This window comes from Arachis ipaensis, chromosome B06 (genome assembly GCF_000816755.2).
Source record: "Arachis ipaensis cultivar K30076 chromosome B06, Araip1.1, whole genome shotgun sequence".
Lineage (NCBI taxonomy): Eukaryota > Viridiplantae > Streptophyta > Magnoliopsida > Fabales > Fabaceae > Arachis > Arachis ipaensis.
In genome coordinates, this window is record NC_029790.2 from 65,758,323 (window position 1) to 65,829,185 (window position 70,863).

The window sequence follows — 70,863 nt, forward strand, 5'->3', positions numbered from 1 at the left end:
GATGCTAAGGAAATGCCCCTCTTAAATGTTTTCAGAATGGGTGCAGTTAGACATCTTCTACTATGGGCTTACAGAAAAGGCCCAGATGTCTCTAGACCACTCAGCTAGCTGGTGGATCTATACATATGAGAAAGACAATTGAAGTGGCTCAAGAGCTCATTGATACAGTTGCCAGAAATTAGCACTTGTACTCAAGTGGTGAGACCTCCATGAAAGAAGAGGCTGAGGCAGTATCCACTGAACTTAGTCCTCCAAAACAAATTGCTGAACTCAATCAGCAACTATTTTCTATAACAAAATAGTTAGCAGAATTTAAAGCGATACTACAAGAAACCAAAGATGCTAACCAGAATTTGGAAAAATAATTGAATTAGATAGCACAACAGTTATCTAAACAGATAACAGAAGAATGCTAAGTTGTTCATTTAAGGAGTGGAAAGACATTGAATGTCTCAACTCAAAGCAGCAGAAAGCCAAGAAAGGAACGACTGACAGAGGATAACCAAACCACTGCCCAAAATCCCTCTGAGGATAGTAAGAGCCCAAAGAGGAATGATTCTATCATTCAAACGCCAGAAAAGGGTGAGAAGTTGGCGTTGAACACCCAGTGAATAGCCAATTCTGGCGTTCGGACGCCAGAAAAGGGTGGCAATCTGGCGTTGAACGCCCATACAGCACCCAGTTCTGGAGTTCAAACGCCAATGAGACTGCAAGTGCTGATAACAACCCCCTTAAGCAGGCTTCTCCAACCACTTCTGTAGGAAATAAACCTGCAGCAACTAAGGTTGAAGAATATAAAGCCAAGATGCCTTATCCTCAGAAATTCTGCCAACCGGAACAGGATAAACAATTTGCCCGCTTTGCAGACTATCTCAGGACTCTTGAAATAAAGATTTCGTTTGCAGAGGCACTTGAGCAAATACCCTCTTATGCTAAGTTCATGAAAGAGATCTTAAGTCATAAGAAGGATTGGAGGGAGACTGAAAAAGTTTTTCTCACTAAAGAATGCAGTGCAGTCATTTTAAAAAGCTTACCAGAGAAGCTTAAAGATCCTGGAAGCTTTATGATTCCATGCACATTAGAGGATGCTTGTACCAAGACAACTTTATGTGATCTTGGGTCAAGTATCAACCTGATACCTGCATCAACTATCAGAAAGCTTGGTTTGACTGAAGAAGTCAAACCAACCCGAATATGTCTCCAACTTGCTGATGGCTCCCTTAAAATTCCATCAGGCGTAATTGAGGACATGATTATCAAGGTTGGGCCATTTGCCTTTCCCACTGACTTTGTAGTGCTGGAAATAGAGGAGCACAAGAGTGCAACTCTCATTCTAGTAAGACCTATCCTAGCAACTGGACGGACCCTCATTGACATCCAAAAATGGGAGATAACTCTGAGAATCAATGAGGATGAGTTTCAGTTGAATGCTGTCAAAGCTATGTAGCATCCAAACACATCAAAGGACTGCATGAGCACTAATATTATTGACTCCCTGGTGGAAGAGGTCAATATGATTGAGAGTCTCGAATCAGAGCTAGAGGACATTTTTAAAGATGTTCAGCCTGATCTGGAGGAACCAAAGAAAACAGAAGAACCTCTGAAAACTCCTCAGGAAGAGGAGAAGCCTCCTAAACCTGAGCTCAAACCACTACCACCATCCCTAAAATATGCATTTCTGGGAGAAGATGACACTTTTCCGGTAATCATAAGCTCTACTTTAAAGCCACAGGAAGAGAAAGCAATAATTCAGGTGCTAAGGACACACAAGACTGCTCTTGGGTGGTCCATAAGTGATCTCAAGGGCATTAGCCCAGCTAGATGCATGCACAAGATCCTATTAGAGGATGATGCCAAGCCAGTGATTCAACCACAAAGGCGGCTGAATCCATCCATGAAGGAGGTGGTGCAGAAAGATGTCACTAAGTTACTAGAGGCTAGAATTATTTATCCTATTTCTGATAGTCTTTGGGTGAGCCCTGTCCTAGTTATCCCCAAGAAGGGAGGTATGACAGTGGTTCATAATGAAAGGAATGAACTGGTTCCCACAAGAACAGTTACAGGGTGGCGTATGTGTATTGACTACAGAAGGCTCAATACAGCCACCAAAAAGGATCATTTCCTTTACCATTCATAGACCATATGCTAGAGAGACTAGCAGGTCATGAATACTACTGCTTTTTGGATGGCTATTCAGGTTACAACCAAATTGTAGTAGATCCTTAGGACCAAGAGAAAACAGCATTCACATGTCCATCTGGAATATTTGCCTACAGAAGGATGCCATTGGGTCTGTGCAATGCACCTGCAACCTTTCACAGGTGCATGCTCTCTATCTTTTCTGATATGGTAGAGAAATTTTTGGAAGTCTTCATGGATGACTTCTCAGTATTTGGTGACTCATTCAGCTTCTGTCTTGACCATCTAGCACTTGTTCTGAAAAGGTGCCAAGAGACTAATCTAGTTTTAAACTAGGAAAAATGTCACTTTATGGGACTAAAGGAATTGTCCTTGGGCACAGAATTTCGATCAAGGGAATAGAGGTGGATCAAGCTAAGGTAGAGGTAATTGAAAAATTACCACCACCTACCAATGTTAAGGCAATCAGAAGCTTTCTGGGGCATGCAGGATTCTATAGGAGGTTTATAAAGGATTTTTCAAAAATTGCAAAACCTCTGAGCAATCTGCTAGCCGCTGATACACCATTTGTCTTTGACACAGAGTGTTTGTAGGCCTTTGAGACTCTGAAAGCTAAGCTGGTCACAGCACCAATCATTTCTATACCAGACTGGACATTACCATTTGAACTAATGTGTAATGCCAGTGACCATGCCATTGGTGCAGTATTGGGACAGAGGCATGACAAGCTTCTGCATGTCATTTATTATGCTAGCCGTGTTTTAAATGACGCACAGAAGAATTACACAACCACAGAAAAGGAGTTGCTTGCAGTGGTTTATGCCATTGACAAGTTCAGATCTTATTTAGTAGGATCAAAAGTGATTGTGTACACTGACCATGCTGCTCTAAAATATCTCCTCACAAAGCAGGATTCAAAACCCAGACTCATAAGATGGGTTTTGCTTCTGCAAGAGTTTGATATAGAAATAAGAGACAGAAAAGGGACAGAGAACCAAGTAGCTGATCACCTGTCCCGGATAGAACTAGTAGCAGGAGCGTCCCTCCCTCCTACTGAGATCTCTGAAACCTTTCCGGATGAGCAACTCTTTGCCATTCAGGAAGTACCGTAGTTTGCAGACATTACAAACTATAAACCTGTGAGATTCATACCCAAAGAGTACAGTAAGCAGCAAACAAAAAAATTGGTTTCTTATGCAAAGTACTACTTGTGGGATGAACCATATCTCTTTAAGAGATGTGCAGACAGAATAATCCGTAGATGTGTGCCTAGAGAAGAGGCACAGAAGATCCTATGGCATTGCCATGGATCACAATATGGAGGACATTTCGGAGGTGAGTGAACAGCCACAAAGGTTCTCCAATGTGGCTTCTACTGGCCTACTCTCTATAGAGACTCCTGAGAGTTTGTACGTAATTGTGACAGTTGCCAGAGAGCTGGTAATCTGCCTCGCAGTTATGCCATGCCTCAGCAAGAGATCTTAGAGATTGAGTTGTTTGATGTATAAGGTATTGACTTCATGGGGCCTTTCCCACCATCATATTCAAACACTTATATTCTGGTGGCAGTAGACTATGTATCTAAATGGGTAGAGGCAATTGTAACACCCACTAATGATACTAAGACAGTAATGAAGTTCCTCCAGAAGCACATCTTCAGCAAGTTCGGTGTCCCTAGGGTACTGATCAATGATGGAGGCACTCATTTCTACAATAAACAGCTTGACTCTGCTTTGATCCAATATGGAATTAACCACAAAGTGGCAACTCCATATCATCCACAGACAAATGGGTAGGCTGAAGTCTCAAATAAAGAACTAAAACGAATCCTGGAACGGACTGTAAGCACCCGTAGAAGGGATTGGGTGAGAAGTCTAGATGATGCTCTGTGGGCATACAGAACCGCATTCAAAACTCCTATAGGGACCTCTCCATACCAGCTTGTGTATGGAAAAGCCTTTCATCTTCCAGTGGAACTGGAACACAAGGCCTACTGGGCAACCAAGTTCCTAAACCTTGATGCTAAGGTAGCTGGAGAGAAAAGATTACTCTAGTTGAATAAGCTAGAGGAGTTCAGACTCAATGCTTTCGAGAATGCTAAAATTTATAAGGAGAAAGCAAAAAGGTGGCATGATAGAAAGCTGTCATCTAGAGTCTTTGAGCCAGGACAGAAGGTTCTGCTATTTAACTCTAGGCTCAGATTGTTCCCTGGGAAATTGAAATCCCAATGGAAGGGACCATATGTGATTACAAATGTGTCACCATATGGATATGTAGAGCTTCAGGATATTGACTCTGACAAAAAGTTCATTGTTAATGGACAGAGAGTCAAACATTATCTTGAAGGCAATGTTGAGCAAGAATGCTCAAAACTGAGACTAAATTAAAAGCTCAGTAAAGTCTAGCTAAAGACATTAAAGAAGCGCTTGCTGGGAGGCAACCCAACCATTATAAAAAATTAGATGTATATAACAATTATATGAGTCTATTTAATTTTGTTATTCATTTTAGTTAATGCATTTCAGTGAATACGTTAGGAAAATGGAGGTTCAAGATATAAAGCAGAGGAATCACAGAGAAAAAGAGCTCATTGGCGTCAAAACGCCAGTAAAGGGGCATTCTGGGCATTAAACGCCAGAATGGCTATCATTCTGGGTGTTTAATGCCAGAGAAGGTATCATTATGGGCGTTAAATGCCAGAATGGGCAGCATTCTAGGCATTTAAATGCCAGAAACAGCAGCATCCTGGGCGTTCAGAAAAAAAAGCCCAGTAACAAAGGATTTCTGGCATTTAACGCTAGCCAGGGTACCTGGCTGGGCGTTAATGCCAGAATGGCTATCATTTTGGGCTTTTAACGCCAGAACAGCAATGGGGAGGTAATTTTGTTTCCAACTCCAATTTTTTCGAATTTTCATGTTTTAATTCAAAATTTTCTGCATAAAAATATTACAAACATTCATTTTTTAATTTCTATTTCCAAAAATTATTAATATTTTAAATTCTTTTTTATTCTTTTTCAATTTTTTTCAATTCTTTTCCAAAATGTTTTTAAAACTCATTTATCTTTTTAAGTTCTTTCCAAATCTTTTTAAATTGCTTCATATTATCTTAGATACATTAACAAGTTTTTCAAAATTTATTACCTCATTCTTCTTCTACTCCCTTCTATCTTATTTTGCTCGAGGACGAGCAAAGCTTTTAAGTTTGGTGTGGAAAAGTTCTGCCTTTTTCTTTCCATTACCACTTATGGCACTCAAAGTCGGAGAATCCTCTAGAAAGAGGAAAGGAAAGGCAATTGCTTCCGCCTCCGAACCTTGGAAGATGGAGAAATTCATCACCAAAGCCCATCACTAAGAAAGAGAATGGAGCAAACTAGAGGAGCTCAAGCACACCATTGGACAATCAAGAGGAAGAAGTAGCCGCCGTCACTAAGGTGGACCCGCTCCTTAATTTCCTTGCCTTTAATGTTATTTGTCTATTTTTAGGTTTATTTTCTGTCTAAGTCTTGTTTTTAGTACATCATCGTTAATGTTTAGAGTCTGTGTCTTAAAGCTATGAATGTTCCATGAATCTTTCACCTTTCTTAAATGAAAAATATTTTCTGAAAATGAAAAAGAAGTACATGAATTTCGAATTCTATCTTGAAAAGAGTTTAATTATTTTGATGTGGTGGCAATACTTTTGTTTTCTGAATGAATGCTTGAACAGTGCATATTTTTTATAGTGAAGTTTATGAATGTTAAAATTGTTGGCTCTTGAAAGAATAATGAAAAAAGAGAAAGGTTATTGATAATCAAAATCATAAAATTGATTATTGAAGCAAGAAAAAGCAGTGAAAAGCACAAAGCTTGCGAAAAAAATATAAAAAAAATAAAAAAATAAAGAAAAAGAAAGAAAAAGAAAAAGCAAGTAGAAAAAAAGCCAATAAGCCTTTAAACTAAAAGGCAAGGGTAAAAAGGATCCAAGGCTTTGAGCATTAATGGATAGGAGGGCCCTAAGAAATAAAATCTTGGCCTAAGCGGCTAAATCAAGTTGTCCCTAACCATGTGCTTGTGGCGTGAAGGTGTAAAGTGAAAAGCTTGAGACTGAGCGGTTAAAGTCATGGTCCAAAGCAAAAGGAGTGTGCTTAAGAACTCTGGGTACCTCTAACTGGGGACTCTAGCAAAGCTGAGTCACAATCTGAAAAGGTTCACCCAGTTATATGTCTGTGGTAAATGCATCCGGAGGTAATACTGGAAAACAAAATGCTTAGGGTCACGGCCAAGACTCATAATGTAGCTGTGTTCAAGAATCAACATACTAAACTAGGAGAATCAATAACACTATCTGAATTCTGAGTTCCTATGGATGCCAATCATTCTGAACTTCAAAGGATAAAGTGAGATGCCAAAACTGTTCAGAAGCAAAAAGCTACTAGTCTCGCTCATCTAATTGGAACTAAGCTTCATTGATATTTTGAAATTTATTGTATTTTCTCTTCTTTTTATCCTATTTTGTTTGTGGTTGCTTGGGGACAAGCAACAATTTAAGTTTGGTGTTGTGATGAGCGGATAATTTATACGCTTTTTGGCATTATTTTTACATAGTTTTTAATATGTTTTAGTTATTTTTTATTATATTTTTATTAGTTTTTATGCAAAAATTACATTTCTGGACTTTACTATGAGTTTGTGTGTTTTTCTTTAATTTTAGGTATTTTCTGGATGAAATTGAGGGACTTGAGCAAAAATCTTATTTAGAGGCTGAGAAAGGACTGCAGATGCTTTTGGATTCTGACCCTCCTGTACTCGAAGTAGATTTTCTGGAGCTACAAATACCCAATTGGCGCGCTCTCAATTTCGTTGGAAAGTATACATCTTGGGATTTCCAAAAATATATAATAGTCTATACTTTTCCCGATATTTGATGGCCCAAACTGGCGTTAAACCCCAGCCAGAGACCCTTTTCTGGCGTAAAACGTCGGAACTGGCACCAAAACTGGAGTTGAACGCCCAAACTGGCACCCAAGCTGGCGTTTAACTCAAAAGAATGGCCTATGCACGTGAAAGCTTCAAAGCTCAGCCCAAATACTCACCAAGTGGGCCCCAGAAGTAGATTTCTGCACTATCTACACTTAGTTACTCATTTTCTGTAAACCAAAGTTACTAGTTTAGTATAAAAACTACTTTTAGAGATTCATTTTGCAACTTATGACATTTTACATCTCATATTGTATCTTCTACAGCATGAGTCTCTAAACTCCGTAGGTGGGGGTGAGGAGCTCTGCTGTGTCTCAATGGATTAATGCAATTACTATTGTTTTCTTTTCGATCACGCTTGATTCTATTCTAAGATACTCACTCGTACTTCAATATAACGAATATGATGAACCGTGACACTCATCATCATTCTCAACTTTATAAACGCATGCTTGACAACTACTCCCGTTCTATCTGAGCTCAACGTAGTCATTGGGCGATAGTGACGTTAGGATTTTTGCCAGTAAAGAAGTTCAAAAAAACAGTCGCGTTGTAGATATAGTCTCTAAATCGACAGAAATCCCTTCGTACAAACATTTTGGTTGTCACAAGTAACAAACCCCTTTAAAATTGATAACCGAGTATTTAAACCTCGGGTCGTCTTCTCAAGGAATTGCAGGGAAGTATGTTCTTATTATTGGTTATGGAGATTGTAAATTTGGGGTTTTGAGAATAGGGAGCAAGTAATTTAAATTGCAATTAAAATAAATAAATAACTGTAAAATAAACTTTTGGCAAGGTATGAGAAATTGGAAGTCCTAGCCCAGTTATCCTTATCAACAATAATGAAAATTGACTCTTGATTCCACTTAGTTAACCTTTACTAGAGCAAGGGAAGGTCAAGTGACTAATTAGTTTGATCTTCAAATACTAGTTAATCCCAAAGGAAAGATTGGGATTATCGAAGTTCAGTTCAATTAGCAAAGATAACAATTATCACTTATGTTGAGTTAAGATAACTCCTGAGTTACTAATTTTTTAACCAAAGCCAAGAATGTAGAAAGCTAAATTAAAATCATAAATATCTGGAATACCTTAAATAAAATACATTCAAAGCAGTAAAATCTAACATGAAAAAGTTCATAAGCCAATTGGGCGACATAAATCAAATACAAATAAAAGCATTAGAGTTAATAAAAAAAGAAGCGAAAGTAAATAGAAAGGGACATTGAACCTGGGATCGAGAGTCACTCCTAAAACTAAGAGAAGTCCTAAATCCTAATGCTAAGAGAGAGAGAGAGGAGAGAACCTCTCTCTCTAAAACTACATCTAAAACATGAAAAGTGAATTATGAGAGCCTCCTCATGAATGGATTCATTCCCCCACTTTATAGCCTCTAATGTGTGTGTTCTGGGCTAAAAACAGGGTCAAAAGCAGCCCAGAAATCGCCCCTGCGATTTCTGTTATGTTCAGGTCGCGGAAAGGTGACGCGGCCGCGTCGTCCATGCGGCCGCGCGGATTGGGTGTTGGCCAGGTCACGCGTTCGCGTCACCTGGCATCGGAGCAACTATTGCAAATTATATATCAAATCGAAGCCCCAAACGTTAGCTTTCCAACGCAACTGGAACCGCGTCATTTGGACCTCTGTAGCTAAAGTTATAGCCGTTTGAGTGTGAAGAGGTCAGGCTGGACAGCTTAGCAATTTCTCCAACTTATTGTATTCCTTCCACTTTTGCATGCTTCCTTTCTATCCTCTGAGCCATTCCTGCCCTGTAATCTCTGAAATCACTTAACACACATATCAAGGCATCTAATGGTGATAAGAGAGGATTAATAATAAGCAAATATAGGATCAAAGAAGCATGTTTTCAATAAAAGCACATATTAGGAAGGCAAATGTAAAACCATGCAAATAGTATGAATAAGTGGGTAAAGAGTTGATGAAAACCACTCAATTGAGCATAAGATAAACCATAAAATAGTGGTTTATCAGATAGCTTGAGTGCCTATCTCTTGGGTCTCTGATCCACGGATTTGACTTGCCTCTCCTGACAACAGAGCATTCGAATCCGTGAGATTATAACCTTCATGGTAGAGGCTAGAACCAATTGGCAGCATTCCTGAGATTTGGAAAGTCTAAACCTTGTCTGTGGTATTCTGAGTAGGATCTTGGATGGGATGACTATGACGAGCTTCAAACTCACGAATGTTGGGCGCAGTGACAATGTGCAAAAAGATAGAGAGATCCTATTCCGACACAAGTGAGAATCGACAGATGATTACCCGAGCAGAAACCATTCCTGGACCATTTTCGCTGAGAGGATGGATGGTAGCCATTGACAACAGTGATCAACCAACATACAGCTTGCCATGGAAGGAAGTCATGCGAGTTTCGAAAAAAAGACAGTAGGAATGCAGAGATTCAAACGACAGAGCATCTCCAGAACCTCAACCTATTCCTCATTACTGAATCACAAGTATCATTCGTTTCATGTTATTTACTTTTCATAAACAAAATCATTTTTATCATTAATCTCCTGACTAAGATTTACAAGATAACCATAGCTTGCTTCAAGCCAGTAATCTCCGTGGGATCGACCCTTACTCACGTAAGGTATTACTTGGATGACCCAGTGCACTTGCTGGTTAGTTGTGCGGAGTCGCAAAGGTGTCATTGCAATCCCGTTCACTAATCAACATCAATCCATAGGTTGTAACCTAGCTACTAATTGACTTAGTAATAGGCTAGTATCAATGGTTATCAAATTGACCACCAAAGGTTCTCAAATCACCAATTCATTGAGACCCAATGACACAAGGTCACTCAATCCCCTTAGCCTAGGCCAAGAGTAAAGAAAACTACTCAAAAACTATAGAAAAAATTTTATCAAACACCTAGTATGCAGGAAAAGTAAACATCATAAAATGCAAGAATTAATGAAACCCATAACTAACATAAGTAGGAAATCAACAATAACAATCAAGATCAACATAAAAGAAACATGGAAACATAAAATTGCATTAAAAGGAAATCAAGATCCAACAATGGTTCATCAACACAAAAGAGAGCAAAATAAGAAATTAACAAGAGAAACTAAGAAGATCAAGACAATAAAACACTAAAATATAATGAGAATTAAAATCAAAACAAGAATTGAAAGAGAAATTTGAGAGTGATTAACCTAACTTTACCCTAATTTCAATCCTAAATCTAGAGAGAGGAGAGAGCCTCCTTCTCTAGAATTCTACCCTAAAACCTCATGAAAACTAAACTATGACTACTTGGTTCATTCTCCCTCCAATCCTTGGGTTCAATAGCAACAGAAATGAGTTGGATTATGCCCAAAATGAGCTAGAAATCGCTGGCCACGATTTGCCTTTAGTGAGTCACGCTGATCCACCCACGTGTACGCGTGATGCACATGTATGCGTCTCTAGACACCAGGCAACTATCATAAATTTTATATCATTTTGAAGCCCTGGATGTTAGCTTTCCAACGCAACTAAAATCGCCTCATTTGGATCTCTGTAGCTCAAGTTATGATTGATTGAGTACGAAGAGGTCAGGCATGACAGCTTTGCGATTCCTTGATTTCTTCATGAGTTCTCCCATTTTGCATGCTTTTCCTTCATTCCTTCAATCCAATCTTTGCCTTCTAAACCTGAAATAACTTAACAAACATATCAAGGCATCGAATGGAATTAAAGTGAATTAAATCTAGCTATTTTAAGGCCTAAAAAGCTTGTTTTCACACTTAAGCACAAATTTAAGGAGAAATACAAAACAATGCTATTTCATTGAATAAATGTGAGAAAAGTTGATAAATCTCCTAAATTAAGAACAAGATAAACCACAAAATTGGGGTTTATCAATCCTCCCCACACTTAAACCAAGCATGTCCTCATGCTAAAAATAAAGAAGGACAAGAAAAGGGGTATGAACATTTATTCAATGCAAATAAACTATATGCACCTATCTATATGAAAGCACTAAATGCAAGATGATTCTACCTACTTGGTTAAAAGTAAATCAATCTCCAAGAACACATATGCACATGTAGGGCTAAGTAGCAAGATGATTTATGAATCCTACCAATTTGAATATTAAAATAAAGTACAAGTAAACTTGCAAGAATAAAAGCTCATGAAAGCCGGGAACAAGGAATTGAGCATCGAACCCTCACCGGAAGTGTTTGCAGTCTAGTCGATCGAGTGTATAGGGTTTATCAATTAATTCTCTTCTACTCATGCTTTCCAAGATTTGTCTTTCATCGAACAATCAACAATTATTCAATGCATGCATACATTCATCATGAGGACTTATTCATAGGTTGTAATGGGGCTAGGGTAAAGGTGAAGATGCATAAGGTCAAGTGAGTTTGGAATTTGAATCTTTGATTAACCTAAGCTCTCACCTAACCTATATAACAACCTATGTAATTCTAATACACTACCTAGCTACCATGATTCCCACTTTTTCACATACTCATGCATTCTTTTTAATTCACATCCCATATACATTGTTATTATTGAACTTTACTTTGGGGCATTTTTGTCCCCTTTTTATTGCTTTTCTTTTTCTTTCTTTTTCTATATATTTTTTTTCTCTTTTTTTATTATTTTTTTTACATTTTTTTCTTTTGTTTTCTCATAATTTTTTTTTCAAACTAAAATATATACAAGGATGTCAATACATATGGTTTACACTTTTAATGCATGAGTATGTACCTAATTCCCAAAATTTTCAATAAAAAATACAAAATACACTTTTACCTCAACTAATTTCCCAAGTTTCCCATATCCAATTGATACACACCCTTACTAGCCTAAGCTAATCAAAGATCCAAATTAAAGGACATTTATTATTTTTCACTTAGGGCTTGTGATTTGCTACAATTAAGAACAAAAGGGATTAAATAGGCTGAAAATTGGCTAACAATGGTTGATGAAAGATAGACTATTTGGGTAAGTGAGCTAAATAAAATGATGGCCTCAATCATATAAATGCATGTATACATGGAATAATGGACATATAGAATCAAACAAATCAAAGATTACAATCATAGAAAGAGAACAATGCACACAAGAATGGAAAATAAGTGGTTATAAGATGTAACCACACAATTGGCCTCAAAACTCACATTCTTGTGTTATTAGCTCAAAAACCATGTTCCAAAATAAATTCTTCAAGTAAGTTCACACAAAATTTTTTTCGAATTGGTAGGGTGCCTTAAAACAATTTTTCTTGGAAAAGAAATCATCACCCTAATGATGAGGGAAAAACAATTTCCGCACAAACTCACCGGCAAGTATACTGGGTCGCATCAAGTAGTAATAACTCACAAGAGTGAGGTCGATCCCACAGGGATTGATGGATTGAGAAACTTTAATTAGGTGATAAATTTAGTTAAGCGAATAGTTGATGATTTGAGTGAAATTTTGATTAACAGAAAGTGAATTGCAGAAAGTTAAAGTGCAGAAAGTAAATTCGGCAGAAAAGTAATGTGCAGAAGAGGTAAATTGCAGAAACTTAAAGTGCAAGAAATTAAAAGAGCTGAAACTTAAATTGCAAGAAAAGTAAATGACTGAAACTTAAAGTGCAAGAAACATAAATTGCTAAATCTAAATTGCTAGGAAACTTAAATTGCATAAAGAATAAAGGGATTTGGGTACTGGGATTCAAAATTGAGCTGGAAAAATGTAAATTGAAGTAGATCAGAGAACTATGATATGAAGAGAGTTAGATCAGGATCTCAGTAGCAAACAGAAATGGAAAATTGCTTGAAGAAACAAAACAGCAAGACAACTTAGATCAATTATGAAATCCTAAAAAGAAATTGACAATTTGCAGAAGAGTAACAAGAACAGAAAGAAAATCTAGATCTCAATTACTCTTTTGACCAAGCAAAAAAGAAGAAATTGCAGAAGAAGTAAAATGAAAACAGAAAAGAAAGTTCAGATCCAATTTCCAATTCTTAGAACTATAAAAAGGGAAGTAGAAGATGATTCTCACTTGAAGAATTTCAATGAAGTTCTTCAATCTGAATTCCAAACCCAAAATAGAAAATGGAAGTTGTAGAAGAAAGAACAGACAGAAAGAAAACTAGATCTAATCCCAATTCCCAAATTCAAAAAGGAAAATTAAAAGAGCTCGAAAAAGTTAAAATGAGCAAAAGGTCCTCTTCAAATCAAATTTGCTCCTATTTATACACTTTCTATTCTAGTCACTAAGCACTTGGAATGGGCTTTTGGGTCTGTGAAGACTTGGATCCAAGATGGCACTTGGTGGCATGGGTCAGGGTGCATTTTGTGAAGCTCTAGTGGAGCACTCCGTGACCAAAATGAACGCTACATTCATTCCTTCTAGGCGTGCCAATTTGGTGCGCAGTGTTCCTCTATCGTTGCCATAGTGAACGCTACGTTCACTCTTCAAACGTTGCCTCCTTAGGTGCTTCCTTGGTGCGCACCATTCTCCCCTGGCGTTGCCTTAGTGAACGATGCGTTCACTCTTCCCACGCTGCACCATTTAGTGCGCGCCTTCTCTTCATGGGCGCTCTCCTAGTGAACGCTACGTTCACATTTCGAGCGCTAGCTTATGTACGGAAGCCCGAGCCTTGCCTTCCCAGCTTGGAATTCACGAAAAAGTGAAGAAAGTGAACGCGGCGTTCACTTCCAAAGTGAACGCTATTCCAAGTGTGCTAGTGAACACAACGCTTTACTGTTTGCTTCTCCCTGATTCTTCATTTTTTTCATTTCTTCACCTACAAGCAACCAAACAAACAATCAAAGTATCACCAAATTCACAAGGTCTTTGAATCATTCATGAAATCAATTAATTCTAGCATAAACCCTATGAGTTTGTGAAAAATAAATGATGTTTGATTGATTCAACATAATCATGAAAATCCACTCCAATCACTTACTTATTCCGCAAGAAAGTGCATAAAACCTAATGAAACTAATGAAAAATGCTTGTAGAACTAGCATAAGATGACTTGTCACCACAACACCAAACTTAAACATTGCTTGTCCCCAAGCAAGCACTAAACATGAGAAGAAATGAAATAAAATAGAGAAGCATATATCCTTATTTAGTAGGTAATTGAATTCAGACAATGGGATTTTATGCAGACAAGATGCAGCTCACTTATTCTTTGCTGATAGATATGAAATGTCACTTTGAGGATTCACTAGAGTTGCTGTTATAATACCTTGCTTTTTGATTGATCCCTTTTTTATTTTTTCTTCTTTCTTTTGCTTAGAAAGCTTATATCTCAATGGTAGCTCAGTGTCAAGTGTTGCAGCAGCCTTTTGGCTCAATTTTTCTCAACACTTCTTCACTACAGACACTTGGCTCACAATTCTTCTTAGTAACATTGATGCCCAGCACCTCTTTGGGTTACTAAATGCTTTGTAACTAGGTTGCTCTTGATAATGGGCTTTCGGTTGGTAATCCCAGATTAGTTAATCTAAGTTACCAAGTTTTAAAAGACTCCTTAGAACCTAATTGTCCAAGCATATTGGTGCACGAAATCCTGATCGTTCATTCCTTGGTAACGGCGCTGAAAACTTTATATGCACATTCATAATCTTAGTTCTTTGTCACAACTTCGCATAACTAACTAGCAAGTGCACTGGGTCGTCCAAGTAATAAACCTTACGTGAGTAAGGGTCGATCCCACGGAGATTGTCGGCTTGAAGCAAGCTATGGTCACCTTGTAAATCTCAGCTAGGCAGATTCAATTGGTTATGGAGATTTGATAATTAAAATATAATTAAAATATAAAATAGGATAGAAATACTTATGTAAATCATTGGTGAGAATTTCAGATAAGCGTATGGAGATGCTTATATTCCTTCTGAACCTCTGCTTTCCTACTGCTTTCATCCAATCACTCATACTCCTTTCCATGGCAAGCTGTATGTTGGGCATCACCGTTGTCAATGGCTACATCCCGTCCTCTCAGTGAAAATGGTCCAAAATACGCTGTCACCGCACGGCTAATCATCTATCAGTTCTCAATCCTACTGGAATAGGATTCAATAATCCTTTTGCGTCTGTCACTACGCCCAGCACTCACGAGTTTGAAGCTCGTCACAGCCATCCCTTCCCAAATCCTACTCAGAATACCACAGACAAGGTTTAGACTTTCTGGATCTCAAGAATGGCCGCCAATAATTCTAGTCTATACCACAAAGACTCTGATCGTAAATCAGGAGGCTAAGAGATTTGCATTCAAGCTTGCTTTCATGTAGAACGGAAGTGTTTGTCTGGTACGCGTTCATAAGTGAGAATGGTGATGAGTGTCACATAATCATCACATTCATCATGTTCTTGTGTGCGAATGAATATCTTAGAGAAGAAATAGGCTTGAGTTGAATAGAAAAACAATAGTACTTTGCATTAATTCATGAGGAACAGCAGAGCTCCACACCTTAATCTATGGTGTGTAGAAACTCTATCGTTGAAAATACATAAGAACAAGGTCCAGGCATGGCCGAATGGCCAGCCCCCTAAGCGTCTAAGGAAAAACGTTCCAAAGATCTAAAAGTGATCCAAAGATGGTCCAAAGATGTAAATACAATAGTAAAAAGTCCTATTTATACTAAATTAGTTACTAGGGTTTACAGAGATAAGTAAATGATGCAGAAATCCACTTCTGGGCCCACTTGGTGTGTGCTTGGGCTAAGCATTGAAGCTTTCATGTGTAGAGGTCTTCCTTGGAGTTAAACGCTAGTTTGTAACTTGTTTCTGGCGTTTAACTCTGCTTTGCAACTTGTTTCTGGCGTTTAACGCCAGAATAGGGCAGAAAGCTGGCGTTGAACGCCAGTTTGCGTCATCTAAACTTGGGCAAAGTATAGACTATTATATATTGTTGGAATGCCCTGGATGTATACTTTCCAACGCAATTGAGAGTGCACCATTTGTACTCCTGTAGCTCCAGAAATTCCATTCTGAGTGCAGGGAGGTCAGAATCCAACAGCATCTGTAGTCCTTCTTCAGCCTCTGAATCTGATTTTTGCTCAAGTCCCTCGATTTCAGCCAGAAAATACCTGAAATCACAAAAAAATACACAAACTCATAGTAAAGTCTAGAAATGTGATTTTTATTTAAAAACTAATAAAAATATATTAAAAAATAATCAAATCATACTAAAAACTATGTAAAAACAATGCCAAAAAGCATATAAATTATCCGCTCATCACAACACCAAACTTAAATTGTTGCTTGTCCCCAAGGAACTGAATATCAAATAGGATAAAAAGAAGAGAATATACTATAAATTTCAAATATCAATGAAACTTAGCTCCAATTAGATGAGCGGGACTAGTAGCTTTTTGCCTCTGAACAGTTTTGGCATCTCACTTTATCCTTTGAGGTTCAGAATGATTGGCATCTATAGGAACTCAAAATTCAGATAGTGTTATTGATTCTCCTAGTTTAGTATGTTGATTCTTGAACACAGCTACTTTGTGAGTCTTGGCCATGGCCCTAAGCACTTTGTTTTCCAGTATTACCACCGGATACATAAATGCCACAAACACATAATTGGGTGAACCTTTTTAGATTGTGACTCAGCTTTGCTAAAGTCCCCAATTAGAGGTGTCCAGGGTTCTTAAGCACACTCTGTTTTTACTTTGGACCTCGACTTTAATCGCTCAGTCTCAAGTTTTCACTTGACACCTTCACGCCACAAGCACATGGTTAGGGACAGCTTGGTTTAGCTGCTTAGGCCAGGATTTTATTCCTTTAGTCCCTCCTATTCACTGATGCTCAAAGCCTTAGATCCTTTTTACCCTTGCCTTTTGGTTTTAAGGGCTATTGGCTTTTTGCTCTTGCCTTTTGGTTTAAAGAGCTTTTGGCTTTTTCTGCTTGCTTTTTTCTTTTTCTTTCTTTTTTTCTTTTATTTTTGCCATAATTTTTTTTCTCTTTTTTTTTGCAAGCCTTGTCTATTCACTGCTTTTTCTTGCTTCAAGAATCAATTTTATGATTTTTCAGATTATCAAATAATATTTCTCCTTTTTCATCATTCTTTCAAGAGCGAACAATTTTAACATTCATAAACAACAAATTCAAAAGACATATGCACTGTTCAAGCATTCATTCAGAAAACAAAAGGTATTGTCACCACATCAAAATAATTAAACTAATTTCAAGGATGAATTCGAAATCATGTACTTGTTCTTTTGTAATTAAAGCATTTTTCATTTAAGAGAGGTGATGAATTCATAGGACATTTATAGCTTTAAGACATAGACACTTAAATACTAATGATTATATAGTAAAGACACAAACATAAATAAAACATAAGGCTCAAAAATTGAAAAACAGGAAAATAAGAACAAGGAGATTAAGGAACGGGTCCACCTTAGTGAGGGTGGCTGATAAACCACTATTTTATGGTTTATCTTGTGCTCAATTGAGTGGTTTTTATCAACTCTTTACCCACTTATTCATACTATTTGCATGGTTTTACATTTGCCTTCCTAATTATGCGCTGTGATTGAAAACATGCTTCTTTGGCCTTAAGTTCCCTATGTTTAGACCTCTCTTATTACCATTAGATGCCTTGATATGTGTGTTAAGTGATTTCAGAGATTACAGGGTAAGAATGGCTCAGAGGATGGAAAGGAAGCATGCAAAAGTGGAAGGAATACAAGAAGTTGGAGAAATTGCTAAGCTGTCCAGCTTGACCTCTTCGCACTCAAACGACTATAACTATAGCTACAAGGGTCCAAATGACGCGGTTTCAGTTGCGGTGGAAAGCTAACGTCCGGGGCTTCGATTTGATATATAATATGCCATACTTGCTCTGATCCTAGGCGACGCGGTCGCGTGATCCACGCGAACGCGTCGCAGTGGCGAAAAACCAGCGTGGCAGATTTCTTCTCCAGCGATTTCTGGGCTGTTTTCGACCCAGTTTGCGGCCCAGAAAACACAGATTAGAGGCTATAAAGTGGGAGAAGTTCTCTCCTCTCTCTTAGGATTTAGTTTTAGGATTTAGGATTATTTCTTCTTCATCACAGGTTCAATGTTCCTTTTATTTATTTTTCTAATTTTATTTATGAACTCTTCCATGTTACATTTGATATCTTTATTAGTGCTAATTGAGGTATTTCAGAATTATGATTGCTTTCTTTTATTTATTATATAAATAATTTGGATTTTTCCCTTTTGGCTTTGGTTGAGTTATTGGAGACTCTTGAGTTATCAAACTCATTGTTAATTGAAAATTGGAATTCTTCGAGAATTAATTCGAGTTTCACTAACTCTAACTTTTCCCAAGGAAAGACTAGGACTTGAGGAATCAGAATTAATTCATCCACTTAACTTACCTTTATAATTAGAGGTTAACAAAGTGGGAGAAAAATCCAATTCTCATTACAATTGATAAGGATAACCAGGATAGGATTTCCAGTTTTCATACCTTTCCAAGAGTTTTATTATCTATTTAATTTAATACAATTTACTTTCTTGCCATTTACTATTCTCGCTTTTTATCTTATACATTAAAAACCCCCAATTTACAAACTCATAACCAATAATAAGAACACCTCCCTGCAATTCCTTAAGAAGACGACCCGAGGTTTAAATACTTCGGTTATCAATTTATTTAGGGGTTTGTTACTTGTGACAACCAAAACATTTGTAAGAAAGGTTGATTGCTTGGTTTAGTAACTATACTTGCAACGAGAGTTTACTATAACTTCTAAACCATCAATATTCAGTTCTTCAAAATGGCGCCGTTGCCGGGGAATTGCAAACGTGTGCCTTATTATTGGTTATTGTAAATATTTTTACTTTTTGCTTGTTTATTTGTTTTTATTTTTGTTTTTATTTTTGCTTTTTCATAAATTAAGAGGTTATTGGTTTTTATTTAGTAATTAAAAATAAATTTTCAAAACATTTGTTCTTCGTGTTCATCTTGACCTTCAAGTTGTTCTTAGTTGTTTTCTTCGTTTTGATCTAAAAATTTTAAGTTTGGTGTCATTTTATTGTGTTTCTCTTTCCTCATTAAATTCAAAAAATTCAAAATTTAAAACTCAAATTTTAAATTTCAAATTTTAATTTTCAAAATTCAAATTTAAAAATTTAAAATTCAAATCTCAAATTTCAAAATTTAAAATTTCAAAATTTAAATTTCAAAATTCAAATCTTTTTCAAAAATCATATCTTTTTCAAAATCTTATCTTATCTTATTTCAAAAATCAAATTTCAATTTTCAATATTTAAATTCCAAAATTCAAAATCCAAATTTAAAATTTTAGATTTAAGATTTTAAAAATCAAACCTTTTCAAAATTTAAATCTTTTTCAAATTTTTATCTTATACTGTTGACTTTTTCAAAATTCAAATTTCAAAATTTTAAAAATTCAACTTTAAAAATTTTCAAATTTCAAAATTTAAAAACTCAAAATTCAAAATTTAATTTTTCAAATTCAAAAATTTTAATTTTAGTAAGCTTTTAATTTAAATTTGTTTTTATTTTCGTTTTTAATTTTTATTAGCTACCATGAATTCTCACCCCTCTCGCTTTGAGTTTGGTTCTAAATCTGTTGAAAGGAGTGGAAGCTATAATAGGAATATGCATCAAGGTCTAAGCAATCAAAGATGGATGGAACAACACCCTCCAAGATATCATGGGCAAGGACCACTCTACAATGCATACCAAGCTGATAGATATGGTGGACCCCCTTGTAATTACAACCAAACCCCACCCTGTGCTTATGAACCACCTCTCCAACATACCTTTGAACCACCAAACTCACAAGCCCCTTTACACCATTTACCTCCATATGACCTTAACCCACATCCACCATACCAACCACCCTATGAACCGAATGAGCCATACATAGATCCACCCCAACCTCCATTGGATAACAATACACTCATCTCTAAAATCATTGGTCTCACCTCTACACTCCAAAATCTTATATCCCGCATGAACTAACCCTCTACCTCCAATATTCAACCCTCAAGCTCTAGTGCACTTCCTTTTCAACCACATAATGATCTTTTCATCCCATCACCACCCTCCATGGAAGAGCACCCACATCCATCAATCCAAGAGCAAGATGATCCCAATTATGCTATTAATATGGAACAGGAAAGAAGGAATCATCTTCGCGAATCCATACTTCATAAAGAGCTAGAGGAGGCCCTACGGGTAAAGGTAGGAGAGACCCTTAAAGATGAAAGAATAGTTGAAAGGAGTTGTCATGGAAAGAAAATCATCGAGATAGAGACAAAGCATCAATTATTAAAAAGGAAGAAGTGGTTACAGACTTAAGAGATGCTGAACCTCCATGGGAAAGTCAAGACATAGAGACTCCTTCCAAGATGGTTGCATTTGATGTTGAGGAGGGTGTACAACCTCCAAGGCATGTCATGGTTAAGGACTTGGAAAAGGCCGATCAAGAGATAGAGACTAAAGAAGAAGAAGCACAGCCTCCCATGCCCTTGGTGAGCAATGAAAAAGAGATTGAATTGGAAGAAAGCTACCAAGAGGAAGAGGTTGATATTGAAGAAACTTGCAAAGAGGTGGAAGTTGTCAAAGAGCACAAGGGAGTGGAGCTTGAAATCACCTTGCCAAAGTTATTGGAGACTCCTCCCCCTAAGTTGCCATCATCCTTCACAACATTCAAGTGGGTAAAATTCATATCCCTTAGTTTTCTAATTCCACTTGAATATGGGCTACTGGAGATGGATGGTCAACTTAGAGCTATTTGTGGCATAAAGAGTAAGAGGAAGATGGTCAGTGGTAAGAATTGTCCTGCAAGGTTCATTATGGTTGGAAGCTCAAAGTTTAAATGCAAGGGTTGGTGTAGAGCTCAATTGAATGGGTCTAGGAAGCTGTTTGGTAGCTGCAGTGAGAATTCAAATTACTTATCACCTGGCTGGAAAAATACAAATACCAACAAAAATGGGTGTAAAAGCAAGGTTTGGGATCCTGGAATCTGCTCTGACATTTGTCACCCCGGGAGCCTAAGAATCAGTTTGAAGCTTCTTAAGGGCTTTACATACCTAGTTTGGGACCCCAGAGGTTACTGGAAGTACAAACACTGGTGGGGATTCCTGGATGAATACAAGCATAAGCCACCATAACTGGGAGCTCACCAAATGTCCAACTTAAGGACTTTAACTAAAAGTGCTAGGTGGGAGACAACCCACCATGGTATGATCGTTCCTTTTTCATTTTTATTTAGTTTTATTTGTTTTCGAGTTTTATTTTATTTTATTATATTGAACCTGGAGTTTTGCATCACATTCATATTAACACTGCATTCTGCATTTTTTTCAGATTAAAAAAAAAAAGCACGCACGCGACGCGGCAGCGTCGCTGACGCGTCCGCGTCACTAGTGCGTTGGGAAGAAAAGAATTGAACAGAGAGTCATGCGAGAGCGTGGCTGGAGGCGCGCCTTTAGCATAATTTGACCCATGCGACCGCGTCACCGACGCGATCGCGTTAATTGAAAAATAGCTTCCCTACGCGTCCGCGTCACCCACGCGACCGCGTGGCCCTGTAAATCGACGTAAAAAGGGTGTATGGCCAAAAGTTGAGCTTAAATTGGGCTGGACTCGTGCTGGAAGCCCAAGCCCTCCTACGCGAACGCGTGCCCCACGCGTCCGCATCATATTGGAAATAAGGCCATTCATGCAATCACGTCGACCACGCGACCGCGTCACCCAATATTTTGGCCAAAAGAGTTTCGAACAGAGAGTTGTGGGAGAGCGCGGCTGCCCTCACGCCACTCGCACGGATCATGTCACGCGTCCGCATGACCAACGCGACCGCGTCGAATAGTTTAAGCGCTGCTCACGCGAACGCGTACCCCACGCGTCCGCGTCGCTCGCGCCGCACAGCTCATCTAACTCTGCCAAAAATATCTTATCTTTTTCCTACCTAAATCCTAATTTCTTCTATCTTTTCTTCTTTCTCTCTCTTTTCTTACTTTCTTTTTCTTCATCTTTTTAACTTCTCATCCTTTTTCATTTTCATTTTATTTTATTTATTTGCATACTTTTATTCATTACATATTTTTATTTTTCTAAATTTATTATTTTACCATTGTTGTTCAAATATTCTTATTCAATTGTTACATCTTTTCTGGTATTTTCTTGGTGCTTAGTGACTTGTTTAATTCTGATTGAGTAATATTATTTAAATCAATGCCAATCTTTTATATTTGTATTACTTTTACATTGACATGAATTTATATTATCTCTCGTCCCCCACTCTCTTCCCCATTGTTGCAAATTTTGCACCATTGGTATGCCATGGCTTCTATTGTTTTCTCACGTACATGTTGAAGCTTTTATGTAATTGAGACCCTTATCATTTGGCATTAACCCACCCATACTTCATTTATTTTCTTATCTTTACTTCTGGGTATTACTATTCTTCTTTTTCTCTTCTTTCAGGCTGGCCACCGAAGATGGAAAAAGGGAGAAACTTCTAAAAGGGGAGACAAACAAGTCCATCTGCACAATCCTTGAAGGAAAGCGTCAGTTGGAACAACCCGTCCACCTGCACATCTCAGCATGCACCGAGGACGGTGCAATCTTTAAGTGTGGGGAGGTCGATACCGATCTCCATGGGTTAGTTACTCTTCTATCTCAACACCAATGGTTTATTTTCCTTGTTAGTTGTTGCATTTGCATGTTTGATTGCATATTTATTTGATTTTGTGCATTTAGTTACTACTTGGTTAAAGTAAAAAATTTCTTTTTAAGACCCTATTTTTGAAAATTTTCACTAATTTAAATTGAAAAATTTTTGTGTTAAATTTGTTTGAAGTTGTATTTGGAACATGATTTTTGAGCCAAAGAACACACAACCTGTGAGATTTTGAGCTTGTTTATATGGTTACATTATTTAACCATAAATTTTTATTCTTGTGTGTTTTCTTCTCTATAATTGCAATCTTTACTTTGTTCCATTCTATATGTCCATTATTTAGTGTATTTATATTCTTGCATATGATTGAGGCCATTATTTGTTATTAGCTCACTTTTCCCAAATAAGCCTACCTTTTACATCACCCTTGTTAGCCACTTTGAACTTTTTAATCCCCTTCTATTTCATAACCACATTACTAGCCTTAAGCAGAAAAACAAAATAAAAATCCCAAGTTAAATCCTTGGTTAGCTTAAGATAGATATTGTGAATAATTTAAGTGTGGGGAATTTCATGGGAACATGGGATGATATGAAAAAGTAGGGAATTAAATTGAATAAGTAATTTGAAAATTTGGAAAGCATGCTCATGTGAAATCAAAATAATTAAATTACCATGTGCTTTAAAAAAAAATCAAGTAATTAAATAAGGGGATACAAAAAAAAAGAGAGAAGAAAAATAATATTACCCCAAATGCAAAATAAAAAGAATCAATGCACATGGGACAAAATTAAAAAAAAAATAAGTTTGATACATGAGCATGTAATATAAAAGTGGAAAAAATTTGGGTAGCTAGATAAAGCATTTTAAAATTATATAAAGTATGTATATGTTAGGTGAGATCTTAGACTAATCAAGGATTCACTTTATAAAGCTCACTTAGCCATATATATACCCTTACCCTTACCTTAGCCCCATTACAACCTTGAAAAGACCTCATGATGTTTGCATTGATACATTAAATATTGTTGATTGGTTAGATGAAGAACAAAGTTTTAGAAAGCATGACTAGAGAAGAGTAGTAGAGTGATTAAACCCTAGACACTTGAGAGATTAGAGTGATATACACTACCAGTAAGGGTTCAATGCTTGATTCTATGTTCCCTGCTTTCATGAGCTGTCTTCTTACAAGTTTACTTGTCTTTTATTGTATAATTTGAATTAGTGAAATCTGATTTATGTATATTCTTGGAGAATTTGATTTACTTTTAACCAAGTAGGTAGAAACATTTTGCATGTAATTATATTCATATAGATAGGTTGTATTTCATACATTCTACCACTCCTCTTCATTCTTTATAGCTTCTCTTAAGCTTAGCATGAGGACATGCTAATGTTTAAGTGTGGGGAGGTTGATAAACCACTATTTTATGGTTTATCTTGTGCTCAATTGAGTGGTTTTTATCAACTCTTTACCCACTTATTCATACTATTTGCATGGTTTTACATTTGCCTTCCTAATTATGTGCTTTGATTGAAAACATGCTTCTTTGGCCTTAAGTTCCCTATGTTTAACCTCTCTTATTACCATTAGATACCTTGATATGTGTGTTAAGTGATTTCAGATATTATAGGGCAAGAATGGCTCAGAGGATGGAAAGGTAGCATGCAAAAGTGGAAGGAATACAAGAAATTGGAGAAATTGCTGAGCTGTCCAGCTTGACCTCTTCGCACTCAAACTGCTATAACTTTAGCTACATAGGTCCAAATGACGCGGTTCTAGTTGCGTTTGAAAGCTAACGTCCGGGGCTTCGATTTGATATATAATATCCCATAGTTACCCTGACGCTAAGTGACATGGTCGCGTGATCCACGCGGACACGTCGCAGTGGCAAAAAACCAGCGTGGCAGATTTCTTCTCCAGCGATTTCTGGGCTCTTTTTGACCCAGTTTGCGGCCCAGAAAACACAGATTAGAGGCTATAAAGTGGGGGAATGCATCCATACATGAACAAGCTTTCACATTCACAATTTTAGGAGTAGATGTAGTTTTTAGAGAGAGAGGTTCTCTCCTCTCTCTTAGGATTTAGTTTTAGGATTTAGGATTATTTCTTCTTCATCAAAGGTTCAATGTTCCTTTTATTTATTTTTCTAATTTAATTTATGAACTCTTCCATGTTACATTTGATATCTTTATTAGTGCTAATTGAGGTATTTCAGAATTATGATTGCTTTCTTTTATTTATTATATAAATAATTTAGATTTTTCCCTTTTGGCTTTGGTTGAGTCATTGGAGACTCTTGAGTTATCAAACTCATTGTTAATTGAAAATTGGAATTCTTCAAGAATTAATTTGAGTTCCACTAACTCTAACTTTTCCCAAGGAAAGACTAGGACTTAAGGAATCAGAATTAATTCATCCACTTAACAAAGTGGGAGAAAAATCCAATTCTCATTACAATTGATAAGGATAACCAGGATAGGACTTCTAGTTTTCATACCTTGCCAAGAGTTTTATTATCTATTTAATTTAATACAATTTACTTTCTTGCCATTTACTATTCTTGCTTTTTATCTTATACATTAAAAACCCCCAATTTACAAACTCATAACCAATAATAAGAACACCTCCCTGCAATTCCTTGAGAAGACGACCCGAGGTTTAAATACTTCGGTTATCAATTTATTTAGGGGTTTGTTACTTGTGACAACCAAAACGTTGATTGCTTGGTTTAGTAACTATACTTGCAACGAGAGTTTACTATAACTTCTAAACCATCAATCTTCAGTTATTCAGTGGCGTCTTCCTCTTCTTGAAGAACCAATGGTGCTTTTGAGCTCCTCTATGTCTCTTCCTTGCCTTTGTCGCTTCATCCCTAGTGATTTTGGTGCTCCTATCCTTAGTTGCTCCCAATAGTTGTGTGGAGGAAAATGTATCCCTTGAGGTATCTCAGGGATTTCTTAGTGAGGGAATTCCTCATGCTCTTGTTGAGGTCCATAAGTGGGCTCTCTTGTTGTGCAGTCAAATGCTCTATTACTGAGCTATGGACCCTTGAGATGAATCTCTCCATCTCCCATGACTCGGAGGTGGAAGCTTTTGTCTTCCCTTTCCTCTTTCTAGAGGTTTCTCCGGCCTTAGATGCCATAAATGGTTATAGAAAAACAAAAAGCAATGCTTTTACCACACCAAACTTAAAAGGTTTGCTCGTCCTCGAGCAAAAGAAGAAATAAAGAAGGGGAAGAAGAAGAAAATAGAGGAGATGGAGGGGGAGAGAGAGAGAGAGGTGGGGTAGGTGGGGATCCTGTGGGGTCCACAGATCCTGAGGTGTCAAGAATTTCTCATCTCTGCACCATTTAGATGTGCAAAATACCCTCTGTATGTAATACTGGCATTTAACGCCAGACTGCTGCCTGTTTCTGGCGTTAAATGCCTAAATGTAGCCTATTTATGGCATTTAACACCAGGTTGATGCTTGTTTCTGGCGTTAAACGCTAGCTTGGTGCTTGTTTCTGGCATTAAACGCCAGACAGATGCTTGTTTCTGGCGTTTAAATGCCAGAATGCTCTTCCTCCAAGGTGTGCTATTTTTAATGCTGTTTTTCATTCTGTTTTTTATTTTTCAGTTATTTTTGTGACTTCACATGATCATCCACCTAAAGAAAACATAAAATAGCAATGAAAAATAAATAGATATAATTAAATAACATTGGGTTGCCTCCCAACAAGCGCTTCTTTAAAGTCAATAGCTTGACAGTGAGCTCTCATGGAGCCTCACAGATGTTCAGAGCATTGTTGGGACCTCCCAACACCAAACTTAGAGTTTGAATGTGGGGGTTCAACACCAAACTTAGAGTTTGGTTGTGGCCTCCCAACACCAAACTTAGAGTTTGACTGTGGGGGCTTTGGTTGACTCTGCAATGAGAGGAGCTTTTTATGCTTCCTCTCCATGGTTACAGAAGGAGATCCTTGAGTCTTAAATACAATGTAGTCCTCATTCAGTTGAAGGACCAACTCTCCTCTGTCCACATCAATCACAGCTCTTGCTGTGGCTAGGAAGGGTCTTCCAAGGATGATGGATTCATCCTCATCCTTCCCAGTGTCTAGGATTATGAAATCAACAGGGATGTAAAGGCCTTCAACCTTTACTAACACGTCCTCTACTAGTCCATAAGCCTATTTTCTTGAGTTGTCTGCCATCTCTAATGATATTCTGGCAGCTTGCACCTCAGAGATCCCAAGTTTCTCCATTACAAAGAGTGGCATAAGGTTAATGCCTAACCCCAGGTCACACAGAGCCTTCTCAAAGGTGATGGTGCCTATGTAACAGGGGATTAGGAATTTACCAGGATCCTATTTCTTTCGAGGTAATTTCTGCCTATCCAATGCATTTAGTTCATTGGTAAGCAAGGGAGGTTTATCTTCCCAAGTCTCATTACCAAATAATTTGGCATTCAACTTCATGATTGCACCAAGGTACTTAGCAACTTGCTCTTCAGTAATGTCTTCATCCTCTTCAGAGGAAGAATACTCATCAGAGCTTATAAAGGGCAGAAGCAAGTTGAATGGAATCTCTATGGTCTTTGTATGAGCCTCAGATTCCTTCAGGTCCTCATTGAGGAATCCCTTAATGTTCAGAGGACGTCCCATGAGGTCCTCCTCATTGGGATTCACGTCCTCCTCCTCCTCTCTGGGTTCGGCCACACCAAGTAAGGTTATAGCCTTGCACTCTCTTTTTGGATTCTCTTCTGTATTGCTTGGGAGAGTACTAGGAGAAGTTTCAGTGATTCTTTTACTCAGCTGGCCCACTTGTGCCTCCAAATTTCTGATGGAGGACCTTGTTTCATTCATGAAACTTAGAGTGGCCTTAGATAGATCAGAGACTATATTTGCTAAGCTAGATGGATTCTGCTCATAATTCTCTGTCTGTTGCTGAGTGGATAATGGAAAAGGCTTGCTATTGCTAAACCTGTTTCTTCCACCATTATTAAAGCCTTGTTGAGGCTTTTGTTGATCCTTCCATGAGAAATTTGGATGATTTCTACATGTGGGATTATAGGTGTTTCCATAGGGTTCCCCCATGTAATTCACCTCTGCTATTGCAGGGTTCTCAGGATTATAGGTGTTTCCATACTGTTGGATGCAGCTTGCAATCCATTCAGACTCTGAGAAATCATATTGACTTGCTGAGTCAATATTTTATTCTGAGCTAATATGGAATTCAGTATCAATTTCAAGAACTCCCTTCCTCTGAGGCGTCCCATTACTCACATGATTCCTTTCAGAAGTGTACATGAACTAGTTATTTGCAACCATGTCAATGAGTTCCTGAGCTTCTGCAGGCATTTTCTTTAGGTGAATGGATCCACTTGCAGAATGGTCCAATGACATCTTTGATAATTCAGATAGACCATCATAGAATATATCCAGGATGGTCCATTCTGAAAGCATGTCAGAAGGACATTTTTTGGTTAGTTGCTTATATCTCTCCCAAGCTTCATAGAGGGATTCACCTTCTTTCTGTTTGAAGGTTTGAACATCCACTCTAAGCTTGCTAAGCTTTTGAGGAGGAAAGAACTTGGCTAAGAAAGTCGTGACCAGCTTATCCCAAGAGTTCAAGCTATCTTTAGGTTGAGAGTCCAACCATATTCTAGCTCTGTCTCTTACAGCAAATGGGAAAAGCATAAGCCTGTAGACCTCGGGATCAACCCCATTGGTCTTAACAGTCTCACAGATTTGCAAGAATTCAGTTAAGAACTGAAAAGGATCTTTTGATGGAAGTCCATGAAACTTGCAATTCGGTTGCATCAGAGAAACTAATTGAGGCTTTAGCTCAAAATTGTTTGCTCCAATGGCAGGGATTAAGATGCTTCTTCCATGTAAGTTGGAATTTGGTGCAGTGAAGTCACCAAGCATCTTCCTTACATTGTTATTGGGTTCGGCCATGTCTCCTTCTTTTTCCAAAATTTCTATCAGATTTTCTCCAGAGAGTTGTGCCTTAGCTTCCTCTTCAGAGTCCTTTCAGGTTCAGGATCAACTTCAACAAGAATGTTCTTATCCTTGTTCCTGCTCATATGAAAAAGAAGAGAACAGAAAAGAAAATATGAAATCCTCTATGTCACAGTATAGAGATTCCTTATGTGAGTATAAGAAGAGAAGAATAGAAGAAGGAGAAGAGAAAAATTTGAATTTTAAAAAGAATAAAAGGAAAATATTTTTGTTTTTATTTTAATTATTAGTTAGAATTGGAAAATAAAATAAAATAAAAATATTTTTGTTTTTAATTTAAAATTAAAGTTAAAATTCGAAATTTAAGAAGAGAAATAAAATTAAATTAAAATTAAAATCAATTAGTTAATTAAAAAGGAATTTTGAAAAAGAAGTTAGTGATTTTCGAAAATTAGAGAGAGAGAATTAGTTAGGTGGTTTTGAAAAAGATAAGAATCAAACAAGATAAGATTAATTGACAAAAAGATTTGAAAATCAATTTTGAAAAGATAAGAAGTTAGATAAGATGTTAGAAAAGATTTTGAAATTGATTTTGAAAAAGATATGATTGAAATTTATTTTGAAAAAGATTTGAAAAAGAAATTTAAAAAGATTTGATTTTGAAAATTAAAGTTGATTACTTGACTAACAAGAAACAAAAAGATATGATTTTAAAATTTAAAGATTGAACCTTTCTTAATAGGCAAGTAATAACTTGAAATTTTTGAATCAAAATATTAAATGTTAGTAATAAATTCGAAAATATGAAGTAAAAATAAGAAAAAGATTTTGAAAACCATTTTGAAATTTTCAAAAATCATAAAAGAAAAATGAAAAAGATTTGTTTTTTGAAAAAGATTTAAAAAAGATGTAATTTTTAAAATGAAAATTTGATTTGACTCATAAGAAACAATTAAATTTAAAAACTTTTTGACTAAATCAAACCAAATTTTCGAAAATTTATGAGAGAATAAGGGAAAGATATTTTTTTTATTTTTGAATTTTTAATGAAGAAAGGGAAAAACAATAAAAAGACTCAAAACATGAAAATTATTTTCGAAAATTTTAAGGAAAATTAAAAAGATGCAATTGACACCAAACTTACAAATTGACACTAGACTCAAACAAGAAACATAAAATTTTTGGTTTTTTTTATTTTATAAGAATTTTTTGGTTTTTTCTGAAAATTATTTTGGGAAAAACAAAAAAGAAAAAATTTCTTTTATATTATTTTCGAAAATAAGAAATAAAAAAGCTTAAAAATAAAATAAAATTACCTAATCTGAGCAACAAGATGAACCGTCAGTTGCCCAAACTCGAACAATCCCCGGCAACGGCGCCAAAAACTTGGTGCACGAAATCATGATCGTTCATTCCTTGGTAACGGCGCTGAAAAATTTATACGCATATTCATAATCTTAGTTCTTTGTCACAACTTCGCACAACTAACTAGCAAGTGCACTGGGTCGTCCAAGTAATAAACCTTACGTGAGTAAGGGTCGATCCCACAGAGATTGTCGGCTTGAAGCAAGCTATGGTCACCTTGTAAATCTCAGTCAGGAAGATTCAATTGGTTATGGAGATTTTATAATTAAAATATAATTAAAATATAAAATAGGATAGAAATACTTAGGTAATTCATTGGTGAGAATTTCAGATAAGCGTATGGAGATGCTTATATTCCTTCTGAACCTCTGCTTTCCTACTGCTTTCATCCAATCACTCATACTCCTTTCCATGGCAAGCTGTATGTTGGGCATCACCGTTGTCAATGGCTACATCCCGTCCTCTCAGTGAAAATGGTCCAAAATGCACTGTCACCGCACGGCTAATCATCTGTCGATTCTCGATCCTGTTGGAATAGGATTCAGTAATCCTTTTGCGTCTGTCACTACGCCCAGCACTCGCGAGTTTGAAGCTTGTCACAGCCATCCCTTCCCAGATCCTACTCGGAATACCACAGACAACGTTTAGACTTTTCGGATCTCAAGAATGGATACCAATAATTCTAGCCTATACCACGAAGACTCTGATCGTAAATCAGGAGGCTAAGAGATATGCATTCAAGCTTGATTTCATGTAGAACGGAAGTGTTTGTCAGGCACGCGTTCATAAGTGAGAATGGTGATGAGCATCACATAATCATCACATTCATCATGTTCTTTTGTGCGAATGAATATCTTAGAGAGGAAATAGGCTTGAGTTGAATAGAAAAATAATAGTACTTTGCATTAATTCATGAGGAACAGCAGAGCTCCACACCTTAATCTATGGTGTGTAGAAACTCTACCGTTGAAAGTACATAAGAACAAGGTCCAGGCATAACCGAATGGCCAGCCCCCTAAGCGTCTAAAGAAAAATGTTCCAAAGATCTAAAAATGATCCAAAGATGGTCCAAAGATGTAAATACAATAGTGAAAAGTCCTATTTATACTAAACTAGTTACTAGGGCTTACAGAGATAGGTAAATGATGCAGAAATCCACTTCCGGGCCCACTTGGTGTGTGCTTGGGCTGAGCATTGAAGCTTTCACGTGTAGAGGTCTTCCTTGGAGTTAAACGCCAGTTTGTAACTTGTTTCTGGCGTTTAACTCTGCTTTGCAACTTGTTTCTGGCGTTTAACACCAGAATAGGGCAGAAAGCTGGCGTTGAACGCCAGTTTTCGTCATCTAAACTTGGGCAAAGTATGAACTATTATATATTGCTGGAAAACCCTGGATGTCTACTTTCCAAAGCAATTGAGAGCACGCCATTTGGACTCTTGTAGCTCCAGAAAATCCACTTTGAGTGCAGGGAGGTCAGAATCCAACAGCATCTGTAGTCCTTCTTCAGCCTCTGAATCTGATTTTTGCTCAAGTCCCTCAATTTCAGCCAGAAAATACCTGAAATCACAGAAAAACACACAAACTCATACTAAAGTTCAGAAATGTGATTTTTATTTAAAAACTAATAAAAATATAAAAACTAATCAAATCATACTAAAAACTATGTAAAAACAATGCCAAAAAGCGTATAAATTATCCGCTCATCACATATCCTAGTACAAGAAGCATCACATGCATATGTCCTAAGGTCTAAGCTATTGGTGTCTAGCCTTATTATTTGTTTCTTTCTTTCATGTTGCCAATCCTTGGCTTTTCTTTTCTTTTTCCTTTCTTACTTTGCTTCATTTTCCAAGGATGTTCATTAATAAAAGGTTTTATACCAGCAACTAAGTTCACACTACAAGAGATATTCTATTCTGTAGCTTTTATTATTGAGCTTATCATCTAATCAAGAAATTACTACCACAAGTCTTTATTCTAATTCCTACTACATTGGACAATCACTTTCTATTTCAAACATTTTCTCTTATTGATGCAAAAGGGGAAACAAGACAGAATTTAATGCAGATGAGTGATAACAAGCATTTAAACTAGTGCAGACATCAAAATTACACTATTTGAACTAAACATCAAGGTAAACAGCAGCTCCTCATTCAGAATAGTTCATAGCAGAGTGAATTTTGTGACAATACAACCTCTCAGGAGTGTCTTGCAGCTATCATCATCATCCTTTACTTTTGCATTTCCCTTGGTGATGTTTCTTTTAAGAGGCTGTGTGTCTTTTCTGCATAATTATTGGAAGTTCACTACAAGAAAACACGTCTATTGCCACGCTTTTAAAGCGTGGCAAAAAGCTGAAAAAAACGTGGCGATAGCTTTTCGCCACGCTTTTTTATCTACCGCCACGCTTTTAAAAGGGTGACCTATGAAAGGGTGGCGGTTGCTCTATCGCCACGCTTTTTTCAACCTATCGCCACGCTTTTTGTTTGCCACGTTTTTTTACAAATTGCCACTTTTAAAAGGGTGGCTGTATGAGCGTGGCGATAGAGAGAGATACGGCCACGCTTTTAAAGCGTGGCGATAGGGAGAGATACGGCCACGCTTTAAAAGCGTGGCCATAGGGAGAGATACAGCCACGCTTTAAAAGCGTGGCGAAAGTCTTCTCAAATTAAAAAAAAAAATTTCTTTTCCTTGATCTACATCGCTACACAATATAAATTTTCAGTCTTTTTTTATTACCAAACCTATAAATATAATATACAATTTTTATTACAAGACAAATTAAACAGTTATTAGTGACGACTTTTGCCACAATTTTTATGAATCTCGAGTTCAAATTCCAAAACTAAAAGCTAAAGAAAAATACAGGAACAATACAACTTAAACCCTTGCTGTTCCTCCTTCCTTTAGCCCTCAAACTTCCTTCCTCACCTCAGCAACACCATTTCTCTCTTCTGTACACTTTTTCGGTTTATCTTGGATGTCCTGCAATCAAGAAGTTACAGCTTTCTCAACTACTTCAGAGACAGAACTGTCCACTTTGCTTTTTGCCTCTGCCAGCAAAGATTCATAATACTACAACAACAACGGCACAAAGAGAATCCGAGTTCAGCCACACATCATCAGCAATATTATTGCATCAAAAAATCATCACATGGAGGGAATCATTATTTAGCTTTAGCTATAATCCTAAAGCATTTATCATAAACCAAAGCATGCAGGTTCAGTACCCCTAAATTCTAACCACTCCTGTAATTATAATACTTCTAATGATATGTTAGGAACAAGTAGTTTCCAGTCAACCTTGATGACATAATATAGTCTATAGTTCGTACATCCAAAGCAAAGACTGTTTTCCATAGTTATTAAAATATCCCAGAGAATGAGTTTCAGGAGCATCAGTGTCAACTTACTTGTCTTTGAGTTTCCAACTGAGATGTTAGAAGACGGTTGTATTCATCCAAAATCTGTTTTTGAGAAATAACAATGAATCACTAACCATGTATTGAAATGGGAAATATACTCAGAAATAGTGGTGCTAATAACAATGAAGACTTAGTGTTGTTAGAAAATTAAAATGCTATCCTATCAAATGATGATGTGGAACTATTTCTACAAGACAGTATATCTATTAAATGTAAAGTGGTTCATGCAAGCAGGCCAGTGTTAATTAATCACAGCGAGCAAGATTATCCGACCCAGATATGCATATGTTTCTATTTCAGGCTATCTGTCCAAGTTAGCTTCAGCATAAACACAGGACATTCAAGAGTTTATATAGAACAAACATACTGCCTCAACTTCAATACAAAGTTGAAATATAATACTTTTTGCAATTATTATATTAGTAATTGCTTTGTCCTCTAACAGATTTCAAGGACTAATGATTTTGTTTTTGGGGCTGGGGGGAGGAGAGATGGGAATCAATTCTAAAAAAAATGATAATATTCTATACTAATTAGTTTGTTTTAAAAGAGGACTCCAGCCCTCCATAAAATAAATTAAAATACACTACCTCCTAAAACAGGCAAAAGAAGTATGCTGCAACCAGGACTAGAAAAAAGTCTTCCCCGTCGGAGTCTATTTTTTAAAAAAGTCTAGAAAAAATACACTACCATTATTTTTAAAAATTTGAAAAATTTACTTATACACATATTTTTTTCTAAAATTATTGTATCCCATACCCATATTCTTCGTACCGCGTATAGATACCGTACCTATATTCGTACATACAACTTCAGCTTCAATTCATCCAAGTTAGTAATAGTGTGGTTGTCCCTGGCTGCATTTATCGATATTCACAGTTTAGAATCACATAATTGGCTTGCATATAGTTACATCAAAACTGTAATGAGTCGCATAAAACTGCAACAATATAAATTTTAAGTTGTAAATTAAACAAAAAGTTCACAATGAAATTACTATAATGCCTAGCAAAAGCAGCTTAGTAACGAGTGATGATTTAGGTTTGTCCTAAATGATTAGCAAAATAGAAAGGTAATCTGATGCTTATAATCTGATGGTGATATATATATACTTCACATAATTGCTTAAATGATGCTTAAATGATTTAGGTTTGTCTTATTTATGCTTATAATCTGATGGTGATAGTGATATATATATACTTCACATAATTGCTATGGTTTTGAAATGAGATGAAAAGGTAATCCAAATAGAAAGCACACACATATTTATTCTTATAATTGACACATAATTCAATGATAATGTAGATAAATTTCAAACTGATAATATATTTGAAATTCGTCTTTTTTTAATTCAAATAAAAAATAAATTCAAAGTCTATATTGGAAGTCAAACATTCATATGTATATATATCTGTAGCTATAATATATATTGCTCTTTGCTCATGACCACTCATTGTCAATGATTTATCAAATGAAATTAACTCAGAAGCATACAAAAATGGTTACCTAAGTAGTGGTTTCAGTGCTTGGAGTTCTTTACAGATCAGTTCAGTGGCAAAATCGACTAGCTTTGTGAATCTGTGATAAAAATTGACAAATTCTCACTTAGACAACCCTCCAATGGACATGAATAATGAAACCCAAACAGCTAATTAAAAATAGCAAGAGAGTAGAATGTCCTTAAATGGCCTAATGCATTTGTTCTTTCTAGTACTACTAAAATCCACTCATCATGCTGTGCCATTTATACTTCTATACTCCTAAGTCCTAACCCATAATTTTGTTTTCAATTTTCTTAAAATTTAATACAATTTAAATAACTGTGGTAACACCAATTGAAAAACATGAATAAACTTATATTTCTTTTATACAAAAAGTGGTTGCTAGTTAATGCAAAGTATAAAGTGGGTTGATGTGAATGTGAAGGAATAAAAAAGGGAAAATGGAAGCAAGTGTCGGGAGCTGCTGATTGCTGATGGGGAAATGCATTAGGACCCCCTTCCCTTCAATTTTAATTAATGCCTACAAGCTGGGAGCTGCTGATTGCTGATGGGGAAATGCATTAGGACCCCCTTCCCTTCAATTTTAATTAATGCCTACAAGCTGGGAGCTGCTGATTGCTGATGGGGAAATGCATTAGGACCCCCTTCCCTTCAATTTTAATTAATGCCTACAAGCTACAATGCCACTGCAATTTACAAACAATAAATACACTAACTACACTAAATTGTTCAAAAACACAAACTACACTAACTCTATACAATCATTTGACTTGAATGGCAATAGAAGTAGATCAAATAAAGCTTATTTTAAATAAGTAAAAAGCATTAATTTATTTGAAAGCATAGGGTATTCCTTTCAATTATTTCCAAATAAAGCCTCTACTTTAAGCATGTCATTGCAAAATACCAAAATGGAACCTTTTCTTTTCAAGTCCTTCAAATCTGTAACTCTTTTCTCTCTTCCTACTTGACGTTTTCTTAATCTAACGATTCCATATATCTTTGCAATAGAATCTCTTGTATTAATCATTAATCCTAAGCAATACAAACAAAATTACAACAAATACATCCCCACAAAAGATTTAAACAGATCATCTTAATAATTAATTTCAGATAGAAGCAAAAAAATCTTTTACTCACATCACACACACCCCTCAGCAGGGGCTTTTCTCCCTTCTTAAGCTTCTGTTGTCACACCTTTTTTACTTGTTCTTTGTTTAGCAACTACCTGACAACTATCCTCCCTCTTCACGTGACTGGCTTTCCCTGCAGTCTTTGTATCAAACTGTTTCCATGTTTTTACGAAAATAAAGTGTAAAATTATCCTCTCTAATGTGTCATCATATAATATCAATGATTTGCACATTTTTAATACAGAAAATAATTATACATTTAATAATCCAATACATAATAAAATTTGGATAAAAATAAACTTTTAGAACACGCATTAAACATACTAAACAAGTATTTCTAAGTTTTATAATTCTATGAGAATAAGAATGATACAACAAATTAATTATCTAGAGTTTAATTCAAACATGATACTCTATATTCAAATAAGATTTGTGAGGAAATTTACTAAAATGTAAAATGTAAATATTCAATTCTCTCTAGCTTCTTCACAATCATCACTTCCAACATACTAAATGATATCGACATCAGCAGGCTTAGCTTATTCAACCTTTTTAATTAATAATATTATTACAGAAAAATACTAAGAGCACCATAATTTAGCTGATATTATTATCTTATCAACTAGTTTTTCCTCCCTCTACATGTGCCGGGAAATGAATTTCAGTTAGTTATATATCTTTCATACTTTTTATAAGGAAGAGCAGAGCGAAACATTTTATTTTACGAGTGTGAAAACCCCTAGAAAGCTCAAATGTTTTCTATGCGAATTCATCAAATGAGAAACAGATTTTTAACCTAGCGAAAGCTAAAACGAAATCAAAGGCGCAAAACTAACAAGAGCAATACACGTGTGCCTAGGGTTCATTTCGATGTATTTGAAACACATGATTCTGTAGGAAGCAGAAAGTAAATAAGCTAATAAAGAAAAGTGAATTCAGGAGAGTAATTAGATGAGTGGGGGAGTACGAAGTGGTAGAAAACGATGGAAGAGCTTACATTGAAGGGGCTGGGATCTTGTGGAGCTATTCCAAGAGAGAGAGAGAGAGAGAGATTGAAAGGGGATGCCCAGCAGAGACGAATGCACGCTTCATAACCGCAACCATAATGAAGATCTGTTGCCACGCTTATAAAACGATCCTGTTTCACTCTATAGCCACGTTTTTGAAGCGTGGAAAAAAAAACGTGGCCATATCTCTAATCAATTGCCACCCTTCCAAAAGCGTGGCCGTTGACCCTTTTCGCCACGTTTTTAAAGCGTGGCAAGAAAAAACGTGGCCGAATCTCTATTCAATCGCCACCCTCACAAAAGCGTGGCCATTGATCACTTTTGGCCACGCTTTTAAAGCGTGGCAAAAAAAAAGCGTGGCCATAAGCCTTTTTTCTTGTAGTGGTTGCTGGTTTTTCCAAGCACTTAGGCAGATGGTTAGCATGCATGAATTATTGTAGGTTCTTGATCTTATTTTGGTGAGGGAACACCAAACTTAGTCCCTTGCTACTGTATATGATGCATCAGTTACATGAAACCATGTATTTTTGCTAAAGGTAATAAAACTAAAAAACTTGAAGACAGACAATGGTTTAGTGATTTCCGTGATTGCTTGGAGCTAGTACTCATTTATGCAGAGGGTTGAAATGTGTTTTTAAATGAGATTTTTGGTGGAACACCAAACTTAGCATCCTTCACTCACCCTTAAATTATTTTGGTGTGCAACACCAAACTTAGCTCCTTGCAATACAGATAAGTCTACTTAACCTTTTTTATTGAAATAGTTTAGGAAAAGAAAACTACCTCTGGTTGGGTTGCCTCCCAACAAGTGCTCTTTTAATGTCACTAGCTTGACATCCTTCATTCTTGCTCAACTTAGCTTCTGAATCTCCTTCTCTTTGTCCCAAGGACCTCCCAAATAATGCTTTGCCCTATGACCGTTTGCTGTGAAATTGTTCTTTGTTGCTTCATCTAGGAGTTCAAGACTTCCATAAGGGAGAACCTTTGTCACCAAGTAGGGACCAGTCCATTTAGACTTAAGTTTGCCAGGAAAAACTTTGAGCCTGGAGAGTACTTGCCGTCCTGGTTTGAACTCCTTCTTTGAGATCCTTTTGTCACGCCATCTCTTGGCTTTTTCCTTGTATATCTTAGCATTTTCATAGGCTTCCAGTCTAAACTCATCCAATTCATTTAATTGCAATAGCCTCTTCTCTCCTGCTGCCTGAGAATCAAGGTTGAGGATTTTAGTGGCCTAGAAAACTTTATGCTCAAGCTCTACAGGAAGACGACAAGACTTGCCATATAACAACTGAAAAGAAGACTTTCCAATAGGAGTTTTGAATGCTGTTCTATATTCCCAGAGAGCATCTTCTAATTTTCTAGCCCTATCCTTTCTTGTGTTCCCCACTGTTTTCTCCAAAATCCTCTTCAACTCCCTATTTGCAAGCTCTGCTTGGCCATTGATCTGTGGGTGATATGGTGTGGCTACTTTATGCATCACTCCGTATTTGTGAAGTAGTTTTTTCATCTGTTTGTTGCAAAAATGACTACCACCATCACTGACAAGACCCTTAGGCACTCCATATCTAGTAAAAATGTACTTCTTAAGGAATTGAATGATAATTTGTGCATCACAGTTGGTTGTTGCCATGGCTTCCACCCACTTTGAGACATATTCTACTACCACAAGTATGTATTTGAAAGAATATGAAGGTGGAAAAGGTCCCATAAAATCCATGCCCCAAAGATCAAAGTGTTCTATCTCCAAGATGTGTTTCTGAGGCATTTCATTCCTTCTTGTTAATCCTCCAGCTCTTTGGCACTCATTACATTGATGAACAGACTCTCTAGCATCCTTGAATATGGTTGGCCAATAAAATTCGCTTTGAAGTACTTTGGCTGCTGTTCTTTCTGGCCCAAAATGTCCACCATAAACTGAACCATGACAATGCCATAGTATGTCTCTCATCTCACTTTCAGGAACACATTTCCTAATCATTCCATCTGGACACCTCCTGAATAAGAATGGTTCATCCCATAAGAATTTCTTGGCCTCATTTAGCAGCTTCTTCACTTGTTGCTTGGTGAATTCTTGGGGAATATTTCTTCCAACCTTGTAGTTTGCAATGTCTGCAAATTAGGGAGCTTGTTGGATTTGCAAAAGGTGTTCATTTGGAAAGACTTCGTTCACTGAATGTGGAGCTTGGTTAGCTTCTTGTGATAATCTTGACAAATGGTCTGCCACTTGATTCTCATTCCCTTTTCTATCTTTCACTTCAATGTCAAATTCTTGTAGCAGCAACACCCACCTAATAAGCCTTGGCTTTGAATCCTATTTAGACATGAGATACTTGAGAGCAGCATGATCAGTATATACTATAACCTTTGAACCAATCAAGTATTGTCTAAATTTATCAAATGCATATACAATTGCCAAGAGCTCTTTCTCAGTGGTGGTATAATTTTTCTGTGCTTCATTCAACACCTTGCTAGCATATTATATAACATGATGCAGCTTGACTTTCTTCTGCCTCAATACAGCACCAATTGCAAAGTCACTTGCATCACACATAAGTTCAAAAGGCAATTCCCAATCTGGGGGTGTGATGATTAAGCACTGAATTAGAAATTTTATTACCCATCAATATGAAACAAGTCTAGAAGCACCAAGATTAACCAAGAAATTCTCAACAATTGAGTAAGAGTATTCAACACCATTATTAGAATAAGAAATTTAGAAAAGAAACTAAAAACAAGTTATAAGAACCGAATTAAAATGCAATGGATGATAATAAGTAAATGCAACATATGAAAGAAAATGAAAAATAACAAAAATAAGAAGTGGAAATTTGAAAAGGGAGGAAGAGAGAAAGTAAGAAAAGGAAGAAGAAAGAATAGGAAAGGAGAGAAGAAAAGAAAAGGAAAGAAGAAGAAAGGAGAAAGAATCAAGAAAAGAAGAGAGTAGGAGAAAAGAAAACAGAGCAGAAAACAGGGGAGGCAGGGCACGGAATCTACGCGTGCGCGCCATGTGCGCGCGTGCGTCGGTGGCATGATGGACAGGTGATGCGTAAGCGTCCCGTACGCTTGAGCTTAGATGGTGAGAGTGTAAATCGACGCGTACGCGTGATGTACACGTACGCGTGGATGCAGCTGTGCGTTTCGCGCAACTCTCGGGTTCCATGTATGGAGCCATGGTGATGCATCGACGCGTAAGCGTCGAGCAAGCATACGCGTGCTTGGCCCCCCTCTTTTTTTTTTTTTACATGTGAAAACAGAAACAGGACACTCTCCTAATCTACAAGAATTCTAAAACAATCATAATTAAAATTTAACAACAACTCTTTTTGGTTTTTGACAAATTTTCAAATACAAGACACACACAAAACTTACACTTCAAGTAAAATACAATATAACAATAACTATTCTAAACAAAACATAAATCTAACAAGAAATCTATCAATCAAAGAAAATTGTATAAGAGTATAGAAAAAAAAACTACCTACAATGGCAACTTAATTCATTCATTGATTATATATACAAGAGAATGGAAAGAGTTTACCATGATGGGGTGTCTCCCACCTAGCACTTTTAGTTTAAGTCCTTAAGTTGGATATTTGGGAGGCTCCTTGTCAAGGTGGCTTATGCTTGTACTCATCCTTGAATCCCCAACAATGTTTGCATCTCCAATGTCCACCGGGATCCCAAATTAGGCACATAAAGCCTTCAAGTAAGCATAAGTATATAACAAGGCCCCAAGAGTTTTGATTGTTGAAATGGATTCCGGGGTCCCAAACCTTGTTCTTGCACCCATCTTCTTGTTGACTACCATAGTTAAATCTGGGTGACAAGGCTTGTGAATTCTCAATTAAGCATCCAAACATTCTCCTAGACCCATGCAGTTTGGTTCTACACCAACCATTATTATTCAACTTTGAGCATGCAACCATCATGAACTTAGAGTGATGTTTCCAACCACTACACAACTCTCTCCTACTCTTAACTCCACAAAGAGCTCTAAGTTGACCATCATTTTCAATCAAACCATATTCAAGTGAGAAAGTAAAGCTTAGGGATAGGAATTTTTCCCACTTGAATGTTGTGTTGGATGATGGTGACTTAGGAAGGGGGACCTCCGCACACTTAGCCAATGCGAGATCCATTCCCTTGTGCTCTTCCTTTACGACTTCCACCTATGTACAAGCTTCTTCAATATGAATTCCTTTCTCACTAACCTTTTCTATACACCCTTCATTGCTCAAACCATGTGTCGGAGGTTGTGCACGGTCCTCCTTGTCATCAATTTCACAACACAATGAAGGAGGTTCATCAATTCCAAACGATACATTGGTTGGTGTGGAATTATCTTCAATTACGGAGCTTTCTTCTTGCTCAACCTTTCCCTTTTGGTAACTTCCTTTCAATTCAATCTTTTCTTCATTGCTTACCAAGGGTATGGGAGGTTGTACATATTCTTCTATGACCTCAATTTCATGTTCAATGGGAGAGGATTCAATTTTACATAAGAATTCATCAATGATTGAATCCATCTCTTGATCAACATCTTCAAAATCTTCAACCATGATATGCCTTGGAGGTTATACACCCTCCTCAACATCAATATCAAGCTTCTTGAAAGAGGGCTCTCTAATGCTACATTCCCATGGATTTCCAACATCTCCTAGGTTTTCAACCACTCCTTCTTTTTCAATCATCTCTATCCCCTCCTCTTGTTGCACTCCTTGCTTCAACCCCTCTTCTTTACCATGAAGCTCCAAACTCACTCCCTCACTAAGCTCCTTGGTTGCTTCTCCACATTCAACAATGGAAGTGCCTTGATCGCGCGAGCTTAGGTAGGATGAGTACAAGTTGCTAATGGCTTCCACCATGATAGTAATCTTGGCTTCTATCTTCTTGAACTCCTTTTGCGTCCCTTCTTGCCTTTGGAGGTAAGAGCTCATATATCCTTAGAGAGAATCATCCATTGGAAGTGGTAGGAGAAGAGAGGGTTCATTGTTTGGGAGGGAGGATTTATAATTGAAAGTTGGTTCATCTTGGTAAGCGTATGGAGGTGGTGGATATTGATGTGGTTCTTGAGAGTAATTATGTTGGAATGGTGGTGGTTCCATGTATGGTTTATATGGCTCATAAGGTGGTTGGTGTGGTTGATAGCAAGATTTGTGTTGGTTAGGAATTTCTCTTATAGAAAGAAGAATTTCGTTGTAAGCATAGATCCAAACCAACAAACAACTCTCACATCAAATTAAAGTTCGGTTTTGTCACAAGTACAAACCCCAATAAGAATTAACCGAAGTATTTAAACTCCGGGTCATCTCACAAGGAATTGCAATGAAGTGGTCAATTATTGGTTATGAAGAATAAAGGGGGGTTTGATTTGATAAGAGGGCAAGAAAATAAATGGCAAGAAAAGTAATTCAAACAAGTAATTAAAGAAAGCAATTAATAAAGAGAGACATTCATGGCAAGGTTTGAGATCAAAGGCTTTCTATCCTAGTCATTAATCATAACAACACTTAACAAAAATTTATCTTATTTCGTCATCCCTAATGTTGGAAGAAGGTGTAAGTTATCTTCCATTAGAGAAAGTTAAACAAGACTAGTTAACCTCAATCCGAATGTCCTAATCAACTCACTAATGGAATTAGCAAGAGATTAGAGTCTATGGAAATCATATTAACTAACAACTCTAGATCACCAATCTAAATTGGGTATTAATGACTCAAGATTGCCCAATTACTCTTCCCAAGCCAAGAATGCTCAAAATCTACTCTAAAGCCCAACCAAGCATTTTGTCAAACACTTGGTTAGTACTGCTACACAAAATTGTGATCGCACACTTTTCACACAACTCCGTGCAGCTGACCAGCAAGTGCACTGGGTCATCCAAGTAATAAACCTTACGTGAGTAAGGGTCGATCCCACGGAGATTGTCAGCTTGAAGTAAGCTATGGTCATCCTTGTAAATCTCAATCAGGCGGATTCAAATGGTTATGGGATTTTGATAATTAAAATATAATTAAAATAGAAAATAAGATAGAAGCACTTATGTAATTCATTGGTGGGATTTCAGATAAGCGTATGAAGATGCTTTGTTCCTTCTGAACCTCTGCTTTCCTATTGCCTTCATCCAATCATTCATACTCCCTTCCATGGCAAGCTGTATGTTGGGGGATCACCGTTGTCAATGGCTACCGTCCGTCCTCTCAGTGGAAATAGTCCAAATGCGCTGTCACCGTATGGCTAATCATCTTTCGGTTCTCACTCATATTGGAATAGGATCCATTGATCCTTTTGCGTCTGTCACTATGCCCAACACTCGTGAGTTTGAAGCTCGTCACAGTCATCCCTTCCCAGATCCTACTCGGAATACCACAGACAAGGTTTAGACTTTCCGGATCTCAGGAATGGCCGCCAATAATTCTAGCCTATACCACGAAGGTTTTAATCTTAGATTAGAAACCCAAGAGATACACATTCAAGCTTGTTTTCATGTAGAACGGAAGTGGTTGTCAAGCACGCGTTCATAAGTGAGAATGGTGATGAGTGTCACATAATCATCATATTCATCATGTTCTTGTGTGTGAATGAATATCTTAGGATAAGAATAAGCATGAATTGAATAGAAAAACAGTAGTACTTTGCATTGATTCATGAAGAACAGCAGAGCTCCACACCTTAATCTATGGGGTGTAGAAACTCCACCGTTGAAAATACATAAGTGATAATGGTGGTCATTGGCTTCGGCCCCAGAGGGGGAACCAAAATAACCAAGACGAAAATACAATAGTAAAAGGTCCTATTTATAATGAACTAGTAGCCTAGGGTTTATAGAAATAAGTAATTAATGCAGAAATCCACTTCCGGGCCCACTTGGTGTGTGCTTGGGCTGAGCATTGAAGCTTTCACATGTAGAGGCTTTTCTTGGAGTTAAACAACAACTTTGGTGCCAGTTTGGACGTTTAACTCCAGCTTTTATACCTGTTCTGGCGTTTAACGCGAGAATACGGTAGAAAGTTGGCGTTTAAACGCCAGTTTGCATTATCAAAACTCAGACAAAGTATAGACTATTATATATTACTGGAAAGCCCAGGATGTCTACTTTCCAACGCAATTAAGAGCGCACCAATTGGGCTTCTGTAGCTCCAGAAAATCCACTTCGAGTACAGGGAGGTCAGAATCCAACAGCATCTGCAGTCCTTTTTCAGCCTCTTAATAAGATTTTTGCTCAGGTCCCTCAATTTTAGCCAGAAAATACCTGAAATCACAGAAAAACATACAAACTCGTAGTAAAGTCCAAAAATGTGATTTTTATTTAAAAACTAATAAAAATATAATAAAAAGTAACTAAAACATACTAAAAACTACCTAAAAATAATGCCAAAAAGCGTATATATTATCCACTCATCAGGTACAATTGGAAAGCATGGCAAAAGTGCAAGAATAATAAATCTACCAACTACCAATTGCAAGAAAAGTAAATTCACAACTCAAATCATCAATAAAGAAACATTAACTATCTAATCTCATTAAAAGAAAATCCAAATCCAACATGAGTTCATCATCATAAAAGAAGCATAAAAGTAAAATTAACATCACAAACTAAGAGAATGAAAGTGTAGAAGTAAGAAATCATAAAGGAAACAAGATGAAAAGATGAGATTGAACCTAGATCCAGGAGAGATTAACCTAACATAATTCTAGAGAGAAGAGGGAGCTTCTCTCTCTAGAAACTAACCTACATGATGCTATACTACCAAACAATTGCTCCCCCCTTGCCTAAGCTTGAATTCAGTATGAAATAGCATCAGAAATGAGTTGGATTGGGCCCAAAATGGGTTGCAAATCGCTGGCCATGATTTCACTTTAGTGAACCACGTGCTCCATCGGTGCGCACGTGTACAGTGCATGTGCGCGTTTCTATACGTCAAGCAACTATGGCAAATTTTATATCATTTTGAAGCCCCGGATGTTAGCTTTCCAAGGCATTTGGAACCGACTCATTTGAACCTCTGTAGCTTAGGTTATGATCGATTGAGTAAGAAGAGGTCAGGCTTGATAGCTTTACAGTTGCTTCATTTCTTCATGAGTTGTCCCACTTTGCATGCTTTTCTCCTCACTTCTTCCATCCAATACTTGCCTTATGAACCTAAAATCACTCAACAAACATATCAAGGTATCTAATGGAATTAAAGTGAGTTAAATTTAGCTATTTTAAGGCATAAAAAGCATGTTTTCACATTTAAGCACAAATCTAGGGAGAATTACAAAACCATACTATTTCATTTAATAAATGTGAGAAAAGGTGATAAAATCTCCCAAATTAAGTACAAGATAAACCACAAAATTGGGGTTTATCAAATCTCCCCACACTTAAACTAAGCATGTCCTCATGCTAAGAATAAAGAAGGACAAGAAAAGGGGTATGAACATTTATTCAATGCAAATAAACTATATGCACCTATCTATATGAATGCAACTAAATGAAATATGATTCTACCTACTTGGTCAAAAGTAAATCAATCTCCAAGAACATATATAAGCAAGTAGGGCAAAGGTCATATGACGACTCCTGAATCCTACCAATTTGAATATCAAAATAAAGCACAAATAGACTTGCAAGAAGAAAAGCTCATGAAAGCAGGGAACAAGGAATTGAGCATCGAACCCTCACCGGACATGTATCCGCTCTAGTCGCTCTAGTGTATAGGGTCGACCACTCAATTCTCTTCTACTCATGCTTTCTAAGATTTGTTTTTCATCTAACAATCAACAATTATTCAATGCATGCATACATTCATCATGAGGTCTTAATCATAGGTTGTAATGGGGCTAGGGTCAAGGTAAAGATGCATATGGTCAAGTGAGCTTGAAATTTGTATCTTTGATTAGCCTAAGCTTTCACATATAACAACCTATACAATTCTAATACACAACCTAGCTACCCATGATTCCCACTTTTTCACATACTCATGCATTCTTTTTAATTCACATTCATATATATATATATATGTTCTTTTTCTTTTTCTTTATCATTTTTTATCTAAAGTATATACAAATGTATCAATGCATATGGTTTTACATAATTAACACATGAGTATGTACCCAATCCCCAAAATTTTCAATAAAAATAAAATTTACACTTTTACCTCAACCAATGTCCAAGTTTCCCATACCCAATTGATAAACGCTCTCACTAGCCTAAGCTAATCAAAGATCCAAATTAAGGATATTTATTGTTTTTCACTTAGGGGTAGTGATGTGCTAAAATTAAGAACAGAAGGGATTAAATAGGCTCAAATTTGGCTAACAATGGTTGATGAAAGGTAGGCTATTTGGGTAAGTGAGCTAAATTAAATGATGGCCTCAATCCTATAAATGCATGTATACATGGAATAATGGACATAAAGAATCAAACAAATCAAAGATTACTATCATAGAGAGAGAGTAATACACACAAGAATGGAAATAATTGGTTATATGATGTAACCACACAATTAGGCTCAAAACTCACATGTTTGTGTTCTTAGCTCAAAAACCATGTTCCAAAATACATTCTTCAAACAAGTTCAACACAAATTTTTTTCAAATTGGTAGGGTGCCCTAAAATAATTTTTCTTGGAAAAGAAATCATCACCCTAACCAAGTAGTCCTAACATAAAAAGAAGTGGTGAAATATGTACAAATTCTAACTAACATGCAACCTATCATGCAATGCAATGACTAACTAACAAAGGAAATCAAGAATTGGTGTTGAAAGAAAGAAGTTGTTACCCATGGAGATCGGTCGAACGACCTCCCCACACTTAGAAATTTGCACCGTCCTCGGTGCATGCAAAGAAAAGCAACGTGGACGGGTTGCTACAATTGATGAGCTCCTTCAAAGGATTGTGCGGGCGAACTTGTTTGTTGCCCCATTTAGAAGCTTTTCCTTTTCTTCCCCTCTTGGTGGCCAACCTAAAAGGAAAGAAAAAGAAAGAAAATTAAGCTTACAACAAAGATATTAAGCAAATATAACATAGGCGGGGCTAATGCCAAATAAGAGTAAGGGTCTCATCTACATGTTAGCTATACATGTAAGTGAGAGAGCAATATAGGCAAAGGGCATATCAACTAATACTTGATGCAAGAGTAAAGTCAAAGCATGAAGAGCACTCAAAAGCATCAAGTTCGACTAGAAAGAGTGGTCATGAAAGACATGCAAGTTCATATCAATGCACAAAGAATATAAGAGTCATACAAGATTATAAATTGATTTAAAAGTTTCATCACCCAACAATATCAAACAAGTCAAAAAGCACCACGATTAACCAAGAAATTCTCAATAATTGAGTAGGAAAATGCAACACCATTATTGAAAGAAGAGACTTGGAAAAAAATTGAAAACATGCTATAAAAACAAAATTGAAATGTAAAGAATAAAAGTATACGAATGTGATAAACAAAAAAAATGGCAGAGGAGAAAAAAAACTCTTTTTTTTTACCGGCGCGGACGCGTCAGAGATGCCCACGCGCCGATGTGCAGATTGGCAGGCTGGACAAGCGATGCGTACGCACACAGTACGCTACGCGTGCTTGATTAAGTTGGCGACCGACGCGGACGCGTCACGTACGCTTGTGCGTCAGGTTGCGGGCACAGAGTAGGCACAACTTTGGCACAACTCTCTGGAAAGTGTACTAGGAGGGCAGGTGACGCTATCGACGCGCGCGCATACCGTGCGTACGCGTGCATTGCGCAATTAGAGTCAACGGCGCGTACACACGGGTTGGTTTGTGCCTTAGGCCCAATGTTTGCACAGTGCAGGCCTAACTCTTAGGTTTTTGGCTGGGGGTGTAATTTTTGCATCCACGCGTACGCATACATGGTGCATCTGTGTTGATGGTCGAAAATGCTTGAGGTGCGCGCACGCGCGGGTTGGTGATATGTTTTTCAAAATTTTTCCAAGTTCTTGCACCAAACCAAGCCTTCTGAACCTCCAAACAGCTACCAAAACACCCTAAAACCTTATTTAACATATTATACTAACAAATATACTCAACAACTAAACAAAACATGAAATCAAACCTATTCTACCAATATTTACAAAAGAGAAAATGAAAAGAGTTTACCATGGTGGGGTGTCTCCCACTTAGCACTTTTAGTTTATGTCCTTAACTTGGACATTTGGTGGGGGTCCTTGCTAGGGTGGTTTATGCTTGAATTCATCCTTGAATCCCCACCATTGTTTGCATCTCTAATGTCCACCGGGATCCCAAATTAGGCGCACAAGGCCTTCAAGTAAGCTTAGGTAGATGACAAGGCCCCAAGAGTTTTGATTGTTGAAATGAATTCCGGGGTCCCAAACCTTGTTCTTGCACACATCTTTCCGTTGACTACCATAGTTAAATTTGGGTGACAAAGCTTGTGAATTCTCAATTGAGCATCCAAGCATTCTCCTAGACCCTTGCAATTTGGTTTTACACCAACCATTGCTATTCAACTTCGAGCATGCAACCATCATGAACTTAGAATGGTGTCTCCAACCACTACACAACTTTCTTTGACTCCTAACTCCACAAAAGGCTCTAAGTTGACCATCATTTTCAAGCAAACCATATTCAAGTGGGAAAGTGAAGCTTAGGGATAAAAATTTTACCCACTTGAATGTTGTGTTGGATGGTGTCTTAGGTAGGGGGACCTCCCCACACTTAGCCGATGCGGGGTCTACGCCCTTATGCTCCTTCTTGGCTACCTCTACCTCTCTACAACTTTCCTCAACTTCAACTTCTTCCTCTTGGTGGCTCTCTTCCAATTCAATCTCTTCTTTATTGCTCACCAAGGGCATGAGAGGTTGTACTTCTTCTTCTTTGACCTCAATTTCAAGCCCAATGGGAGAGGATTCAATTGTAGATAAGAACTCCTCAATGATTGAATCCATCTCTTGATCAACCTCTTCAAAGTCTTCAATATGCTTTGGAGGTTGTACACCCTCCTTAACATCAATATCAAATTTCTTGAAAGAGGGCTCTATAATGCTACATTCCCATGGACTTCCAACATCTCCTAGGTCTTCAACCACTCCTTCCGGCTCAATTGTCTCATCTTCCTCCTCTTGTTGTAATTCTTGCTTCAACTCCTCTTCTTCACCTTGAAGCTCTAAACTCACTCCCTCACTATGCTCCTTAATTGCTTCTCCACATTCGTCAATAGGAGTGCCTTGGTTGCTTAGGCTTAGTTGGGAGAAGGCCATATTGCTAATGGCTTCCACTAGGATAGCCATCTTGGCTTCTAGCTCCTTAAACTCCTTTTCCATCCCCTCTTGTTGCCTTTGAAATTGAGAGTTAAGATCTCTTAGTTCTAGCATGAGGGCTTTATCGGGGGGCGGTGGTCGAAGAGAGGGTTCATTGTTTGAGGGAAAGGCGTTGTAGTTGGAAGGTGGCTCATATTGGTAAGGGTATGGAGATGGTGTATATGGAGGTGGTTCTTGGGAGTATTTGTGTTGGAATTGTGGTGGTTCTATGTATGGTTCATATGTCTCATAAGAACTTTGCTTGTCCTCAAGCAAACAAAGAAACATGCAATAAAGTTTGACAAACCAAGGTAAGAAGATTAGCAATTTTTATGTTCATGGTTGGCTAGTTTACTATACATGCAACAATCACAAAAGAAATTCAAATGATTGATGTTTCTATCTAGCTCACTTTATGAAATCTTTTCCTTATATTTCTTCCTTGAACAAGCTTTTCATCTTTTTCTTAGCTTAGCTTCTTGGGTGCTTTGCACCATTAGTTAAAAGCTTCGACTCTAAATGCCTTGTTTTCAAGTATTACCACTTGATACATAATCACCACGATCATTTAATTAGAGGACTCTTTAAGCTCATTTATTTCTTTTCTTTACTTTCCTTATAATCATTGGTGCTTAGAGCCTTGAGCTTTGAGAGAGTGCTTTGCTCTTGAGCCTAGTCTTGACTCTAAGTGTTTTGTTTTCAAGCTTTTTGCTTGATACATAAACACCACAAGTACTTGACTAATGAATTGTCATTGGTACTCAGAGCCTTCAACTTTCTCATTTTTCCCTTTTTCTTTCTTAATCATTTAATTGATTTGCTTGTTCAAGGTTTTCAATATTTCAAACATTTCATAAAATGTCCTAGATGAAAACTTCAATTAAACAAATTCAAATGCAATTGAGCAACAATAGTTATGCTAGCCTTCCAATACTTATATGCTCATGCTAGATTCTTCTATAATTACCTTGTTTGTTTATGATCATGATACTTAATTACTTTGACTCACAAAATTCAAGATGGTAGTTATAATGTCATAGCAACATGTTACAATTCAAATATCAAGCTATGCTTTTTCAAAAAGAACAACACACATGCATATAAAAGAAATGGAAGACAATCATGCAATTGAAAGTATAGAAGATAAATAAGAGGAAAAGGAACTTAACCACCTTGTAGATTTTCATGTTTATTGTTGTCATTTTTCTCCTACTCCTTCCTTCCCCAACACCAAACTTAGAATAATTGCTTATCCTCAAGCAACAAATAAAATAGTGGTGATGGAATTTATGATTAATCATGAATGTCTTCAAGAAGATATGTAAGTAATGCATGTGTTTAAGCAAGCAAAAATTAAAGATGACAATCAAGGCACAAAGATAAGAGACAATATGATTTCATTAATAAGTGAGTTGTGCATGGTACTATGCATGAAAGGTAAGTGGCAACACCAAACTTAGTGTGACACTTTCATTTTAGAATGATGCAAGTACCCACTAAAGATTGAAGATCAAATTGTTGCATGCAACACCAAACTTAGAATGCAATCATATGCCAAATTATTGAAAGTAAACTAAGCAAGAAAGAGAATGTTACCAACGGTTGGGTTGCCTCCCAACAAGTGCTCTTTTAATGTTATTAGCTTGACATGTTGGTTCTTGAATTTTCTTCCTCTTCTTCCAATTGCTTAAGAGAAAGGACTTCAAGGGAGAAGAAGAGAAAATTGATGCCCCTTGATTTGATTGCCTCCTAACAAGCCTTCTTTTGTTATTATTAGCTTGATTCCTCTTGTTTGTTGGGGTGGGGGTTGGATTGCTTTTTGTTGACCTTCTCTTTTTCATGAATGTTGTCTTTTGTTTCTTGGTCACAACCCTTCTTTGAGTGTTTTCTTAATTGCCTTCACTTCCTTGATTTCAAGACTTAGCTGTTGTGTGATGGTTGGAGTGTCCTCTTCATCAAGAACCTCTTGGATTGATGGTTCAATTAAATCATCCTCCATGCAATTCTCCACTTCCTTGGAGTGTGGACTCCCTTGATTGTTTTCCTCCCTTACAACCTCCTTCTTCATTGGGATTTTACTTGGTATAGGGCCCTCTTTTTCTTGCTCTTCAAATTCCTCCTTTACACCCATAAATTGGTCTTCATCCTCTTTGCTAAGCTCTAAGTGTCCATCTATCTTCTCAAAAAGGCTCTCTCGTTCTTCCAATATTGTTCTTGTCTTTCCAAGAGTTCTCTAGCTCTCTCTTGAGTTTCTAGGGAACTTTGGAGGCATTGTTCTATTTGTAGCAAGAGAGGAGAAGGTTGGGGTGAATTTTGTGGAATTATGGATTTTGTGGTGAAGTGTTGTTGAGGGATATGGAATGAATTGTGTGGGTAATCAGATGTATTTTGTGGTTGATGAATTGAATTATATGAATTTTGGAAGGAATTTTGTGTTGAGGCAAACTCAAGTGGTAAAGAATTTTGATATGAAAAATTTGGAAGTGAGGTTGGATAATTAAGAGGTGAGGGCTCCTGATGGATGGGATAGGAAACATTGAATTCTCTTTGGTTTTGTTCTTCCCAATCACAATTTGGATAGTTGTCCCATTCATAGGAGTATGAATCATTTTGTGTTCTTGGGAAGTATGCTATTTGGTTTGATTGCTCAAACCCCATCATTCCTTGATCTTGATTTCCCCAACCACAATTAGTATGGTAACTTGAATCATTTTGTGGTGGTGAAAAATATCCCATGTAATATGATTGATCAACATGTGAAGTAAACTCCATTTTAATTGAAAAATGTTGTATCAAACACAATCACCAAGAAAAATTGAAATTCCTTGTGTCAACTAAAGAATTCTTTGTGAGGCAATAACACAAACACTTAACTTGCAATAAGAAAAGAGAAATAAAAATAAAAAATAAAGTAAAAACGAAAAAAAAGAAAAAAAATGTCTAATCTAGAAAATTAATCAACCGGTAGTTTGTTAATCACAATTAATCCCCGGCAACGGCGCCAAAAACTTGGTACGTGAAAAATTAAGATTCTCACGTATTTACTACCGGCAAGTATACCGGGTCGTATCAAGTAGTAAAACTCACTTAGAGTGAGGTCGATCCCACGAGGATTAATGGATTAAGCAAGCAATAGTTGATTAATTATTCTAGTTAGATGATTCAAGTTTGAGTGATAAGCAACAAAAAATGTAAATGACTTGAAATTAAATAAAAGCAATAAAGTGCAAGGAAAGTAAATGACAAGAAATTAAAGTGCTGAAAATTAAAGTGCAAAAATGTAAATTGCAAGGAATGGAAAGTACAAGAAAGTAAAGTGCAAGAAAGTAAGTGACTAGAAAGTAAAACCAAGTGAAGTATTTCTACAAATACTTGGAATGCATAAATGTGCAAAAGTAAATAAAGCCATAAATGTGCATAAGTAAATAACAAGAATTTAAAGAGAACAATTAAATGACAAGAATTAAAGACAATAAGTAAATAACAAGAATTAAGAATAAAATTAACTTTGGGATCAAGAGATATTGCATTCTCAAGATCAACAATTTTCATCTCCACTTCAATCATGTAATCATTGATCTCTTGGCAAATCTTAAGTAATCAAACTACAATCTCTTGGTGATTTGATTTCTCTTAACTTGATCAATTGCCAATTTCTTGATCTAATTGCTCATGAGAAGAGATGAAGAATGGTCTCTAATTTAGAGCCACACAACCCTCAAGATTTCAATTCAAAGTGATTACATCTCACATATCAAGCTAAGAATTATCAATCAAGAGAGTTGTGAGAGAAGAGCCTCAAACTAAATTCTATGACTCCTTTCTAAAGTTCATCATAGAATTCAAATAGATCTAATCCCTCTCTCGATAGTAATTAGATCTTTGAAGCACAAAGACTCTCTCTAAAGAAGCAATGAAAGAAGAATTGAAGATGAAGAATGAAAATAAAATAACCCATTAAATTGCAATAGAGCTCTCTTTCCCAAATGTTAGAAATTAGAAACTCATAGCAAAATATTTACAAAAGTGTGTATGAAAGAAAATGGAAGAAGAGAAGAGAATGAGAGTGAAAGGGGAGTGGAATCACCTCCACCCTTCCATGGTGTGTGTCAAATGATGAAGCTAAGGTCCTATTTATAAGCTCTCTAAATTACAAATTCAAATAAAATTAAAATCAAATGCAAATTTCCTAATTACTTCTAGATGATTCTTGTGGCCTTGATTGATTCTTAATTGTGGCTTGACTTGGGCTTGTAAACTTTTAATTCCCTTCATAGAAGCTTGAAACATTGAAGAATAAATGAAGGGATTGGAGTATTTGGAAGTGGCCCAATGTGGAGTGTCATTGAAGTGGCATTTTGGGCTTGTGAAGGTTTGGGAAACCTTGCTCGCTGAATGATTGGTCTGTTTGGGTCCCCAAAATGAATGTCCACTATAGACTATTATATATCATTGGAAAGCCCTGGATCTCAGCTTTTTAACGTCGCTGGAATCATGTCATTTGGACTTCTCTAGCCCAAGTTATGCTCTTTTGAAGGTGAAGAGGTCAGTTTGGCGAAATGCAGGGACTTGTTTTACGCTGAAATTGTGAAGCTAAACGAATAGCAATTTGTCCCCCCAAATCAGTGTCCACTATAGAGTATTATATATAGTTGGAAATCTCTGGAAGTCTACTTTCCAATGGTACTGATATCACCTCATTTGGAGCTTTGTAACTCGAGTTATTCTTGTTGGAGTGTGAAGAAGTCGGGATTGCAAATCCTCTTTGCTTCTCTTTGAGTTTGTTTCCAACTCTTTTGCCACCTTGAGAGTGTGCTTCCTCTATTAGTGCTTTTATTTCTTCTTTTTCTATCATTTCCTACAAAATTTATTAACTCAAGCAAGCAAAGCAATATTCAATTTAATCACCAAAATACTCCCATAATTAAGCATTATGAATTGATTTTTATATGAAAAAGTATAGAAAAACATAACATGATGCACAGTCATCAGTATGGTGGATAAGGATTATGGCCATATGGAGGTGTTTGGTGGTATGGGGCTTGTGAGTAAGGTAGTTTAAAATCATGTTGAGGGGGTAGTTCATAGGCATGTGGTGGTGGTTGTTGACAATCACAATAAAGGTCACCACATCCATTAGATTGATATGCATTAGGATTAGAATTATACCCATAAGAAACCGGAGGGGGTTGTTGCCAATAAGGTTGATCAATCCCTTGAGGCTCCTCCCATCTTTGATTGTTCCCAAATCCTTGATGCATGTTACCATTGTAGTTCCCATTTCCTACAACATAATTTGAGCCAAACTCATAGCCAAAGGGGTGAGAATTCATGATAGCAAATAAAAAGAAAAGCTACAAAAATAAGCAACAAGTCCTAAGCCTAACAAAAGCTAACAAACAAGCAAAAGACAAACATATTCACATATTCACAATAGCTAACAATATAACACCATTGCAACTCCCCGGCAATGGCGCCATTAATTTGATAGCAAGATATTCTTTGATGGTATAGATTTCCTCAAATGAATGAATTCTCATTGCAAGTATAGTTCTACACCAACAAACAATCCTCTCAATAAAAAATTTGAGTTGTCACAAGTACAAACCCCAATAAAAATTAACTGAAGTATTTAAACTCTGGGTCGTCTCACAAGGAATTGCAATGAAGTGGTCAATTATTGGCCATGAAGAATAAAGGGGGGTTTGATTTGATAAGAGGGCAAAAATATAAATGGCAAGAAAAGTAATTCAAACAAGCAATTAAAGAAAGCAATTAATAAAGAGAGACATTCATGGCAAGGTTTGAGATCATAGGCCTTCTATCCTAGTCATTAATCATAACAATACTTAACAAGAATTTATCTTATTTCGTCATCCCTAAAGTTGGAGGAAGGTGTAAGTTATCTTCCATTAGAGAAAGTCAAACAAGACTAATTAACCTCAATTCAAATGTCCTAATCAACTCACTAATGCAATTAGCAAGAGATTAGAGTCAATGGAAATCATATTAACTAACAACTCTAGATTACCAATCTAAATTGGGTATTAATGACTCAAGATTGTCCAATTACTCTTTCCAAGCCAAGAATGCTCAAAATCTACTCTAAAGCCCAACCAAGCATTTTGTCAAACACTTGGTGGGCACAATTGGAAAGCATGGTAAAAGTGCAAGAATAATAAATCTACCAACTACCAATTGCAAGAAAAGTAAATTCATAACTCAAATCATCAATAAAGAAACTTCAACTATCAAATCTCATTAAAAGAAAATCCAAATCCCACATGAGTTCATCATCATAAAAGAAGCATACAAGTAAAATTAACATCATAAACTAAGAGAATGAAAGTGTAGAAGCAAGAAACCATAAAGGAAACAAGATGAAAAGATGAGATTGAACCTAGATCTAGGAGAGATTAACCTAACCTAATTCTAGAGAGAAGAGAGAGCTTCTCTCTCTAGAAACTAACCTACATAATGCTATACTACCAAACAATTGCTCCCCCCTTGCCCAAGCTTGAAATCAGCATGAAATAGCATCAGAAATGAGTTGGATTGGGCCCAAAATGGGTTGCAAATTGCTGGTCACGATTTCACTTTAGTAAACCACGTGCTCCATCGGCATGCACGCGTACAGTGCACGTGTGCATCCTTAGACATTAGGAAACTATGAAAAATTTTATATCATTTTGAAGCCCCGGATGTTAGCTTTCCAACGCATTTGGAACTGCCTTATTTGGACCTCTGTAGCTCAAGTTATGATCGATTGAGTGCGAAGAGGTCAGGCTTGACAGCTTTACGGTTCCTTCATTTCTTTATGAGTTCTCCCACTTTGCATGCTTTTCTCCTCACTTCTTCCATCCAATACTTGCCTTATGAACCTGAAATCACTCAACAAATATATCAAGGCATCAAATGGAATTAAAGTGAGTTAAATTTATCTATTTTAAGGCCTAAAAAGCATGTTTTCACATTTAAGCACAAATCTAGGGAGAATTACAAAACCATGCTATTTCATTGAATAAATGTGAGAAAAGGTGATAAAATTCCCCAAATTAAGCACAAGATAAACCACAAAATTGGGGTTTATCAGTGGTGGATAATGATTAGAGTCATATGGAGGTGGTTGGTGGTAGGGGGCTTGTGAGTATGATGGTTCAAAATTATGTTGAGGAGGTGGTTCATAGGCATATGGTGGTGGTTGTTGACAATCACAATAAGGGTCACCACATCCATTAGACTGATATGCATTAGGATTGGAATTATACCTATAAGAAACCGGAGGTTATGGTTGCCAAGAAGGTTGATCAATCCCTTGAGGCTCCTCCCTTCTTTGATTGTTCCATCCTTGATGCATGTTACCATTGTAGTTCCCATTTCCTAGAACATAATTTGAGCCAAACTCATAGCCAAAGTGAGGATGAGAATTCATAATAACATATAAAAATAAAAGCTACATAAGCAACAATTCTGGTACACGAAATTGTGATCTCTGACAATGGCGCCAAAAACTTGGTACGCACGATCATAATCTCAACTCTTTTTCCCAACTCCGCACAACTAACCAGCAAGTGCACTGGGTCATCCAAGTAATAAACCTTACGTGAGTAAGGGTCGATCCCACGGAGATTGTCCGTTTGAAGCAAGCTATGGTCATCCTTGTAAATCTCAGTCAGGGAGATTCAAATGGTTGTGAGGTTTTGACAATTAAAATATAAATAAAATATAAAATAAAATAAGATAGAGATACTTATATAATTCATTGGTGGGAATTTCAGATAAGCGTATGGAGATGCTTTGTTTCTTCTGAACTTCTGCTTTCCTACTGCCTTCTTCCAACCATGCGTTACCTCCTTCCATGGAAAGTTGTATGATCCTCTCAGATGAAAACAAATCCATATGCACTGTCACCGCACGGCTAATCATCTGTCGGTTCCCGCTAGCGTCGGAATAGGACCATTGTCCTTTTGCACACTGTCACTACGCCCAACATTCGTAAGTTTGAAGTTCGTCACAGTCATCCCCTCCCAGATCCTACTCGGAATACCATAGACAAGGTTTAGACTTTTCAGATCTCAGGAATGCTGCCAATGGTTCTAGCCTATACTAGGAAGGTTCTAATCTCAGATTCAAATGCTCTGTTGTTAGGAGAGACAATGTGAATCGTTGATTAGGGACCCAAGAGATTATACTCCAGCTGTCGTCCAATGACTACGTTATACATCATGTAGACTGCTTTGTGGTTGTCAGGCACGCGATCTTGGCTAAGCGAGTAACGAAGATTGGGTGATTGTCACGGGTCACCCCTTTATTCTGACTTAACTGAATTAAGAACGAGAGTATATCTTGGAGAAGAAGTAGGCATGAATTGAATAGAGAAATAGTAATAATTGCATTAACTCATGAAGAACAGTAGAGCTCCACACCTTAATCTATGGGGTGTAGAAACTCCACTGTAGAAAATACATAAGTGAAAGGTCTAGGCATGGCCGAATGGCCAGCCTCCAAACGTGTACAATGGTCTATGATAGCATAAGATTGACCAAAAGACTTTTTAAATAAATCTCTAAAAGTAGTTTTTATACTAAACTAGTATCCTAGGGTTATAGAAAATGAGTAACTAAGTGCAGATAGTGTAGAAATCCACTTTCGGGGCCCACTTGGTATGTGCTTGGGCTGAGCATTGAAGCTTTTTCGTGTATAGGCTATTCTTGGAGTTAAACGCCAGCTTTGGTGCCAGTTTGGGCATTTAACTCCAATTCTGGTGCCAGTTTGGGCATTTTACGCCAAGATATTTTAGACTGACTTTGAACGCCAGTTTGGGCAATCAAATCTCGGGCAAAGTATGGACTATTATATATTGCTGGAAATCCCAAGATGTCTACTTTCCAACGCAATTAAGAACGTGCCAATTCGGCTTCTGTAGCTCTAGAAAATCTACTTCGAGTGCAAGGAGGTCAGAATCCAACAGCATCTGCAGTCCTTTTCCAGCCTCTAAATCAGATTTTTGCTCAGGTCCCTCAATTTCAGCCAGAAAATACCTGAAATCAGAGAAAAATACACAAACTCATAGTAAAGTCCAGAAATGTGATTTTTGAATAAAAACTAATAAAAATATAATAAAAATTAATTAAACATACTAAAAACTATGTAAAAACAATGCCAAAAAGGGTATAAATTATCCGCTCATCAAAGTCCTTAGCCTAACAAAAACTAACAAACAAACAAAAGGCAAACATATTCACATATTTACAATAGCCAATAATATAACACCATTGCATTCTCCGGCAACGGCGCCATTTTGATGAAGAGAATTTGTCGTGTCGGTCTAGAATTTCTCTTAAAGAAATAAGAACTTCGTTGTAAGCATAGCTCCAAACCAACAAACAATTCTCACATAAAAAATTTTGGTTGTCACAAGTACAAACCCCAATAAGAATTAACCGAAGTATTTAAACCTCGGGTCATCTCACAAGGAATTGCAATGAAGTGCTCAATTATTGGCAATGAATATGCAAGGGGGTTTGATTTTATATTTTTGGCAAGAAAATAAATGGCAAGAAAAGTAAATGAACAAGAACAAATAAATAAGGTAAAATAACTCATGGCTAAGACATGGGAAATTGAGATCACCATCCTTGTCAACAAACCATATATTGACAATTATGAGGAACCAAGCTCATTAACTGTACTTCTATGCTTGAAGTATATCAAATGGCTTGATCAACATCAATCCATAGGTTCTTACCTAGCTACTAATTGACTTAATAGTAGGCTAGTATCAATGGTTATCAAATTGACCACCAAGGGTTCTCAAATCACCAATTCATTGAGACCCAATGACTCAAGGTCACTCAATCCCCTTAGCCTAGGCCAAGAGTAAAGAAAACTACTCAAAAACTAGAGGAAACATTTTATCAAACACCTAGTATGCACAAAAAGTAAACATCATAAAATGCAAGAATTAATGAAACCCATAACTAACATAAACAAGAAATCAACAATAACAATCAAGATCAACATAAAAGAAACATGGAAACATAAAATTGCATTAAAAGGAAATAAAGATCCAACAATGGTTCATCAACACAAAAGAGAGCAAAATAAGAAATTAACAAGAGAAACTAAGAAGATTAAGACAATAGAACACTAAAATATAATGAGAATTAAAACCAAAACAAGAATTGAAAGAGAAACTTGAGAGTGCTTAACCTAACTTTACCCTAATTTCTATCCTAAATCTAGAGAGAGGAGAGAGCTTCCTTCTCTAGAATTCTACCCTAAAACCTCATGAAAACTAAACTATGACTACTTGGTTCATTCCCCCTCCAATTCTTGGGTTCAATAGCATCAGAACTGAGTTGGATTGGGCCCAAAATGAGCTAGAAATCGCTGGCCACGATTTGCCTTTAGTGAGTCACGCTGATCCACCCATGCGTACGCGTGATGCACACGTATGCATCACTAGACACAGGCAACTATGGCAAATTTGATATCATTTTGAATCCCCAGATGTTAGCTTTCCAACGCAACTAGAACCACCTCATTTGGACCTCTGTAGCTCAAGTTATGATCGATTGAGTAGGAAGAGGTCAGGCTTGACAGCTTTGCGATTCCTTCATTTCTTCATGAGTTCTCCCACTATGCATGCTTTTCCTTCGTTCCTTCAATCCAATCTTTGCCTTGTAAACCTGAAATAACTTAACAAACATATCAAGGCATCAAATGGAATTAAAGTGAATTAAATATAGCTCTTTTATGGCCTAAAAAGCATGTTTTCACACTTAAGCACAAATTTAAGGAGAATTACAAAACATGCTATTTCATTGAATAAATGTTAGAAAATTGATATAATCCCCTAAATTAAGTACAAGATAAACCACAAAATTGGGGTTTATCAAAGAGCAAGTTGCTCGGTACCTAGGAGCACTCATGAAGCTAAAAGCCAAGCTATTTGGTACAAAGCCTTTGGAGGAAGAACCTCCAGTGCTTACTAAAGAGCTAAATGCTTTAGTTCAGCCGAAGCTACCTCAGAAGCTTCTAGATCCTGGACGTTTCCTGATTCCTTGTACCATAAGCACCATGACCTTTGAGAAAGCTTTGTGTGACCTAGGGTCAAGTATAAACCTCATGCCACTCTCTGTAATGGAGAAGCTGGGAATCTTTGAGGTACAAGCTGCAAGCATCTCACTAGAGATGGCAGACAAGTCAATGAAGAAGCCATATGGCTTAGTAGAGGATGTCTTGGTAAAGTTTGAAGACCTCTACATCCCTGCAAACTTCATAGTCTTGGACATAGGAGAAGATAAAGATGATTCTATCATCCTTGGAAGACCTTTCCTAGCTACTGCAAATGTCATGATTAATGCGGCAAAGGAAGAAATGGTTTTCCAACTAGGAGAGGACTACATCTTGTTCAAGATTTCCAATCCCAATTCTCCCACTGATAAGCAAGGGACAAAGGTGCAACACCTAGTGTTCCAACCATCTCTTTCAGTGCAAAGCTTTGCTAAGCCCTCAAACATCAATTCTAAGTTTGGTGTTGGCCAGCCATTAACATGCACTGAAAACAAAGGTACTCGGAAGAAAGTACCTAAGGGCTGGAGGGACAAGAATGTCCCAACTGAAGGCCTCTCACCTGGCATGACAGTTGCCTTCCCTAAGAAATCAGTCATACCACATACAATGAGTCGTGTCCTATCTCAAGAGCATGTAGAGCTCATTCATGAGAAGACAAAAAGAAAGTTCACTGTAAGGGACAAAATTCTGAGCCCATACTCACCTCCGTAAGAAGCTAACTATCAAGCTAATAACGTTAAAGAAACGCTTGTTGGGAGGCAACCCAACCTTAATTAATTATTTCTATTTTCTTTCATTTTATTTTTCTTTAAGTTAATTTTTAGGTTCATGATCATGTGCAGCAGTTACAACAGAGACAGAAATGTTCAGTAGTAAAAACAGAATACTCTGGATGAAGTGTTGCTAGCGTTGAACACCAGCCAGGGAGCACTGGTTGGGTGTTCAACGCCCCAAATGACAGCCTTGATGGCGTTGAACGCCAGCTATGGGCATAACCCTGGGCATTTAAACACCCATGCAAAGGGCAGGAAATATGAATTTCCTAGCCTCTCAGGACGAGTGCGTCCCACAGCATTTTTACCTACCCCACTTCTTCCTTCTTACTTTCATATTTTCCCATACACTCTTCCCTATAAACCCTGGCTCAATTATATCCATATCACTTCCCCAAAACCATCATAACTCCCACCAATCCCCACCCAATTCAAAATTAAATTTCCCTCCCATTTACCCCACCCATGACCGAACCTACCCTACCACGCTCCTATAAATACCCCTCTTACTAACCCTACATACACACACCTCTCATACACATCAAAACCCCCTTGGCCAAATTGCCTTCTCTCTCCATCTCCATCTATTTTCTTCTTCTTCTACTCCATTCTTATCTTTTCTTTGTTTTTGCTCGAGGACGAGCAAAGCTTTTAAGTTCGGTTTGGGAAAAGCGTTGCTTTTTGCTTTCCATTACCACTTATGGCACCCAAGGTTGGAGAATCCACTAGAAAGAGGAAAGGAAATGCAGTAGTCGCCACCTCTGAATCTTGGGAGATGGAGAGATTCATCACCTAAGTCCACCAAGACCACTTCTATGAAGTAGTGGTAGAGAAAAAGGTGATTCCTGAGGTCCCTTTTAGGCTCAAGAAGAATGAGTATCTGAAAATTCGAAGAAAGATCCGAAGAAAAGGTTGGGAAGTCCTAACGAATCCCATCCAAGAGGTTGAGATCTTAATGGTGCAAGAGTTTTATGCTAATTCATGGGTCACGAAAAATCATGACATTAGTGTGAACCCAAATCCCAAGAATTGGAGCACCATGGTTCGAGGGAGAATCTTAGATTTTAGCCCGAAAAGTATGAAGTTGGCGTTCAACTTGCCTCTGATGCAAGGAGACCCACATCCTTACACTAGAAGAGTTAATTTTGATTAGAGACTGGATCAAGTGCTCTTAGAAATCTGTGTGGAAGGAGCATAGTAGAAAAGGAATTCCCAAGGCAAGCCCATTCAACTAAGAAGGCTTAACCTCAAGCCCATAGCTAGAGGATGGCTAGAATTCATCCAATGCTCTATCATTCCTACTAGCAACCGGTCAGAAATGACTATTGAAAGAGCCATCATGATCCATTGCATCATGATTGGAAGTGAGGTAAGGTGATTCCTCAGGAATTGTACAAGATAGCTGAGAAGCCTTCCACCAAAGCAAGGTTGGCATTCCCACACCTCATTTGTCATCTATGCAATTCAGCTAGAATTATCATAGAAGGAGACATCTCCATTGAGGAGGACAAGCCCATCACTAAGAAGAGGATGGAGCAAACTAGAGAGTATGCACAAGAGCAGGTGCAGCCGCCTCAGCATGAGATCCCTAAGATGCCTCAAGGGAATTTTCCTCCTCAAAGCTATTGGGATCAATGTCATGCTTTCATGGGAGAATCGAGCTCTAACATGAATCAGTTGAGGATGGAGCATCAAGAGCATTCCACCATCCTCAATGAAATTAGAGAAGACCAAAGGGAAATGAGGGAAGAACAACAAAGACAAAGGAGTGACATTGAAGAGATCAAGCACTGCATTGGATCCTCAAGGAGGAGCACTAGCCGCCACCATTTAAGGTGGATTCATTCTCTTAGTCTCCTTTTCTTATGTTATTTTTCTGTTTTCTGTTATGATGTATTGTATGTTCTCTTATTCTTATTGCATGATCATTTTTATCTATGTCTTAAAGTTATAAAATGTTTCATATGTCTCTCACCTTGCTTAAAAGAAAATTTTAATTGAAAAGAATTGAGAGATACATAAATTTCAAGTTATATAATAAGAATAGTTCAATTATTTTGATGTGGTGGCATTGCTTTTGTTTTCTGAATGTATGAATAAACAGTGCATATTTGAAGTTGAAATTAAGAATGTTGGCTGTTGAAAGAATGATGATAAAACTGAAGTATTATTGGTAATCTAAAAAATCCAAAAATTATTTCTCGAAGCAAGAAAAAGCAGCAAAAATAGAAAAAGAAAAAGCATGTTGCAAAAGAAAAAAAAATTATATAAATATCCATGCGGAAAAAATAAAAAAATGGCAAAAGAAAAGAAAAAAAAACAGAAAAAAGCAATAGCTCTTTAAACTAAAAGGCAAGAGCAAAAGGCCAATAACCCTTTAAACCAAAAGGCAAGTGTAAAAGGATCCAAAGATCCTAAGAGTGTGCTTAAGAACTCTGGACAGCTCTATCTAAGGATTCTAGCCAAGCTGAGTCATAATCCGAAAGGGTTCACCCAGTTAAAGTGTCTGTGGCATTTATTTATCTGGTGGTAATACTGGAAAACAAAGTGCTTAGGGTTACGGCCGAGACGCTAAAAGCTATGTTCAAGAATAAAAAATAACTGAACTAGGAGCGTCAATAATATCATCTGGATTTTAAGTTCCTAAAGAGACCAACATTTCTGAGTTTCAATGAATAGTGAAATGCCAAAACTATTCAGAAGAAAAAAGCTACTAAGTCCACCTCATCTAATTAAAACTGAGCTTCAATGGAAACTGATTTATTGTAACTTACTCTTCTTTTTATCCTGCTGTGTTTTTAGTTGCTTGGGGACTAGCAACAGTTTAAGTTTGGTGTTGTGATGAGCGGATATTTTTATACGCTTTTTGGCATCATTTTCATATAGTTTTTATCATGTTTTGTTTAATTTTTATTATGTTTTCATAGGTTTTAGTGTAAAATTTACATTTTTGTATTCTACTTTGATTTTGTGTATTTTTTGTCCAATTTTAGATATTTTTGGGCTGAAATTGAGGAGCTGGAGCAAAAGTCTGATTCAGAGACAGAGAAAGCAATGCAGTTGCTGTCTTGATCTGACCTTCTGGTATTTAGAAGAGCTTTTCTAGAGCTAAATAAGTCCAAATAGAGAGCTCTCAATTTCTATGGAAAGCTAACATCCAGATCTTTCTAGAAATGTATAATAGTCCATACTTTGCTTCAGAATAGAAGGCCCAAAACTGGTGTTCAACAGCAGCCTCTGCCCCAATCCAGGCGTCCAGCTCCCAAAGGAGGAGACCAGCATCCAAACGCCCAAAGAGGATCCCCTAGCCAGCATTCAATGCCCTAGAGGCCTCACAGCACGTGGATCTTAATCAAGCTCAGCCCAAACACTCACCAAGTGGGCCCTGGAAGTGAATTTTAGCACTAAAAATACTATTTTAGCCTTTTCATGTAATCCTTAGTCATTAGTTTAGTATTTAAGGAACATTTTACATAATCTTAGAGGACTTTTATGCCATATTTTTGTGTATCATTGAGTTTTCTGTCAGTATGAGTTTATAAACCTCCTAAGTTGAGGGGAGGAGCCCTGCTGAGTTTTATGGAATAATAAAAGTATTACTGTTTCTCTTCAATCCGTGTTTGATTCAATTCTAAGATGTATCTTTGTTCTTCAACTTGATGAATGGGATGACCCGTGACAATCATCTTCGTTCTTTGTACTAAGCCCGTGTGCCTGACAACTAGCTGTGTTCTTCTTGGGTTCGTGTGAATACGTAACTGGAAAGCATCGAACCACTACCTTTATTATACATCTCTTAGACTGCTAATCCATGACTTCGTTGGGGACTCCTCGAGACACCAGTTCAGCCGAGGTATGGGGAGATTAAGGTCTTTGTGGTAGAGGTTAGAACCCAAAGGCACATCATTCTCTGATCCGGAAGATCCGACCTTGTCTGTGGCGTTTTGAGTAGGATCATTAAGGAGAATGGACTGTAGGAGCTTCACCCTCAATCATAATGGATCCACACTAAACTTGGGGTTCATATCTGGAGGAGCATTGGCAACCGCAACCGTACAACGCTAATCACATACAGCTTACCATAGAAGAAATCATTCACAATTAAAGAAGACAGTAAGACCAGAGTTAATCCGGAAGGACAAAGCATCTCCAAGCCTTAACTATTTTCTTATCATTATAAATAGGTCAACCTAGTTTAGATCTCCTTATTTTCTTTTATGCAATTAATCAAACCATCTACCTTTCTATTTGCCAGACTAAGATCTACAAGATAACCATAGCTTGCTTCAAACCACAATCCTCGTGGGATCGACCCTGACTCACTCAGGTATTACTTGGATGACCCAGTGTACTTGCTGGTACAGTTGTACGAAGTGTGGGGATTTGTGCACCATGGACGTTGTGTTAAAGGGACCGCAAACGCATCCAAATCCCGCATATGCGGTACATAAAAAATGTGACTCACTTAATGAGCACGTGGCCAGCGATTTCTGGAGCATTTTAGGCCCAAATCAACCTATTTCTGATGCTATTGAACCAAGAATTGAGGGGAGGAAGAACCAAGTAGTCATAATTGAGTTTTAGGCATGTTTTAAGTTATATTTCTAGAGAGAGAAGCTTTAACTTCTCTCTAGAATTTAAGACAATTTAGGTCAAATTTTCTTAGATCTAAGTTTTAATTCTTATTTTAGTTCAACTCTTTTTATATTTTCTTGCTCTATTGTCTTAATTCTCTCAGTTTTACTTGTTAATCTCTTTATTTAGTTAATTTTAGTTTTATGAACAATATTGTTAATTCCCTTTCCTTTAATAAAATTTAATGTTTTATGTTTTCTTGTAGTTTAATATAGGTGTTGTTATTGATTTCTTGCAATTGGTAGTCTTAGATTTTATTATTCTTGCAATTTACCATGCTCTTATTTTTATGCACATCAAGTGTTTGATGAAATGTCTCTCTTAGTTTTATGGTAGATTTTTAGCACTCTTGGTTTGGTATTGAGGACTTAGGTGCCTTGATATCATTGATGTCCAATGTGATAGGTAATTTAGGGTTGTTAGTTGGTTTTCGGATCAACTATGTCCATTTGATTTCTCCCTCTGATGTTAGAGGAAAGCTAAATGGAATTAACTCATTGTAATTGCCATGTTGTGGTCAATGATCTAGATAGAAAATCTTGACTCTTAACCGTTGCCAAAAGTGTCTTTTAGTATTTGATTTCTTTGTTTGATATTTACTTTCTTGCGCTTTTCAATTCTTGTTACATGTTATCAAAACCCCAAAAGTATCCCATAACCAATAATATGCACACTTCCCTGCAATTCCTTTGAGAGACGACCTAAAATCTAATACTCTCAGTATTTTTATTGGTTTGACTTAAGTGACAATCAAATTAAACTTTGATTGAGAGTTATCTATTGGTTTGGAATTATACTTGCAACGTGATTATTTCGTGAAAATTCCAAACTGACGATTTCCCTCCTCATCGATTTTTTGGCGTTGTTTCTAGAGAATTGCAAATGTGCACTTGTTATTGGTTATTGTTAATATGTTGATATTATGAATAGCTAGATTTTTTGTTTGTTGCTAGTTTTTGCTAGTTTTAGGAGTTTGTTTTCTTTGTTTCTTATTAGATTTTATTTTGATTTTCTCTTGTTACTATGAATTCTCACCCTTTTGGCTATGAGTTTAGTTCTAACAATGTTGTAGGAAATAGGAATTATAATCAGGATAGGCATCAAGGATAGGAAAATCAAAGGTGGGAGAAACCTCAAGCATTTGAACAATCTTTATAGCAACAACCTTCTCCAGCATATTATGAGAATAATTCAACCCATCGTGCATACCAATCTAATGGATATGGTGGACCTCCATGTGGTTATCAACCACAACCACCATATGCCTATGAGCTCTCTCCTTAACATATCCCTCAACCACCATTCTCAGAAGTCCCATACTACCAAACACCTCCATATGATCCTAACCCATATTCACCATACCAACAACCATATGAGCCATACATACCACACTTAGAACCACCACCATACCAACACCAATACTCCCAAGAACCACCAACTCTATATACACCACTTCAATAAGTTTTCTCCAAGAATCCCAAGAAAGGCATGACACTATCATGGCTTCCTTAGCAAAAACCTTAGCTAGGTTAACCTCACCACACTCTTACAACAATCAAAGCACTCCCGTTAGCATATGTGAAGACTTAGTTTCAACCGAATAGTGTAGTATGAAAGAGATGCTAGAGTTTTACTTGGAAAATAGAGAGTGGACATATGTATTGCAACAAGTGGAGGAAGTAGAGATCCTTGAAGATAAAGAAATGGATGGATTAAAGGGAAGTTAAGCAATAAGCAAGCCCCATCATTGAAGATAATTTCGCATCAACCAATGTAGTCTTTGAGATTGTTAAACCTTTCTCATTGTGTTGTGAAATTAATGATACGGAGGACCGTACACAACCTCCGACACATAACTTGAGCAATGAGGAATGTATAGAAGAAGTTGGTGAACAAAGAATTGAAATTGAAGAAGCTCGTCAATAGGTGGAGGTAATCAAAGAAGAGTCAAAGGGAGTGAAGCTTACATTGCCAAAGCCATTAGATATCTCCCTTCCTAAGTCACCACCATCCATCACATCATTTAAGTGGGTAAAAATCTTATCCTTAAGCTTTATTGTCCCACTTGAATATGGTTTGCTTGAAATGAATGGTCAACTTAGGACTCTTTATGGATTGAAGAGTAAGGGAGAGTTGTACAGTGGTTGGCATTATAAACCTAGGTTCATTAAGATCACACCTTCAAGGTCTAAGTTTCAAGGATGGTGGAATGATCAATTGAGTGGATTTTGAAGGATGTTTGGGTATTTGAATGGGAATTCTAAGTACTTATCACCCGGATGGAATCACAAGAACCAACTTGAAGATGGGTATAAGAACAAAGTTTGGGATCCCAGCATATGTGATGAGGATCAATTTTGGGAGCTCCGAGCTTGTGAAGAACATCATTTGAGCTTGGTGAAATTGGTTGGAAATTCTTACAATTACTTGAAGACCAAGAATTAGAGGAAGTTCAAGGATGAATTCAAGCACAAGCCACCTTGATAAGAGCTCTCCAAAATGTCCAACTTAAGGACTATAACTAAAAGTGCTAAGTGGGAGACACCCCACCATGGTAAGATCTTTTAATTTCTCTTTTTTTATGTTGAATGTTTGTTTGAGAAATGAAGTTTTCTTTGTTTTAGCTCTTAGAGACTAGAGATTAATTGTAGCTTGTGTGTGGTGAAATTTTTGAAGTGTTAGAAAATTTTGGAGATTGATGGTCCCACATACGCGGCATCTATGCTTTTTGAGACCATCCCACACACGCACTCACCATCCGTGTACGCGACCTTAAGGGACAGAGGCTACCCTCCGTATCGCTAGTGTCCGCAAATGTGAGTAAAAAGAAAATTTTGTGTCATGCGTACGCATACATGATTCCGCAAACCCATGACTCCCCTTTTTCACATATTTTTCTTTTTTTTCTCTTCTCTTCACTTCTTTTCTTCTTTTCTTTTCTCTCCTCTCCTTTCCTTCTTTCAACCACCATTCACCATCCACCGTTAGCTCATTTAGTTATCCAGTTAGTTAGTTAATTGGTTTAATTTTCTGTTATAGTAGATTAGGTTGTTAGTATAGGCTAGAGTAGGGGAAAAGTGTTAGATTATTGATTTGATTTATTGATTCTACTGAGATATTGCTGCTGAAATTGTTAATACCCATTTTTGGATTGAAATTAAAGTTATAATTTGTTGCTTGGTATTGATTTTTTTATGCTTAACATTTGTGAGTACCAAGTGTATATGAATTGCCTTCAAAGCATTCTAAATCTTTTGAATTACATGTTTTCACCACCATGTGATTTAAATCCTTTAACGGTGACTAGATAATTTCTTGATGGTTGATGATGTGCATTTATCTTGATGCATTGTGTTGATTGATCATATGTATCCATATTTATTATTATTTTGATTACCAGGTTATGTTTATGCCTTAATGACACTTTACCCTTAATCGTTTATGCATTTATCTTAATGCTTCATTTGTGAAATTGGATTGTAAGCTCATCTAGTGACATGTTTTTGAAAATTTTAAACTTTGTGGACCATGCTTGCTTTGTAATTGATCTTATCTTATATCTCTATTTTCCTAAGTTGCATAGCACCCATGTCTCCCACTTTATGTCAATCAGGTGATGCGAACAAAAATTCAACGTATGCCATCGATTGATGTGTAAGTTCCATATGTTTCTTGGCCTATTAAATTCTTATGCATATTGATACGTGGAAAACTTGTCTCTCAACAAATCTCCCTTCGGCAAGTGTACCGAAGTTGTCGTCAAGTAAAAACTCACAATAGAGTGAGGTCGAATCCCACAGGGATTGATTGATCAAGCAACTTTAATTAGAAGAATGTTCTAGTTGAGCGAATCCAGAATTTGGGTTGAGAGTTGCAGAAAATAAAATGGCGGGAATGTAAATAACAGAAAAGTAAATGCTAGAATTAAAGGACTGGAAGTAAATGACTGAAAATAAATTGCAGAATTGTAAATGGGAATGGGGGATTTGCTCATAAAAGTAAATGACAGAAATTAAAGAGAATGGGTAAGATTAGAGATGGGGAGTTCATTGGGCTTAGGAGATGTTGCAATTCTCCGGATCAAGTTCATTTTCATCTCTTCCTCAATCAATGCACTCATTGATCTCCTTGGCAATCTTAAGTGATTTAATTGCAATTCCTTGCAATTCAATCTCTCAAATCTTGATCAATAGCCAATTTCTTGGTCAATTGCTCATGAGAAGAGATGAAGTACGGTCACTGATTATACCACATGCATTTCCCAAACCAAGTATTGAGAGGGTTACAGTCACATACCCATCCAAACCCAATTTGGTCCAGCATGAGAAAGCATTTCTAGCTTGATCTCTTCATTCCTCTTCCAAGGTTCAAAAGAGATCCAAGTTTGAATAGCTTCTCTTCCAAGATAACTACTGAATTGGATGAAGATCGAAAGCTTTCAAGTAAAATCAAGAGGAAAGATAGAAGAACAATGAAAATTAGTATTGATCCATCAAATTACAATAGAGCTCCCTAACCCAATGAAAGGGGTTTAGTTGTTCATATCTCTTGAAAATGAAAATAAAGATGGAGAATACATCATGAAACTAGAAATTGCAAAGAAAGTAAATACAGAGAGTAATTCCTCAGCCTCCAGAACTATTTTACAATTCAAAGCTACTCCTATATATACTACTCTTCTCAGCTTCTAGTTCACTCTTCAAGTCTTGGGCCTTTGGATCTTGAGTTTGAAGCAGTTCCTTTCTTTATTTGGGCTTGGCTTTACTTGTAGAGAGAAAGTGCGGAGTGGGCAGAGACTTAAGCTCAGGGCGTAAAGAGTGTTAATCATTTAATGAAAGTCCAAGTTCGGGAACGTTAGTGACATTTAATATTGTCACCAACGTTCCAATGCACCCTTTTGCCTCACGTTAAAACCCACGTTAACTAGGTTAACGTGGCTTTTAACGTTGCCTTGTAAACCTTCGAGAATGTTAGTGACACTCAACATTGTCACTAACATTCCAATGTGCCCCTTCTTG

General features: G+C 37.0%; 1 long non-coding RNA gene across 3 annotated transcripts; it reads right to left on the minus strand.

Moving 5' to 3' along the window:
* Positions 33,014 to 37,293, minus strand: LOC107648219. 3 transcript variants are annotated; one of them, XR_002348830.1, is made up of 6 exons: positions 37,086 to 37,293; positions 36,096 to 36,240; positions 34,960 to 35,031; positions 34,246 to 34,310; positions 33,442 to 33,495; positions 33,014 to 33,103 (listed from the first exon to the last, which is right to left on the minus strand). It is a non-coding gene; the product is annotated as an uncharacterized LOC107648219 (long non-coding RNA). The 3 variants fall into 3 exon arrangements; XR_002348829.1 differs by having other exon boundaries at positions 36,096 to 36,221; positions 37,086 to 37,178; XR_002348831.1 differs by lacking the exons at positions 34,246 to 34,310; positions 34,960 to 35,031; positions 36,096 to 36,240; positions 37,086 to 37,293 and adding an exon at positions 33,821 to 33,831.